Source organism: Neomonachus schauinslandi, chromosome 7, assembly GCF_002201575.2.
Source record: "Neomonachus schauinslandi chromosome 7, ASM220157v2, whole genome shotgun sequence".
Taxonomy (NCBI): Eukaryota; Metazoa; Chordata; class Mammalia; order Carnivora; family Phocidae; genus Neomonachus; species Neomonachus schauinslandi.
The window spans coordinates 45,774,277-45,846,365 of NC_058409.1; the positions used below are offsets into that span (position 1 = coordinate 45,774,277).

General features: G+C 38.3%; 1 long non-coding RNA gene across 1 annotated transcript; it reads left to right on the forward strand.

The window, feature by feature from the left end:
• The first annotated feature begins 6,893 nt into the window (after positions 1–6,893).
• Positions 6,894–55,034, forward strand: LOC110591146. The gene is made up of 4 exons (XR_002481008.1): positions 6,894–6,975; positions 10,159–10,215; positions 46,879–46,915; positions 54,769–55,034. It is a non-coding gene; the product is annotated as an uncharacterized LOC110591146 (long non-coding RNA).
• Positions 55,035–72,089: the final 17,055 nt, after the last annotated feature.

A 72,089-nucleotide genomic window follows, 5' to 3' on the forward strand; every position in this document is an offset into this window, starting at 1 on the left:
AAATACCTGAGAGAAAAATCTCAGAGCTGAGATAAGGAGTCCCTGTTGTTCAGAGAGTATACAAGAGGAAATCATTATTTTCCTTCCCCCCCTTTGCTCGAGCAGCTTTACCTCAAGGCAGAGCCAGTCAGAGGAATGGCATGATAGCCACTGTGAAGCCAGAGGACCAGGACAGGGGGCTACTGAGAATTAAGGGGTCGGGGGTAATCATGATGAGAAGAGAACCAGAGAAGGAAAATCCCCAAATATGTGATAAGCCCTGGGCTCATCCCAGAGCTGGAATTTGTGGAACTGACCCATTTCCCCACTAAAAATGACAAAGACCAGATAGTTTTACAGTTGAATTCTAATTTTTTAAAGAGCTGATAAGAAAGAGAAAAAGGAAATAATTATAACTGAAAAGAAAGAAGATGTGTCTTATTAGAAAATCAAGAAATTTGACAAATTATTAGAATTCATGAGAGTTCATCAAAGATTCTGGATATAAAATCAATTTTAAAATACCAATTGCAGTCCTATACACTAACAAAGACTTAGAAAATGTAATTTCTAAAAAACACAGCATTTGTAACAAATAGCAATATATATTATTTACCTCTTCACTTGCTATGCAAAGAATGGAATTAACAAAAGATCTGTAAGATATTTACAAAGAATTTTCTTAACTTTATTGAAAGATAATATAAAAGACCTTTATAATCTGAAGGGCATACAGTGTTCCTATATAGGAAGATTCATTATCATCACTTCTTCCCCAATTGATCTATATATTCAATTCAGATGAAGTCTAATCAAATTCCCACTGGGTTTTTTCATGAAATTTAGCAAGCTGATTCTAAAATATTCACAGAACAACAAAGAGCCAAGAATAGACCACACAGATTTGAAGAATAGTGAGATAGACTATTGCCTACCAGCGATCAAAATTTATTATAAAGAAATAGTGATTTTAGAAGAGTAGTATAAGCACAGAGATAAACAAATTCATAAAACTAAAAAATAATAAAACACACATATATATGGAAACTTGATGTGTTTAAATATTTCAAAGAACTACAAATCAATGGCAGAAGAATGTCAATAATGGTGCTAAAAGAAAAGGTTATCCAAACATTAACAACAATAATCATCATATCATTACCTCAACCACATGCTAAATGGATTAATAATTTGTGAAAAGCAAAATTTAAAAATTTTTAAATAACATAAAGATTACTTTATTAATTCAGAATTTGAAACAAGAGAGGAAAATCATAGGCAACAAAGGAAAGGAGCACTGCTATTGACCACATTAAAGCTAAAACTTCTGCAAATCAAAAGCCACTATAAACAAAATGAAAAGCTAAGTCACTAGCTAGTAGAAGCTACTTGCACTGTACACAATCAAAAACAAAACAAATATTATCCAGGCAAAAAAATAGCTTCTTCACATTAACAAGAAAAATGGAGCAATACAACAGAAAAAAGTAGATATGAATGGGAAAATCAGAGAAGGGAAAATCTAAATGCAACCTCCCAGTCAGGGAAATGCAACTTAAAAACCAAGATGGGATGTGACTTCGGACTGGTAAAAATGAAAAGGGTTGAACGTACCAGATGTGGAGCAACAGGGACCCTCATATACTGATATACTACTGATGGGAATGTTATGTTAAAAATATACATTCCCAGGGTGCTTGGGTGGCTCAGTCAGTTAAGTGTCCTACTCTTGGTTTTGGCTCAGGTCACCATCTCAGGGTCCTAGGATCAAGCCCACATCAGGCTCCGTGCTCAGTGGGGAGTCTGCTTGAGATTCTCTCTCTCCCTCTGCCCCTCCCCCTGCTTCTGCTCTCTCTCTGTCTCTATCTCTCTAAAATAGATAAATAAATCTTAGTATATATATTTTTAACATCAATTTTGATGGCAACTTGGCCATTTCTAGTGAAGTAGAGGAGGTATATCCTACAGCCCAGCAATTCAACTCCTCGTAATATATCGTAAAGAAATGTTCATGCTTATGCAAAACAAACAAAAAAACTCATGAGCAATGATACACTTTGCAGCATTATTTGTAATGGTACAAAATTGGACACCACATAAACAGCCATCAAGACTTGTACACTAGAAACCCTGGGAATGATGTCATCAATATGGCAAAATAAGAGTTTTCTACCATCTTTCTCCCAAAGAACACAAGAGGGGCTTTGTGCAACTCCAAGAGTCCAGTGGAAGGAGTCCCAGCATACTGTTGAAGAAAAAAAAAATCTGTGACTGAATACATTGAAGAAGGTAAGAGATAGTTTCACTTTACCCACTTCACCGCTCCTGGCATCCCTCACAAGCACAGCTCATTTTGATAGAAGGTACTCTCTTAGGTCTTGATTCCACCCATGGGGGAAAGTGAGAACCCATGAGTGAGCAGCCATCCTCCCCAGCTGTACGGGACACCGCCAAAGGGGCCCTTTTCTCTCTTGCTCACCGGAATGCCACAGTGCTAAGTCATGAACTGCATGACGGGAAGACAGTAAGTGGCTGGTAGAAAAGCAGTCAGGACTTGGACAGTAGCAACAAATGGACGCAGAACCACTTTGCAGACTCCATGAGCCCCTGGGGAAACCAGCCTACTGATTGCCCCAAGACTGGCCCACTGGCTTGCCCACACGTACCCTCATTCTGTGTCAGGCACCCCAAGGGCAGCAAGAGCGAGCCTTTGCAGATAGCTGGCAAGCATTGGCAGAAAGCAGGAACAACTCAGCAGAATAGGGAGGGAGCACACAAATCTTAATATATATAACAGAGCCTGAGGGAAAGCAAATTGGGAAGCTGTCAGCACCCAGCATGGCCTGGCAGGGATACAATCTTTTTTTTTTTCTGTTCAACTACATTTATTGAATTTCTTTTTTTTTAATTTAATTTTATTTTTATTATGTTATGTTAATCACCATACATTACATCATTAGTTTTTGATGTAGTGTTCCGTGATTCATTGTTTGCGTATAACACCCAGTGCTCCGTGCAGAACGTGCCCTCTTTAATACCCATGCCCAGCTAACCCATCCCCCCACCTCCCTCCCCTCTAGGACTCTGAGAAACAAACGCAGGGATACAATCTTAAGAATTCCCTTTCAAGAGCAAATAAAAAGTGTGGAGCAGGCGTATCCATAAGAATAGATGGGAGAAAGCTTCAGAATCACTAACAAGGCTGGAAATGTACATTTTCTTTCTTCTCTTTCAGATAGATGTGGCCAAGCGGCTAAGAGCTAGTTAATAAACTGCTATTGGAAATTGTTGGGTGGGACTTAAGTGGGAACAGAGAGCTGAGAGTGATTACTTTTGTCCCATTGTCTTTTGTTTTTGTCAGGATGGCATGGAGATGAGCAAGGCCAGGAATCATGCTTTTCACAGCAAAAACTTCAAATCTGCACGGCTAGAGAGGGGATGGAAGCTAGGAAAAAGACACAGAGAGCGCCTGGGTGGCTCAGTTGGTTAGGCAACTGCCTTCGGCTCAGGCCATGATCCTGGAGTCCCCGGATCGAGTCCTGCATAGGGCTCCCTGCTCGGCAGGGAGTCTGCTTCTCCCTCTGACCCTCCCCCCTCTCATGCTCTCGTTCTATCTCATTCTCTCTCTCAAATAAATAAATAATCTTAAAATAAATAAATAAATAAAAGAAAAAGACACGGAACAGGTTTTCTGTCTCAGAGCTCTCAGAAGGAACCAACAGTTATGTGGATTTCAAACTTCCAGGCTTTTGAACTGTGAGAGAATAAATTTCTATTGCTTTAAGCCACTTAGTTTGTGGCAGTTTGTTATTGGCAGCCCTAGGAAACTAGCACAAGGGTTAAACTTTTATTCCTGAGTCATGCAATTACCAGCATTATGGATTACAGATTTTCTTGTTTGTATTCAAGAAAAATAAGTTGTTTCTAGAAACAAAGATTCTTGGTGACATGCTTTGAAAGTTCTTATTAGAAACTCTACGTGAGACATGCCTTTGTAAACCTTCATTTTAAGGCTCATATAAGGAGAAAGATCTTTAAGAAAATCATTACCATAACACTGACTCAGTATCACAGAATGTTATTAAAAATTATCTTAAAGATTATTTTATGGTTAGCTCAACTGGATGCAAATATATTTAATATGGGCCCCTCTATGCCAGGCACTGTGCTTCGGATATAATGGTAAACAAGACTCAGACCCTCTCCTTAAGGAATTTACAGTCCGGTGGAGAACACAGCTAGTGCTAAGGTAGCGATAAAGATAGTAAGAAGTGGGAGAACAGTCATGGCGGGGGGGTGGATGTCGAGTTTTTAGGAAAGCCTCTCCTGAAGAAAGTAACAGCTAGCCTGCAACTTAAAAATGGACACGTTGAGGGCAAGTGTATTCTGGGGGCAGGTGTCGGCAGGTTACAGAGCGTAACTCACTCACAAGAATGCCCTTCACGTGGGGTAGGAAGGCAGAGCCCTGGAAGAAATGGTGAATTAAGGCTAGAAAGTAAGCAGGACTTTGTAAACTCTTAAAAGATTTTAAACTTTCTCCTGAGGGCAGCATGAAACTCCAAAGGCTCTTAAACATGGGAGTGGCATAGTCATATTTTTCTTTTAGAAAATGACCCTAACAACAATGTTGGGAGGGATCGGAGGAAATAAGAATCCAAGCCAAAAGAGGATGATGCTCAAACTAGGAGGTAACAGTAAGGAGGGGACATCTGGGGGACTGGAGATAGGCTCAGGATTGTTTGGATAACTGACTGTGAGAGTAGGGAAAAGAAGGGGGTGAAGGTAAGGTTTCTGGCTTCAGTCTCAGATTGGAGAGTGAGACTGGTCACTGAGATGGGAAATGGAAAAGACAGTTTGGAAAAGAGATAATATAGTGCATTTTGAGTGTGCTGAATTCCATTCGCCTCTGAGACATGTAAGTTAAACTGTCTAAAGCCCCAAAGGAAAACTGGGATTCAGATTCAGATTTGGAAATCAGGCGCTGAGAGTAATTGATACTTCCCAGAAAAAAAGCATATGAAGCACCAGGATCAGAAAGGGCAGGAAATAACCTTAAAGAACAACCTGGCAGAGGAGACTTGTAAGACCCAAAGAAGAGAGTGCCAGGGAGGTCAGAGGAGAGCCAGGAGTGTAAGGCACTATGGAAACATGAGACGAAGTGTTCCAAGAAGAAGAAAATAGTCCATGGTACAGAATGTTGCCAAGAGGTCACATTAAATAATGATTGAATCATGCTTATTGGGTTTAGCAAGAAGACCTGGGCAGGTCACCCTAGCAAGAGAAGGCGCCGTGGAGTGAGTGGGGATAGAAATCCACTTTCTGTGGGATGAGGCATCAGAGGGAGGGGGTTCTACGGAGCAGGTTCACTTTTAACCAGGAGAAAAAGTGGCTAGGTGCTGACTGCAAGGGGCTAGGTGCTAATTGCAAACTTGTAGTTTTTCAGGTAGATCCAGTAGGCGGCTGCCTTTATATATGAGGAAACCAAGTCACAGAGAGGTGATAGGGAATATTCAAAGAGGCACATAAATTATTACATTGCATTGAATATTAGTGTTCCTTTTTGATGCTTAAAATATTATTTGGACCAGTGAGTCAGTCCAGATTATTTATTAAGTACAAGAAATACTTTTCTTATAAGGAGTTTTGATTCTAAGAAAGGAGAGAAGGCAAAATGACAAACATTCAAAAGGGGCAGCAACAAGTCTACAAACTTTGTGCAGTGAAGATTATCAGATTCTGAATGGCGCAGAAAATAAAAATAAAGACTACTAGGTTTCAGTAATGTCTGATATGAGTGTGCTACCTGGAATCAAGTAGAAACAGTCTACAACAATTTTTTTTTAAGATTTTATTTATTTATTTATTTGACAGAGAGAGACACAGCGACAGAGGGAACACAAGCAGGGGGAGAGGGAGAAGCAGGCCTCCTGCTGAGCAGGGAGCCCTGTGCGGGGCTTGATCCCAGGACCCTGGGATCATGACTTGAGCCGAAGGCAGACGCTTAATGACCGAGCCACCTAGGTGCCCCTACAACAATTTAATAGTTGTGAAAATGCAAAGTGGTGCTTCCTGCCTTCTGAGGTTTTTGGGGGGCAATATCCCAAAGTGCCAGCAGGTGGGGATAATATTACAAATGAAGGTGTGGGTCAGACTGCCAGCTCCTCTGCATCACGGACTATGCAAGTGACATACTAAAGGTTTAGCCGTGTGGTGCCACGGGAGTGTGTACCAACACGTGCGCTCCAGAGAAAAGGTGACCTTCTTATTTTCCCAGCAGAAAAGAGGTTTCCTTACCTTTTTTTTAAACATGACATAACACTGATTGTGTTGAACTGAATAATTATGAATATATTTTGGCTTTTTCTCCTCATCTCCAATTTTTGAAATATGGTTATTCTGTTTTTATAATTAACCATAAATAAATCAAAAGAAGGTGGAAATGCAGTGAGGCACCCCGTCCCCCAACCCACTATACATCTCTAGAGATTAATTAAAAATTAGAATACGTTTTAAGGTAAGTTCTGGTCCTGTTGGTGTTTCTAATTTGTGCTATTAAGATGTGTGTACAGATGTATGGCCTTTGTTGGATAAAGTTGTGAGATGCATCGCTCATATTTGACAAACAAAAACTTTCTCGATTACGGTTCCTGGAACCCTGGAGACACTCAAAGCACTTTGTTTTGTGCTGGATTTTTACATAAAATTCAGTTGGATTTTTAAAAAACGTTTTCTTTGGTTTTTGAAAAAAAACCAGTGGGAATGAACTTCTTTGGGCGTAGCTTTCTTCCACTCTCAGCCCATCGATAGCGATGCGATCTGCTAGAAATGCCTGGGGCCCTCACCTGGGCCTCTACCTACTTAAGGCAAGCCTCTGCAGACCGTTCCCTCCCTGGAGCCTGCCGGGTGGTTGAACCAGCTTTTGTGGTTCTTATTATGATTGTAAGATGCACTTCAACAACCACCGAGGAACTTGGAAAAAAGATTTATTCCGCACAGGTACTAAGGGATACACAATGTGCCCAAGGGCCACACAGTGTGAGGGAGGGTAGAGGGGGCTCTTCTTTTATTGCGGTATACGGATGGGATGCCTAGGGCTTTTTAAATGCACTCTTCATTGGTAAATTGAAAACTTAAGAGCTGGGATTGGGATGTGGGAAGGGACAAGCAGGATGGGGGTCACTCACGAGGTCAGTTTCCTAGGTTACCCGGGGCTTCCCAAAGGGGGAATTTCATTGGTTGGGGCTGCCCGGTTTCTTATCTAATTGTTTTATTAGTAGCTGTACTACAGTTGACAGTATGTTGATTCGAGGTGGATGTTTTTGAAATGGATGTCTTGACGATCAAAAGCTAAAATGTCAGATATCCACATTACAGGGTGTTTGTTTAAGAGGGATTTGTGCTTGTGTCTGTTTTGTTCTGTTTGTTGCTTTCCCTAAAGAGTTCTCACACAATTTAGTGTTAGGCGTTGCTACAGTTGGCCTTATAAAAATGTGAAAAGCAGAGGTTTATAAATATAGTTTTACTGTTGTTTGGATTGGTGGGTGTTTGGGGGCTGGTAGGTTGATTTTTGCTGAAATCAGTCTGTGGGTTTACAGGGATACTTTAACTGAGCCAATTTTGTGTAGCATTTTCAGGGAAGAATTTTTCGAGCTACTCTAATTGAATGATAAAAGGGTCTGGTAAATGATTGCCTGAAATGATTTTATGTGTGAAAAAGCAACTTCCCAGCAGAAGCATTCCAAAAACAAACAAAAAAAGGCTTTTTTTGTTTAGTGACTATAAAAACGCACACGTAGAATATTAAAATTACTTTTATGGATTAATCGTCCAGTATGGAATGTCCGTGCTACAGGAAATAAAGTTGGGGTGTCGGGGGAGAGAACGTGTGCTCTGGAAACTTCTGTATCTAAAATGGGAGCCCGACCGAACTCCTATCTGGGCCAGCTGTTGTTCAGTGTTGCTTGATCAAACACAGCAATTATGTGGAATTGGGGTAATGAGGCTACTACCAGCCAAGTGGTGGACATTTTATTACATCTAGTTTTTAAAGAAAGCAAAATAATTTTACCCAAGCAAACTAAGAGTTCCAGTGTGGCTTAATTTTTGCTAATTTAATAAATTATTTTGGTCTCTTAGTCTCCCATGATGTTTATTCTGAGCCACTGTGTACTTCATAAGCCCCTGCCGGAAAGGGAACCCACGCCATCCAGGGGGTAGAATGTTTTTAACTTTGAAATCTGTCAAAATGGGCAGGACCCCAGTAAACGATTTTCAGCCGACTCGCGCTGTCGATGGCAGGTGGGAAACCGTCCTCTTCAGCTCTGCAATTTTACCATTCACATTTCCCTCCTCAGCATCCGTCCCTGAACATTTTCTTGCCAAGTCAGAGGGGTGCAGAACACGCTTCCTTTTACAAGATAAATTACCCCGGGTATTTAGTATCCTTCCCACTGTACTGTTTGGTTTCTCTTTGTCACTCGAAGAAGGTAATTCTCTGGTATTCACAGCCCAGACTCGCGCTGAAATGTTAGCACTGCTCCACTGTGTACATGAAGCAATCGCCTAAAGAATTCAGGCGAAAGCTCTTTCTTGTTTGATGCCATTGGATGAATGCTTTAGGCTATGGATTTTGAGGTGATTACCACAAAACCCATTTTCTAAACCACCTTATGTTCTGTTTAAATGTGCTTTAAATGTTACATTCTGTGGAAGCTTAAGATCTCTTGAGGGAAGGGCGCAATCAAAGCAGTCTAATTCTATACCATTTGATCAAGGGATTAATTACTTGTATTTAAAATTCTAGATAATTGAATGGAAAGGAAAACTTAGAGCCTTCTAGAAGTCAGCTGGCAGGGAAACCACAGATGGGAAATTTGCACAGTGTCAAGGGATTTCATGAGTAGAAACAGCGGCAGTGCCTTTTTCACAGCAGAGCTGATAATACCAGGAAAGTCTTATCCTATACAACGTGAGGTATTATTTCTAACATTCTGAAATAGATTCCTTGGTTGGAATACTTGTGCACAGCTACACGTAGTACATTAAATGAATAGGGCATTGGAGAGAACAACATGAATTATAATAGTAATTCTAATGTTTCTAAATGAATCCTAGTTTATCACACTATTATAAGCATTATATATATATTATATATATTGCATTATATATATAATATATATATTAGCTTAATTTGCACAACACTCACAAAATAGTTACTATTGTTACCTCATTTTTTTTAATTGAAGTGTAATGTACATAGAGAAAAATGAGTTTGGGCAAATGGATGCAAGATACGGAACTGCCTTCATCCCACAAAGTTTCTTCATGCCCTTCATAGAAAAGTTCCTTTTCTGGAACCATCTCCGGAGACCACCACTCTTCTGATTTCTATCACCACCCTGTAGTTTACCCTGTTCTAGAACTACATAGAAGTGCAATCATAAAGTGTGTGCTCTTTTGTTCCTGGCTTCCTTGGCTCAGATTCATCCATTTTTGTAACATAAATCAGTAATAAGCCTTCGTGTGAGTATTCCACAGTCTGTTTACTCATTTTCCTGTTGATGGACATTTGTGTTCTTTCCAGTTTTGAGCTAGTATGAGTAAGACTGGTGTCCCTAATCATGTACACATCTTTCTGTGAACATGTGACCTCTATTCTCTTGGACTAGGATTACAAGTATTAGGCCATAGGTAGGGTGCTTATTTCATTTTATAGGAAAGAGCCAGGCATTTTCCCCAAGTGGTTGTATCATTTAGCATCCCCACCAACAATGTCTGAGAATTCCAGTTGTTCCCCATCCTCATCAACATTTGGTGTTGTCCCCCTTCTTAAATTTGTCCATGCTTATGGATGTGTATGGTGGTATTTTCTTTTGCTTTTAATCTGTATGTCCCTGATGAATAGTGACACTGAGCATACTTTTGTTTGCTTACTGACCATTTGTATTGTTCCACTGTGAAGCATCTGTTGTTAAAGTCCTCTGTCTACTTTCACCTGAAGCTGTTTGTATTATTGAATATTAAGAGTTCTTTGTATATCGTGGCTACAAATGCATTGTCAGAAATATTCAATGTGCATATATTCTTCCTGTGTGTGGCTTCGCTATTCATTATTTAATGGAGTGGTTTAATGAGCAGAAATTTTAAATTTTGATGAGGTCCCATTTTTTTTTCTTTCAGGGTGAATGTGGGCAGTGTTTGAGATAAGAAAACTTTTTCTACACCAAGATAATGAAGGTAGTCTCCTAGGTTTTATTTTAGAAACTTTTAGATGTGACCTTGATGTTTGGGCTTATGATTCATCTTAACTTTTCTTAAGTATAGTGTCAAATATGTGTTAAAGTTTATTTTTTTTCCATATAGAGATTCAGCTCAGCTCTAGCATCATTTAGGAAAAAAGAAACTTTACCTGCTTTAATAACTATGTCAAAAGTTAACTGGTGTTGTAACAGTGGCCTGGGTCTATTTCAAGCTTTTTCTCTCATGTTCCATTGATCTCCATCTATTTTTACTCCACACTGACAGTTTTCTTTCAGAACTTGAACAATGTAGTTCCATTGTCTTCTGGCTCACTTTATTTCTGATGAGAAGAAGAGCTCATTCTTACTGTTGTTTTCTTATATGTAATGTGTCTTTTCCTCTAGCTTCTAAAAATATCCCCTTTATCTTGGATTTTTGGCGTTTTGACTACGATGTGCCTAGGTGTGGTTTTCATTATGTTTAATCTATTTGGGATTTGTTAAATGTCTTGGATCTTTGGGCTCATAGCTGTCATCGGATTTGGAGAACTATGATCATTATTTTTGCAAATATAGGTTTTACCCTCAGTCTCTGTCTCCTCTCTTTTTGGGACTCAAAATTAATGTATGTAAGATCACTTGATAATGTCCCACAGGTCACCGAGTCTCTTCATTTTTTGTCCTTTGTTTTGTCATGCTTCAGCTTGAGTGGTTTCTATTAACCTATTGGCAAGTTTCCTGATCTTTGCTTCTCTGATATGTCATGTACCAATGAAAGTATATTCAGGAAAATTTTCAATTCAGATAAAGCAAATGTTATTCGAAGAAAAAAATAGATTTTATAGTATTCATTTCTCTGAAATTCTCTATATTATACCCACATTTTAAAAAGTTCTCAGACATTATAGTAGCAGTTTTAAAGTCCTTGTATACTAATGTCAACATCTGTGACATCTCTGTGTCTGTCTATTGATTGTTTATTCCCATTATGGATTATATATTATTCTTGTTTTTTAATTTGTGCCAAACATTTTGAATGATACATTTTTGAGAGTTTGAATTTATCTTACTTGAGAGTGTACTGAAATTTATTCTGTCACATAGTTAGTATATGGATGGGTCAACTTTATGCTGTGAAAACTTGGCTTTAGGCTTTGAGCATCTAGAGTATCACTCGCTCTAAGACTAGATTAGCCCTAGTCATAAGGTGTGGCTTTCCTGGGGTAGCAATGAAATGTCCAGGGTTTTCAATGAAGTCTCTACACTAATTCCAATCCCAGTGTCTCCAAGAACAATGTGATATCTAGAATCTCTGTTCACCTCACCGTCCCCTAATAGCTGCTTTTTTCCAGGTCTCATGGGGTCTTGTTCTGACCTTACACAGTTGAGTATTCAGCCAAATAATCAAGGGGATCCCTCAGTGAATATATTTATCCGGCTCCTTCTACTCTAAATTTCTGTCCTACAAACCTCACTCACCTCAGCAGTCCCAAATCCTGTCTATTTTGCACAGTGAGACTGTTGACCTGTTTGTTTTCCACTTAAAAACATTAGCTGGGAAAGTGCCTTCAAGCAGAAAGCTGGGGTGAAATACATCATTTGTTTTTCCATACCCATAGACCACAGCATTCTACTGTTGGTTGTCCAATGCCCAAAACAGATGTTTTATACATTTTTCCAGCATTATAGTTTTTTATTGTGAGAGGATCTGTCTGGTAATGATTAGGTTATGTTTAGAATCAAAAGTCCTTTTATTTCGATTTTAAAGCTGAATAAACTGAAGCAAAGAGAGGTTTAAAAACTTGACAAACATCCTTTATCTGGACAGAGCCAGGGCCTAAATTCATTTTTCTGGCTCCAGAGTGTGTGTTCTAATGGAGAGCCTGGCAATAGTGTTTTGAGATTTATTTTTTCAGGGCCTCAATATGCTGAAGTGAAATTAAAAATATATATATATTAATGTTATGTGGTAAGCCATAGACAGGTATACCAAAAGCCTAGTGACAAAGATAAAGAACATGGTGTTATATAACCATGGTAGCAGCAGGCAATAACTTACTTTAGTCTCTTCTCAAGCCAGAAAGTACAAAAGATAGCAGTACATAGTTGTTGTTGTTTTCTTTTCTTTTTTTTTTTTTTTAAAGATTTTATTTATTTATTTGAGAGAGAGAAAGTGAGAGAGAGCAAGCACATGAGAGGGGGGAGGGTCAGAGGGAGAAACAGACTCCCTGCCGAGCAGGGAGCCCGATGCGGGACTCGATCCCGGGACTCCAGGATCATGACCTGAGCCGAAGGCAGTCGCTTAACCAACTGAGCCACCCAGGCGCCCAAGTTGTTGTTGTTTTCTGACCCTGTGGCTTGTTTAGTCCATGCAGCCTTACTGTAAGTACTCAGTATCAGAGTCCCCTCCATGAAAAACTGGAGACACTGAGGAGTGGCATCTCAGTCATTTGTATACTTGATGTCACTTATCCCGTTTATTGGGTCAGAAATAAACCGTAGTGAAGGTAAATTCAGGCAAGCTGATGTCATTTCTGTCAGACTTTTATCTTAGTCCTTAATGGTCTTGGCTAATAGACCCAGGCTCGAAATTATATCAGAAAATGCTTTTGTGGGGTGCCTGGGTGACTCAGTTGATTGGGCGTCCTACTCTTGATTTTGGTTCAGGTCATGATCTCAGAGTCCTGGGATAGAGCCCTATTTTGGGCTCCGTGCTTAGTTCAGTGGGGAGTGTGCTTGAGAGTCTTTGTCTCTGCCCCTCCCCCCACTTGAGCGTGCCCTCTCTCTCAAATAAAAAAAATAAATCTATAAAAAAAAAAAAAAGAAAATCCTTTTATAATCAACTTCTCCATAAATTTCAAATTAATTAGAATTCTAGAACTTAAACAGCCTTAGAGATACTTTTCACAAGATTACCAGGCTCATAAAAATTTCTAGTGGCACTGCTCACAATAACATTTATGTTCCTTATAATGGCCAACCACAGATAAAACAGGACAAAGTTTCTTCTATAATGGGGAATTGAGATTTTGGCTTTGGCTTTGTTTTTAGACTCTGAACTCAGGTTTTTATTGCTAACTTGAATTTTACTTGATTTACTAGTTATAAATCAATATATATTTGATACTAGATGTCCCAGAAGCTTTCCTCAGAAAGCAGAAAAATACTTCCATATGGTCTTTACAGCAGTCCAAGGTGATATGCATTATATGTGTTCTTTAAGGGCAAAAAACATCAACCTTGGTATAATCCCAACTATGAACACATATTACTTGTATATTTAATGGAAATGACTGTAGAAAGATTAGGATTATAGATTCAGAAAGGGCAAAAATTGTTACAACAATATTTATGACATGTCTATTGGAGATAAAATATTATGCTAGCTTAATTCATGAGTTCTTTATGGAAGAAAGCAGTATGTAATGCTTTGAAGTTAGTGAAAAACCTTGGTCAACGGCTTAAACCGAATGGGAAATTGACCCCTTCTTCAAGTGCAAGAAACTAAAGTTTTAAGTGGGACTAAATATAAAAGAGGTGTCTGCCTGTCCATACCCTCTTCACTGGGAGCTTAGAGACTCCACTTAGAAGTTGGAGACCACTGCAGACAAATGTGGCCATGTGACCTCCGCACCACAGCTCCTTGAACTAGGAGTACCCGTCAGACTTACAGTATCTAATTGTCTGACCAGCTAGCGATCAATCACATTCTCTACACTTAGTTTAGGAAATGCTATGAGGGAAAAGATATGTGCAATTGATTTCAATGGACATGGAGGTTGGCCTGAGATAGTGATTTTTGTTACATGTGTGCCTGCAACTCAGGAGAAAAAGGACATCTGCATAAAGGTGGAGCAAGCATCTAGAGACAAGCAGAAGGAAAAGACCAAAAGCTCCATAAAGGGCGGATAAACAAGCCATGTTTTCTCGTTTCCCAATTGCTGGTTTTACAAGTGTACCTGGATTTCAGTTTTTATACCTTTGAAGTTGCCTATGGAATCCTTGAAATTAATCTCCCTTCACTGGAACTAGCTTGAATAGCTAGCTTCCTTGTAATAAATACTGGCTGACTAAGATGCTTAACCGCCAAGGTCTGATTGTCCTTAAAAAAAAAAAAAAAAATTAGAATGAACTGGCCTAAATTTTAAAAGTTTCTTTGGAAATGATTACCTCCAACAGCAATGGGTGGCCCATCCACCTACCTAATTAAGATCTGTGGTCCCTTTGAAAATTAATGAGCCAAGCTAATGAACCATGTTCAAGAAATAAACCGCTATTTTGTATTACTGGGCTGATTAAGAAATCAGGACTAAGAGACTGAAAATACTAAGCAGCTATTGGTGCTTGAGAATCAGCATAATCAAATCAGATTCAAAACACTAAAAGGGAAATGGAATCTGCCCTTTGGTTTCTGGTAGCATGTGTTAATTACCTTTCCATAAGTTATATTAAAATAGCAATGATTCTATCTCTTATTCCTGTTGTGATATATATATAATCTTCACTAACAGGGCTTTTTATGTTTATCCTCGTGACCGCATTGAGCTTAGATCTTGCCAAATGTTAATGTACCAAAACAGAATTGGAAATAATTTATTTCCATTACCTTATTGCACTCTCAAGCATTAGAAACAATCCATGTAATTGGCTGTTTGCACCAAAAGGACTTCCCCTGAGATTACCACATCAACTGCTTCTAAATCGAATAGAATCTATTGTTTGCACAGCATTTTAAAGTTTTTCAGGTGCTGTCCCATGTAGCATGTCATTTCATCTTCAGTAGAAGACTGTTATGCAGTTAAAGAGATAAAGACCAGGAAAGTCTAGTATACACTAGTTATCTGTGGGCATAGTCACAAAGTACACAATAAAATGGTCTAAACAATACAAATTTATTTCACATTTCTGTAGCTCATTAATCTAACACAGTCTTACCGGGCTAAAATTAAGATGTTGCCAGGACTGCATTCCTTTCTGGAGGGTCAAAGGCCATATCTGTTTTCTTCTGCAGGTTTTTGGCAGAATTCAGTTCCTTTTAAGACCGAGATGTTGTAGCTCTAGCTGGCGGTCAGCTGAGGGTCTTTCCTGGCTTGTAGAGGCCAGCCACATTCCTTGGCTCGTGGTTTCCTCTGACCTCCTCAATGCCAGTCACTGTACTTGCACACTCGTAATCGCTCCCTCTTTGTCCGCTGTCTCTACAGCCATGGTTTGGAAACACTCTCTGATTTTAAGTCCATTTTATTAGGTGGGTCCTACCTGGATAATCCAGGCTACTCTTCCCATCTCAAGATCTCTCATCTTAGTCACATTTTCAAAGTCCCCTTTGAGATAAAAGACAAAGTTTCTAGGATTAAAACATGGACATTTACACAGGTTCTGGGATTAGGACATGGACATTTTTGGAAGGGCCAATATTCTGCCTACTATGTTCAGTGAAGGCTCTTTCAAGGCTCTGAGGTTTCCTTCCAAGCTCAAAAATTACAGTGGTTAGAAAAGACTATGAACAAAGATTTTGAAACCTCCTTTCCAATATGATTCAAATAACAAAAATAATATTCTAAGAATACTGTAATAATTTTAAGTCCCATAAGAGCTTGGAAGCCAGAAAAATCATCATAAACACCTCTGGTGGTCTTCTGTACTAAAGCTAGAAAACTGATGAGAATTTCAGTCTTACCCAATCTGGAACCTAAAAGAATACAATTCACACTGTTTAATTTCATTGTAATAAGTCTGAGATTGTTTCCTAGTCTGTAATCTTAGTCACTGAACCAGGTATTTTACTTTCCCTCACTGCACTCCCTAAATCAGAAAAACTATCAAAATAGGCATTGCCGTGTGTCGTCCCTTTAGTTTTCAAAAAAAATATCCTTTTCTCAACCCTGCTGTCTACAGGTATTTTTAGTGCCTCATTCTAGATACTCCCTAGCGTGCATATAAAAACTTTCACATATTGTGTCTACTCCCATAGGTTTATCTCTATGGCTCTTCTCTTCATTTCCCTGACCTTAATCAATGTTTCTGGCTCATTCCAGGTCCCTGATAAACTTGGTGAGCCATTTATCCTTGCATGTTTATCCTACTGTGGGCCTCTCTTTTTCTCCACACTAACTGAAGCTCTGACCTTTGGGGGGGGATTTCCCCCCCTCACCATAGTGTTTCTGGTGTACTCCTGGGTACAGTTATAGTTTAAAATCAGTCCATTTTGTGTTTGGACCACTACAGCAAGTCAACTGATTTTATGAACAAAACTGTTTTCTTGTTTTGTTTTGGGGTTTTTTGCCTCCTCTTGGGAGCTAACAGCTGACCATAGGCAGTGCCCACTCCTCGAGAAGTCCATAGGTGTGAGCTCAGGGATAAGAGTCTGGGCAATAGTGATAGGTAATGGATGTACACCACTTCTTCATGCCACTTAATTATGCGTCTAGATTTGCTCAAGTCTTTTGAAAGTACTCCTTCCATCTCACCATGGATCTTACAATCTTCTAGCACATTGCTGTTAGGCGCTCCTAACCTTGTGCATGGAGGGGTTTGACAGTCTCCCAGGTCATGATAGGCAACTATGGCCATATGGTCACTTCATGTCCCATGCTCAGATGCTCAATCTCTCCTATGTCCCAGGTGCATTCTAAGACATACTTTATGAATAGTGTGCAATTTTTGAGGGAATTGAATAGCCTTTTCCCCACCAAATTCTAGGTTTCTGCGCTGCAGTTCAACTACTGAGACTTTTCTAGTGCCTCGTTTTCTACCACAGATACCTCTAATAACCTAGTTTATATGACTCAAGTGGCAGAGCTGCTTGTACTGCAGCCTCGACGTACTAGAGCCTTTGCTCGTTCTGGATCTCACTCAAAACTCACAGACATTCACCTTACCCAATAAATGGTCATAACAGTATTAACAAGTGTTGCTTCAAAAAGCCCTAGAGGATTACCGGGCATTTTGTTGATCTCTTAATGGTAGGAAGTACAGGTTGCAAGATCTTGTCCTTCACTTTGCAGAGCATGGATCAGCATACTTCAGCTCACTGGACATCTAACATCTTTCCCAATGTAGCAGGCCCCTGCATTTTTGTGAGGTTTATTACCCAACCTCTGCTATACATGTGTTTTTACCAAGGTGTTCTGAAGAGTTACAGTATGCCATAAAAACATTGAATGAAAGTAATGTCCTACAGAATCTCCAGCCTGCCCAGCTCCCTTGCAGTTACGCTGTAGAGCAGGTGGAAGAGTTAATACTGACCTGGAGACAGGCTGGAAGGTATGCCGTTGGCTCTTCAGTATAAAGACAAATCACTTCTTATTCTTCCTGATGGGTATGGGAAAAAATGCATTCACAAATGAATAGCTACCAACTATGTAATAGGGGCTTCAATTGAAGATACTACTTGGTTAAGTGTGTGATAATACACTGACATTGATCCATCCAGTTTTTGCAAGTGACAGAACAGTAAATTAAATGGAGGTCTGATTGAGATAGTTCTCCTTGTATTCTTAAAGCCTTTGAGCGCAGTGCTAATCTCTGTAATTTTCCCTGGGATGAGTTATTACTTGACTTGATCGGCAGGAGTAGGGAAGGCACATCTTCAGGGGATCTACTTGGCCTTCTGAGCTTGGGTTTAATGTGTCAAAGAACAAATGTGAGAGTTCTACTATGAACATATACTTAGGAACTGGAGACATGGACCTAATGGACCTGCTGTGAGATGAATGTGATTACAGCTCCATTTATTAATGGACCCTGGTATGCACCTGTTCTAACAGGGGGTCAGTGATCATTCCCTGGTGTCATTGTCAGTATGGACTCTCTATCAAACAGCCTTCAAAAGATATGGGTATTCCCTTTTCCCTGTTTTATTTTTACCATTTGCATTTTGCATTTATTAATAGCTGCAAGTGTCTTTTGGGGGAGCACTGGAAGAATCAAGTATGAATACTTGTACTGTATATTTTTCTCATAGTGTTGTAGGATCTTTCCTCACAGAGACCCAGTTTCTCCTTTAGTCAATGGATTCTGGATTCAAGAAGCGGTTCAGAGGGAAACTGTCTGAGGGATCATGACTTTGTACTGGGCAGCTGACCTCAGTCTTCTTTACTCATGCAATCCTGACTTCTTCTGGAGATGGGTGTATATATAGAGTCAAATAAAGTCTAGCCTTGGCCTGACCCATGCAGCTGTGGAGGCTCTGGACCAGTATAACCCAATAGAAGCATAATGTATAAAAAGAAACAGGTGAAATTAGTTTTAATATATTTTATTTAATCTCAAATATATACAAGATTGTCATTTCAATGTGTAATCAGTATTTACAAAATAGTGGCACATTTTACATTCTTTTTTTAAATAAGTTTTTGAAATCTCTGTATTTTATACTTCCAACACATCTCAGTTCCAGCTAGCCATGTTCAAGGGCTCAGTAGCCTCATGTGGCTAGAACATATTAGACAGATCAACTTTAGAGTGTAATTGTACCATAGAGTTGTCCCACCCTGAGTCAAGGAGACTTGGGTACCTCCGTATCAATCAGGAGGAAGTAAGGGGAAGTGGGTGTGAAACATCTTTAGACAGTGCTGGCTGAAGTAGTCAAAGGCAATTCTCTGAAAAGAAATAGAAGCCAGTTCCACAGCATTTGGAGCTGTTAGGGAATAGGTGTGTTGGCTGAAAGAGGGGATCTGCTTGGGGGCTGCATGGTGTCTCCTACACTAAGTTAGTTAAAGTCATTTCTGTTACCTGGACCCAAAAATCCTAAGATGTAACAGAATATCTGAAATGGATTTTTTTTTTTATCCCATGCCCTTATTTTTAAGAAGCCTTCCTCATGTGAGCTACTCCCCCAAAGCTTCAACTGTTGGGCAGTTCTTAATGGAGAAAAAGGGAGGAGGGCAGATCTATTACATCCAACTGGATAGGTCAAGTAAAAAGCAAAGCCTTAAGTTAAAGCAGTGGCTCTTAAAACCTGCTCCCAGAATCACCTGGAAACTTGTCAGAATGAAAATTAAGAAACTCAGGGAGTGGGGGCCAGCAATCCTTGGTATAGCCAGCCCTCCCAATGATTCCGATGTATGTTCAAAATAGAACCACTGAGTTAAATACATGCTCCCTTGGGGCAGGCAACCTCAGCCCTAGCACACATGAAATACCTAGGATTCTTGACCCCTTTACAAAAGGCAGGCTAGCTGGCAAGATTAGCAACCCAAATTCTGTATGCACTTTTCATGAGATATTTGGGAGGAGGAGATGGCCTTCATATCTGATGCATTCATTATTAAGATAGCATAACTTACTGCTTCTGTGTTGTAGAATGCTTGAGGCTAGTGTTCTATTTTCAGAGTTTAAAAAATGGTTTTGAGTTTTAACCTGATGTATTTCTGTGGGAAAGAGGGGCCCACTATGACACCTGCTGGTGCAATAGACCTAACACAAAGTGTCAGAGAAACAGAAACGACATCCAAAGAGCCATACCTAACTCCTCTGCCAGGCTGCCCTAGATTGGCTAGAATTCATGGCCAGGTAGATCTGGGGCATTCCCAAAATACTGATTAATTTGCTCTTGGGATGCAAGGCTCCTGGCCAAGTTGCAAAGAAGAGGCAAGTGAGCAGGAGATAAAATAAGTTCAGTGAGAGGCCAGACACAGAAAAGTCATCAAAACTGAGGCAAGGGACCCAAAATACTTGGAAGACAGTCCTTAACTTCAAATAAAGAGGTTTTTATTTAGTTGGTTCTTTTTAGTCACTTAAAGATTAACCACCAGGGGGTCTTGAGGACCCAGTTTGAGAAGCACCCGGTGAGAAGTTTGGTATGGTTGATCTTCACTTGATGGAAGAGGGATCAGATGTACAAGAGCAGATCCGGTGATCATGGAGCAACTCTCTTGGGTAATGTGGTTTTCCAGGTAATCCTGAACAAGTGTGTACTAATTTGTTTAGATTATGAACAAAAGTAAAACCATTTAGAACCTTATCACAGAAAACTTGGAAAACCCCCCTCCCCAAGAATGTCTGTGAAAGTAGCTAAATTTGAGAAACACCATTCTGAATGACTTTCTCTTTGCTTTTTTTCCCCCACTCTCTGAGAATTTAAGAATCCCTTATTGTGAAATTTGTTCTAGAATTGGAAGATTAAGTTAATTTCCTTCTGCAGTCTCTAGTGTGAATGGTAAATTTCTTTTCTAATAAAGAAACACCCATAGATGAAAATGTGGCAACTTGATTATAACAACTAGGACAGGATAATGACAGAGGGTTTGGATACTGAATTTAATTAGTATAATGCCAATTCCTGTTCTCCCAGTTGTCATCCATCACTGTTTTACTCCAATTCCAGTCCATGGTGAAACTGCCAAAGTTGTTGCAAACATTTGCACGTTTCTATTCTAAACGCTTACTAAAATATGAAATAAGCAATACAATATTAAAATATGCTTTTCTATATATAATACTTCTGTTATCCTTCGTGATGGCCCTCTTCCACACAGTGGTTCACTAAACACTGATAAATCTTGTCCTATGCACCTTGGCTTGTTGAACCATTTTCAGAGAACTAGAACATACTAAAGTGTGTAACATTTAAAGGCTGTAATGAGTAAGACAGGTGTGTATGTGTATGTGTTTATGTGAGAAAGCATTTTAGGTACCAGTTGTTACTGAATTATAATTGTGCCCATTTCCTGTGATTGTACTGTTTATGTGTGGTGGTGTCTATTAGTAGAGATAACATTTATATTAGAATCACACTATCTCCATTTATCAGTTGCATGACCCTGAGAAAGCCTTTCAACTTCTTTGTGCTCATTTTCCCCTCTGTAAAATAGGAATAATAATAATAGTACCTGCTCATGTAAAAGAGTTTGAACAGTATCTGACACATGGTAAGCACTCCATAAAAATGTTGGACATTTTAATAAAATACCAGAACATTTCATTTATTCTCTATTTTTTAGAGAGATACATAAGCCACTTTGAAGCCAATTATTTTATAGTCTCTCAAGACATGCTTTTGGATAAGATGGAAAAATAAGGCTAAATGACATTTTAATGAAGTGGAATCACCAAAGAACCAAATCATAAGCATTTTGATTAGTGGCCTGATGTCACTGATCAGGGAAATCTGTATTTTTAGTATTCTGTCTGTTCCTACCCTGTTTAATATATTGTCAACGACCTGAATAAAGATGGAAAAGCATACTTAAATTTTCAAGTAAAATTGAGCTTATAAATACAATGCCTGTATATAACAGAATCAGTAAAAACAATAGGTCCGTCTATTGAACACACTATGACAGGCAATTTATATGCATTATCTATAACCCATGGGATGACCCTTTGAGTTTGTATTATTAACTCCCATTGTAGGACTTTTTCTTCCTTTAATAAAAAAGCCTTGAGGGAAACCACCTGCCCCTTAATGGCCCCAATCTCAGCTCAAGGCCCAGGAGTGCATCATGTTTGATTAAACCAGCAGTTATCTAACTGTGGTCTCAACCCACAATATCAGTATCATCCACAGTTTTGCTAGAAAAGGAAATGCCTGGGCCATGCCTCAGACCTACTGAATCAAACTGTAGAAGAAGAAATCCATCTTTTCACAAGACCTCCAGATGATTCTGATACATAATTATCTTGAGACCACTAATATAAGCCAATCTGATCACCCCATAGCCCTTGCTAGGGGCTGATATAAACCTAGTCATGTGATAAAATTCTGGCCATTGAGATGCAAGGAGAAATCTGAGAGACTTCTAGGAAACTTTTTCTTTCTTTCTTAAAAAGAACAGTTTGGAAAAAGGAGTCCCTCTTTTGCTGGGGAACATATTCCTACCTTTGATGCATGGAACTATGCAGCTATTTGAAGTCATAAAGGGAATTTGCGATGTAGCAAAATGGGAAGATGAAAGGAGCTTGAATCTTGATGATATCACTTAGCCACCAAATTTATCAAAACTAAAATTGTCTTACCTCCAGACTTCATTGTTCTTTTATTGCAATAAAATTGACATACAATGTTACATTTATTTTAAATGTCGAACACTTGATTTGACAATACTGTACATAACTCAGTGCTCACCATAATGAATATAGTCACCATCTGTCACCATACATCATTGTTACAGTATTACTGACTTCCCTATGCTCTATTTCTCATCGTGGTGACTTACTTGTTTTATAACTGGAATTTTGTACCTCTTAATCCCCTTCATCTATTTTGCTTATCCCCCATCCACCTATCCTCTGGCAACCACCAATTGTTCTCTGTCTTTAAGAGTTGGGGTTTTAAAGAAGACATCCAAATGGCCAACAGACACATGAAAAAGTGCTCAACATCGCTTGGCATCAGGGAAATCCAAATCAAAACCTCAATGAGATTCCACCTCACACCAGTCAGAATGGCTAAAATTAACAAGTCAGGAAACGACAGATGTTGGCGGGGATGCGGAGAAAGGGGAGCCCTCCTACACTGTCGGTGGGAATGCAAGCTGATGCAGCCACTCTGGAAAACAGTATGGAGGTTCCTCAGAAAGTTGAAAATAGAGCTACCATACAATCCAGCAACTGCACTACTGAATATTTACCCCAAAGATACAAAAGTAGGGATCCGAAGGGGTACATGCACCCCAATGTTTATGACAGCAATGTCCACAATAGCCAAACTGTGGAAAGAGCCAAGATGTCCATCGACATATGAATGGATAAAGAAGAGGTGGTATATATATACAATGGAATATTATGCAGCCATCAAAAGGAATGAAATCTTGCCATTTGCAATGACGTGGATGGAACTGGAGGGTGTTATGCTGAGCGAAATAAGTCAAACAGAGAAAGACCTGTATCATATGATCTCACTGATATGAGGAATTCTTAATCTCAGGAAACAAACTGAGGGTTGCTGGAATGGTGGGGGGTGGGAGGGATGGTGTGGCTGGGTGATAGACATTGGGGAGTGTATGTGCTATGGTGAGTGCTGTGAATTGTGCAAGACTGTTGAATCACAGATCTGTACCTCTGAAACAATACATTATATGTTAAAAAAAAAAAAAGCAGGAGGGGAAGAATGAAGGGGGAAATCAGAGGGGGAGATGAACCATGAGAGACAATGGACTCTGAAAAACTGAGGGTTCTAGAGGGCAGGGGGTGGGAGGATGGGTTAGCCTGGTGATGGGTATTAAAGTGGGCACGTTCTGCATGGAACACTGGGTGTTATACACAAACAATGAATAATGGAACACTACATCAAAAACTAATGATGTAATGTATGGTAATGAACATGACATAATAAAAAAAAGTTGGGTTTTTTGGTTTTTTTTTAGATTCCACATACAAGTGAAATTATACAGTATTGCTCTTTCCCTGACTTACTTCACTTAGCATAATATCCTGTAGGTTCATCCATGCTGTCACAAATGGCAAGATTTCTTTTTTTATGGCTGAGTAATATTCCTATACACACACCCATGAACATATATATACATACATATATGTTATCCCTATTTTGTCCATTCATCTATTGATGGACACTGGGGTTGCTTCCGTATCTTGGCTATTACAAATAATACTGTAATAAACATAGGGGTGCACATATCTTTTCCAGTTAGTGTTTATGTATTTTTTTGGGTAAATACCTCATAGTAGAATTACTGGATCGTATGATATGTCTATTTTTAATATTTTGTGCAGTCTCCATACTATTTTCCCCAGGAGTTTCACCAATTAGCTTTCTCATCAATGCCAAAGGAGGATTCCTTTTTCTCCACATCCTCCCCAACACCTGGAATTTCTTGGCCTTTTAATATTAGGCATTCTCTGTGGTTTAAGTTGGTATCTTGTTTTGATTTGTATTTTCCTGTTGATTAGTGATGTTGAGCATCTTTTCATGTGTCTGTTGGCCCTCTGTATGTCATCTTTGGAAAAATGGCTATTCAGATCCTCTGCCCATTTTTTATTCTGAGTATTTTTGGGGGGGGGAAGTGTTGTTTAAGTTTTTTATATATTTTAGATCTTTACCCCTATGAAATATATCATTTACAAACAGCTTCTCCCATTCAGTAGGTTGCCTTTTTGTTTTGTGAATGGTTTCCTTTGCTATGCAAAAACATTTGTTTTGGTGTACTTCTAATAGTTTGCTTTTGCTTTTGTTTCTCTTGCCAAAGGAAACCTATTTAGAAAAAAATGTTGCTAACACTGGTGTTCAAGAGATTTTTGCCTATATTTTCTTCTTTGATTTTTTATGGTTTTGGTCTTATATTTACTCCTTTAATCCATTTTGAATTTATTTTTGCATATGATATAAGAAAGTGTCCAGTTTTATCCTTTGGTATGTAGCTGTCCAGTTTTCCCAACATCATTTGTTGACGAGACTATCTTTTCCCAATTGTATACTCTTGCTTCCTTAGTCATAGATTAATTGACTATATAGGCATGGGTCTATTTCTGGGTTCTCTATCCTGTTCTATTGATATGTGTGTCTGTTTTTGTGCCATATCATACTGTTTTGATTACTTTAGCTTTGTAGTATAGTTTAAAATCTGGGACTGTGATACCTCCATCTTTGTTCTTTTTCAGATTGCTTTGACTATTCAGGGTCTTTCATGGTTTCATAGAAATTTAGAATTTTTTGTTCTAGTTCTGTGAAAAATGCTATTTGTATTTTGATCAGAATTACATTGACTCTGTAAAGCCCTTTGGGTAGTATGGACATTTTAACAATATTGGTTGTCTGTGAGCAGAGTGTATCTTTCCATTGTGTATTCTTTAATTTATTTCATCTGTATTTTATAGTTTTCAGAGTATAAGTCTTTCACCTCCTTGGTTAGGTGTATTTGTAGGTATTTTACTATTTTTGGTGTAATTATGAATGAGATTGTCTTCTTTATTTTTCTGCTAGTTCATTATTAGTGCATAGAAAGGCAACAGATTTCTGTATGTTAATTTTACATCCTGAAATTTCACTGAGTTCATTGATCATTTCTGATTGTTTTTGGTAGAGTCTTTAGGGTTTTCTACATATAGAAGAATGTTGTGTGCAAAGAGTAACAGTTTTACTTGTTAGTTACCAAGTTGGAGGCCTTTTATTTCTTTTACTTACATGAATACTACAGCTAGGACTTCCATTACTATGTTGAATAAAAGCAGCAAGAGTAGACAACCTTATCTTATTCCTGATCTTGGAGGAAAAGCTCTCAGTTTTCCACCACGGAATATGATATTAGTTGTGGGTTTTTCATATATTGTCTTTATTATGTTGAGGTTTATGCCCTCTAAACCCACGTTGTTGAGAGTTTTAATCATTAATAGCTGTTGGATTTTTGTCAAATGATTTTTTTTTTTGCATCTATTGAGAAAATACGGTTTTTATCCTTCCTTTTATTGATGTAATGTATCACACTGATTGATTCCTGACTATTGAACCAAGCTTACATTTTGCGAATAAATATCACTCATCATGGTGAATGATGCTTTTAATGTATTGTAGAATTCAGTTTGCTAATATTTTGTTGAGAATTTTCTCTCTTTGTTCATAAAATATATTGGCATGTACTTTTTTTGTTATTGTCTTTATCTGGTTTTGGTATCCACATAATACTGACCTTGTAAAATGAATTTGGAAGTTTTCCTTCCTCTTCTATTTTTTGTAGTAGTTTGAGAAGAATAGGTATTAATTCTTTCTTAGGTATTTGGTAGAATTCACCTGTGAAGCCATGTAGTCCTAGACATTTGTTTGTTGGGAGTGTTTTGATTACTAAATCAATTTCATTACCAATAATTGGTCTGTTCAGTTTCAAGAGATTGTATATTTCTAGGAATTTACCCATTTCCTTTAGGTTGTCCAATTTATTGGCATATAATTTTTCATAATCTTCTAATTCTTTGTATTTCTGTGGTGTCCATTATTTCTCCTCATTCATTTCTCATTTTACTTTTTTTTTGTGAGTTTGGTTGACAGTTCTTCAATTTTGTTTATCTCTTCAAAGAACTAGCTCTTGGTTTCATTGGTGTTTTCTTCTTTTTTTTGTTGTTTCTATTTAATTTATTTCTGCTCTACTCTATTATTTCCTTCTTTCTACTAGCTTTGGGCCTCATTTGTTCTCCTTCTAGCTTATCTGGTTGTAGGCTTAGGTTGTTTCAGATTTTTCTCTTTTCTTGAGCTAGACCTGTATCACTATAAACTTCCCGCTCAGAACTGCTTTTGCTGTGTCCCAAAGACATGGGACTCTTATTTGCATTTTCATTCATTTTCATGTATTTTTAGATTTGCTCTTTGATATCTTAGGTGACCCATTGGTTATTTAGTAACATGTTGTTCAGCTTCCATGTGTGTGTGGTTTTTTTTCCCAGTTTTTTCTTGTAATTGATTTCTAGTTTCATACCATCATGGTCAGAAAAAATGCTTGAAGTGATCTCAGTTTTCTAAAATTTATTGAGACTTGTTTTGTGGCTTAACATGTGATTTATCCCAGAGAATGTTCCTCATGTACTTGAAAAAAAATGTGTATTCTGCTGTTTTTGAATGGAATGTTCCATTTATATCTGTTGGGGCCATATGGTCTAGTGTGGCCTTTAAAGGCACTGTTTCCTTGCTGATTTTATGTCTGGCTAATGTATCCATTGATGTAAGGGAGGGATTGAAGTCCCCAGTATTACTGCATTACTTTCCATTTCTTTCTTTATGTGTGTTAATAATTACTTTATGTGGGGCTACTGGATGGCTCAGTCTTTAAGCGTCTGTCTTTGGCTCAGGTCATGATCCCAGGGTCCTGGGATCGAGCCCCGCATTGGTCTCCCTGCTCAGCGGAAAGTCTGCTTCTCCCTCTCCTGCTCCCCACTTGTGTTCCTGCTCTAGCTATCTCTCTCCGTCAAATAATGACCTGAACCGAAATCAAGAGTTGGACTCTTAACTGACTGAACCACCCAGGCACCCCTACAGTATTTGTTTTAAAATCTATTTTGTCTGATGAAAGTACTGCTACTCCAGTTTTTTTTTCCTTCCATTTGCATGGTATATCTTTTTCTATTCCTTCACTTATGGTTTATGTATGTCTTTAGATCTGAAGTAAGTCTCTTGTAGGCATCATAAAGATGGTCTTGTGTTTTTGTTGTTATTTTTATCCAATCAGTCACTCTTTGTCTTTTAGTTGGAGCATTTAGTCCATTTACATTTAAAATAATTGATGGTTATGTCAATTATTGCCATTTTGCTAATTGTTTGCTAATTGTTTTGTAGTTCTTTGTTTCTTTCGTCTTCCCTTGCTCTTTTTCCCTTGTGGTTGATGGCTTTCTTAGGTATTAGGCTTGGATTCCTTTGTCGTTTTGTTTGTTTGTTTGTTTTTTTCCTATTACAAGGTTTTGATTTCTGGTTACCACTGAGTTCATATGTAACATCTTATGTATATAGCAGTGTGTATTAAACTGATGGTTGTTTAAGTTAGAACACATTGTAAAAGCATTAAATTTTTACTCCCTTCCCCCCACATTTTATAGATATGGTATCATTATTTTATATCTATTTATGTATCCCTTGACTCATTTTTGTAGATATAATTGATTTTACAACTTGGTTTTAACCTCCATACTGGCTTTACCAGGGATTCATTTACCTTTACTCTATGTTTGCTTTTACCTGTGAAATGTTTTTCTTTCATAATTTTCTTCTGGTTTGGGCCTTTTCTTTCCACTTTAAGAATTCCCTTTAACTTACCTTAAAAGTCTGGTTTAGTGGTGATGAACTCCTTTAACTTCCATTTGTCGGGAAACTTTTTCTCTCATTCTGTTCTGAATGATAACCTTGCTAGGTAGAGCGTTACTGGTTGCAGGGTTTTTCATTTCAGCACTTAAATATTATCATGCCACTACCTCTGGCCTGCAGTTTTTGCTGAAAAACTAGTCAATAACCTTATGGGGTTTTCCTTGTATGCAACTGTTGCCTTTTCTCTTACTGCTTTTAAATTTTTCTTTTTTACTACTTGTTGAAATTAATTACTATGTTTCTTGATGGCGTCCTCCTTGGATTGATTTTGTTAGGGGATCTCTGTGCTTACAAGACCTGTGTTTGTTGCTTCCTATGATTCTGGAAGTTTTCATATACCATTTCTTCAGATAAGTTGTCTGTCCCTTTCTCTCTCTTTTCTCCTTTTGGAATCCCCGTCGCGTGAATGTTACTATGCTTGTTGTTGCAGAGTTCCCTTAACCTACTCTCATTTTTACGCTTTTTTTCCTCTTTGCTGTTAAATTTGGTTGTTTTCCATTACCCTGTCTTCCAGATCACTGACCCATTCTGCATCCTCTAGTCCGCTGTTGATTTCCTCTACTGTGTTTTTCATTTCAAATGTTGAATTCTTCAGTTCTGACTGGTGGTTATGTTTTCTACCTTTGTGGAAGTTTTCACTGAACTCATTAACTTTTTTCTCAGGTCCAATGAGTATTATTTTGAACTCTTTATCAGGCATATTTTATCTTTATTTAGGTCTTTTACTTCAATTTTATCTTCTTTCACTTGGGACATATTCTCTGTCTACTCATTTAACTCTCTGTGCTTTTTTCCTAGGTATTAAGTAGGTCAGCTCTGTCTCCTATTCTTGAAAGTAGTGGCTTTGTGTAAAAAAGGTCTTATGGTGGGTGCCCTATAGCCCATTCCTTCCTAGTCACCAGGACCAGGTGCTCCAGGGGTGTCCTTGTGTGAGCTGCCTGTGCCCTCTTGTTGTAGCTGCACCATGATTGCCTTCAGCCCAGCCAGCTGCAGTGATCTGTTTTGCCTGCTGTAGATGCACTGGGAAAGGTTTGCTCGCTTTGCTGTTGAGAGGCCACGACGTGGTGCTATGGGTTCATTGGTGGGGAGGGCCAACAGTCAGCCTGTCTGTCCACAGTAAGCTGCTGTGCCACACTGCAAGTGCACTGAAGAGCAGAGCTTGCTCCTTGTGCAACCACCTTAGAGGCTGGCTACTGGCATCACTTTTAGCCTGGTGTATGTAGTTATCCCGCTCCACCTCCCCAGGGCAGGAGTCCTTTTGGAGTGTTGTCCCATCTGAGACTGCCTGCTGAGTGTGGTGCGGCAGGAGCCACTTTGGAGGGAAACCTACTAAGGTGGGCAGTTTGGGTAGGATGGTTAGTACGGGCATATAGTCCTAGCAAGATAGACAAGGAATGTTAAAACTCATTCCTAAAGGCATCTGGCTGTCTAAATTGGAGGAGGGGAAGAAAAATAGTGCCCACCAGCACTTTTGTTCCTGAAGAAATCTGCAGATCCCTGTTCCATCAGCACATGTTCTAAGTTTAGTTAGTAAATCTCTTGCACATATGCTCCAGAAGCTTTTCAAACTGTTGATTCTATGCTATGTCTGAGGCTGTTATTTAGTATGTGGCTCTTGAAGGGTGGGGTCTCCATTTTGTCTCACACCTCTGTCTCCCGGAATTAAGCCCTGCTGGTTCTCATAGCCAGATGATACAGGCACTCATCTTCTAAGGGTGGGTCCCCAGTAATGGAGGTGCCCAGTGTGGAATATGGTCCTCTCACTTCTCAGTGCTACTGAGACCCTTCCCCTTGGTGGTTTGTTGTGCTGGTGGTTTGGTTCCTGACTGTCTCTCTGCCTCTCCTACCCCTTTCAATGCTACCTACTCTCTACAACTAGCTGTGGAAGATTACTTTTGCCAATCCGCAGGCTGTTTACAGAGTCAGTTGCATAGACAATAGAGGTGGGAGATGGGGACAAAATGAGCTCAGCATCCTCCTACTGTGCCATCTTCTTGAAAGCTGCAGACTTCTTGTTAGGGATAATATATCCTCTAGTTGATTGGCTATTTTAATTTGGAGTTTCTAGTATCTGCCATCAAAAGCATCCTAAGTAGTACCATACAATTCTACAGTAAAGCAAACTGAAGCTCTGAGACATTGAGTTACTTGTGTAAGCTCAAAATTCAAACTATTTCAATAGACAAGATACGTGGATATACATCTGTGTAGCTTGAGAAAGGACTGGAAGTAAAGATGAGATGAGGAATAGCTTAATATAAGTTTGTGTGAAGAAGGCCTAAGAAATTCAGATGTTGTGTAAGTCAACAGGATGACAAGCAACATTAAAATGGAGGATAAAATTTTAAGGCAGTCTAGTTCTCTGTCACTGAATATTGACAGCAGGGGGCATAAACCAGGAAGGAAAATGTTTACTTGTATTCCACTCCAGTATGTTCTATTCTCATCTACTGCACTGTGGTCCACTCTGGGTACCCCATTTTCATGGAGACATTGACAACTGAAAGCATGTATAGCATAGTAGGACTCAAAAATGAAAAGGTCTGATAATCATACCATCAAATTTTAGCTAAGAAAAAATGACTCACAAAAATAGAATTGTATTACTCAAGACTCTTTAGGGGCAATCAATGGAAACACAAACTGGCTTATCCATAATTTTTTGGTCCACTGTCTAAAAGGTCAAGAAGTAACATAGCTTAACATATAGGCTGGCTCCAGGTGTTCTAACGATGTGGTAAGAGCTCTGTTTCTATCTCAAGGTTCTGCGATCTTTGTGTTACCTCATGTAGTCATGTGGGCTCTCCCCACAGTGCCAAGCTCCTAGTCAAGCATCTTAGCAACTCCAAAAGATGGAGACTTTTCATGGAACTTCTGGTATAGAAATCTACTGGAGCAATTTGGATCACTAGTCTGGGACGAAAATAATCACTGTGGCCAGAGGAATGTATTATGTTGAATGAGAGGGGCTCTGTTATTTGCACATCCTAGAGGGTGTGAGGGAAAGAAACATTTCACCCCATGGTAAGCTGTATCAATCAAGAATAAGATGAAGATCGTTTCCCATTGAAAAACTGGAAATGGATCATAGGTAGGCAAAAATAGAGGTGATGACTTAAAAAATATCTGTCATCAAATATTTGATTTTCTGAAAGATTAAAAATATACCCAGTTTATTTAGTGAAGACTCACTTGACATGACAAGAATTAATGTGTAGAAGTTGCTGGGAATATATTTCTAAGCAACACAACAAAGAGCTGTATAATCATTAATAATGAGGAGTCTGTGCCAAAAAGGGAGGATGTGCTATCACAGGAAGTTTGCAGGCCAAGGTTAGATGGCTACCTGTGAATGCTACAGCACAGGGGGTTTCCTGGTAGGGAGGTCAAACAGAAATCGAAGGCCCTTTACAACTCTAAACCTATGTATTTTATGATATAGTGTATATATCGATAATAAATATAGAATATAATAAATTGTATCTATAATAAAAAATATATGATATATTCTACAAATGTTCTATCTAAAAATCATCTGTTGTTGTTCTTTTTGTTCCTTTAAGTAACCCCTATAAACTGGTATTTCTGGAAATTCTTTGGCTTATCGGGAGACTGGATAATGAATTTTGACCAGTTCTTCTGTTGTTATGGTAACTAGAGAACTACATAGCAAAAAGGATTAGCTTGTGATTAGAAAGTTTTTAAATAGCAATTGCCACAAATAAAGAGAGAGTTGATATATGTGATAAACAATACCAGAAGAGCAGTGTGGTTGACCCATCACTTGAAGAGGAAAAACTCAGAATAAGATATACAACCACAAAGCATGACAGAAATTTCAAATAGAAATACCTGAATGAAAAGGAAGGAAGATAAAAGAACTGTGAATAGGTACTGGTGCAAGATTAGGATTAGGGTTCATAAAAGGAAGTTGCTTTGAATCAGTAAGCATGATATTTTTTAACATATCGATCCAGAAACAGTATTTCTTTTTAAATCAGTATTTAGATTAGTTGTAAATTCAAGAACCATTTGGAAATATAAACATGATGGTGCTGCATGAACAGAAATTGACTCCCTCCTATGTGCACAATGTCTCCATCCAACTGGGGGAGAAGGGAAGGGTAGTCATTCTGTCTCAGTTAAACACAACTACTGACCAAGACAAAATGCAACTAAGTCTAATCAGTTGTCTAAATGGGTCAAAAGTCATCTGCCTGAGAAATAATAATTTTAATTGAGTGGAAATTGAAATTAAGCTTATTTCAACATAATTGTTAATAAACTCTGCTTTGAATAAATCTTTTCCCATATGTATAACTGTTTTGTAAACACATCATAAGGATTGGAGTGCATTGGAAATACTCCATGACCAGGCAGAATGATCTCTGAACTTTATAAAATTGTATACGAAACTGATGTCTATTAGCTTTTGCTCAGGGAAGATGCTCCATAGTCCCCACCAGATTTTCACAAAGAACTATGCCCAACCAAGAGCACTAGCTGATCTTTATGACACAAAATTAGCTTCGGAAATGTATACTGTGAATCCTGTGATAACTCTAATATTGCTCTAAAACATATAAGAAGGAGAAAAAGATAATTGAGGCTAATTGCTTCAATAAAGTGCATCACTAATGCATAGATTATTACAAGACATTTTCACATTTCTAGCTGGCATAGAAATATTGGAGCTGCCCACCCTCTTAGATGACAGAGGAGACTTTCTATTAATAATTTATTTTAAAAATGTAGAATATATTTGAGTATTTTTCCTACAGGTTTATTCAGCCCACAGGCTTTCAGAAGATCAAGTAGATAAACTACAATTCAAGGCAGTATTGTCTATAATACTGGAAGTCAAAAAACAAAAAAAATTCATAGATTTTGAAAAATTTAAGACTTCTAAGTTTTCCGAAGCTGAAGTTACATTTTTTTAAAAAATCACATTAATACTTCTGGTTAGGAAAATGGCTGTGAATTAAAATAAGTCTTTGTGTCATTAAGCAAAGTAATAAAAATATAACTGGGAAAAAATGTTCCTGATGTGTGTGGATACTGAACGCAAGTGCTTCTGATAATAAGGTAACCATTTCTTCATGGCTCAGCCACACAGATGCCATTTCAAAAGAGTAACCTATGAACCCACATGTTTCCTGTATGTCATAAGATTGCCTTCACCAAAATATTTTCCAGTGCATCATTGACTGAATTGCCCTCATGGCTTCAGCCATGACTGAACTTAATCCCATTCTAGGTGTATATTTATTGCTGAAATTCCAAGCTCTATTCCCCCAGTAACAGGTCCTTTTCTTTTTCTCTGAGGCCTTTTTTTGTTCTTCCTGTTCCCCAAGTCCTAAAATTCTGTCATGCTGCAGCTGCCCAAAGCCTCTCTGATTCCCCACAATGCACCAGCCAATGATTGCCATTGACACCTGGGGGACTTTAACCCCAAGGCAGATGAGGCTGTGCTTTCTTTCCCTTTTCACTGAGACCACCATACTTCTTCCCAGGCCTGATTGCCAGGTATGATAGGAAATCTGTCTGTCTCCACTCCAGAACCCTTCTGTGGTTACTCAGCTAATGTGTAACATCATATTCTGTGGACTAACTCTTTCCAACTACTTTCTTCCTTTTTTATTCTTTCTTGCTACTTTTTCAAAAATATCATCCTAAAATGTTAAAAATTCTAGCTGAGTTTCATCAATAAGAACATACAGCAGAATGTGTTTTCATGTCCTTAAATCTATACCATTGCTGACATACTTGATTTAGTAATAAAACATTAAAATCCTTAGAATTATCCAAGGGTACTAGTCTTTTTATACCATTATTAGTCCCAGCAGTTATTTCTCATCTTGTAGCTGAGTATTTGTTTTTTCTTAAGGAAAACCAATGCCTTAAATTTAAGGAAAGTATACTTAATGTCTTCATTGGCCTAGAAAGGTCATTGGGGGGAAGAAATGTTTTCTTGCCCTATATACATATATTTTTTGTCTCTCTATGCATCTCTCGTTCCTTTTTCTATTCCCATGTTATGGTAGCTGGATATTTTTGGACTCTGATGGGAATATTATACAATTTCTTGAAATGTCTCGTATACTTTGTCATAGATTATTTTTAGTGATGATCCTTAAGTTCTGTTTGAACAAGACAAGTTCTGGTTAGCAGTAATGTTTGAACAAGACAAGTTCTGGTTAACAGTAATGTTTGAACAAGACAAGTTCTGGTTAGCAGTAATGTTTGTTCATAGACCTTTAATGTAGCCTGTTCTTGGTCTATTCAGTGATGTTTCATTTTTCTTCTCAAATTTACAGCTGAAGGGCAGAATGATGTACACCATTTCAAGCTGAATGCTCAGCTTTTTGCAGGCTTTTTTTTAGTTCACCTCCGTTCTCTGGAAACAGCCTCACTGCCTACCTTTACTACCTGAAACTGTGTTACTCTGAACTGTAACTCCAAAACAAGCCCTTCCTGTCTCAATTTTCACCAAAAGTCCTTTACTTTTTAGCATTACACTCCCCAAACCCTAGCACCACAACTCCAAACCTCTTCCTTTCCCCAATTCTTGCCCAGTTATTTCCTGGTGGAAATGCCTTTAATAGGAGTAGTAACTTTGTAGGGAGAAATAATATTTGAAGGTTGAGAGTGGGATAGAGAAATAGACAGCTGAGTTCCTTTGGGATAGAGCAACAGCTGCCTAATTTTCTAAGTGATTTAGATCCTAAGACCCTGGATCTAGGAACAGACTGTAGTAATTAGGAAGAGTCTTTATGCAGATTTTTTAAGGTGTACTCTATTTCATTAATCTGAGCCTAGATGAGCCATGAAAAGAACCCGTATGATATTGCTCATTGCTCTCAGTTTTTGGAGGTGATGCACACATACCCTGTTTCTTTTAGTGGAAATTGGGAGAAATAGAGGCCATAATTGAGGTATATAGACCAATGCTTTATTAAACAAGGAGTCTCCTGTGGGAGCTTATATTCTCAAGGTGCCTTTGAATTTTAATCCTTTTTACTCAAGCACAAATATTTTTTTTCCAAATTTGGTGTTATTTTTGAACCTGAGTACTATGCATAGCAGATTGTATTTTACAAAGATGGTCAAAAAAATATTTTGCTTTTCACATGCATTTCTGCAATGTGACCTTGATGATACTCCCTTATCAAGAAGCGGAGTTGATTTCCTCCACGTTCTTGAATCTGGGTAAGACTTGTACCTCTCAAGCAATGAAGTATAGCAGAATGGGTCTGGCACTTTCTTATCTTGTTTTTTGGAAAATTTCTCTTGGGGAGCTCATTCTAGAAAGCTAGCTGCCATCTTAGGAAAAGCCCAAACTACCAAGAGGAAACATGTTAAGGAGTTCCAAGGCAATAACTCCAGCTGACCTCCTAGGGGACAACTAGAATCAATTCTCACCGTAAGAGTGAGTCATCTGAAATATCCAGCCCAGTAGAACTTTGAGATCATGCACACCCCAGCAGCTATGTGATTTGATTTAATGAGAGCCCTAATGTAGAAACGACCCAGTTGAGCTCAGTCAATCCACAGAACGGTGAGAGAAGATCATACTTTTCTTTTTTAAGCCCCTAAGGTTTGAGGTAATTTGTTAAGCAGTAAGAGATAATTAGAATACTATCTTAAAAAGAAAACAGAGGGTGAGTCTAAATAATTTTAAGACTAAAAGACTAAAAAAAATAATATTAGTAATAATGGTAATAAAAAAAGGGCGCCTGGGTGGTTCAGTCGGTTGGGCATCTGCCTTCAGCTCAGGTCATGATCCCAAGGTCCTGGGATCAACCCCCGCCTCAGACTCCCTGCTCAGCGGGGAGCCTGCTTCTCCCTTTCCCCCTCCCCCTGCTTGTGTTCGCTCTCTCTCTCTGTCAAATAAGTAAATATCTTTAAAAATAATAATAATAAGGGCGCCTGGGTGGCTCAGTTGGTTAAGCGACTGCCTTCGGCTCAGGTCATGATCCTGGAGTCCCGGGATCGAGTCCCACATCGGGCTCCCTGCTCGGCAGGGAGTCTGCTGCTCCCTCTGACCCTCCCCACCTCATGCTTTCTCTCTCTCTCTCAAATAAATAAATAAAATCTTTAAAAAAATAATAATAATAATGGTCCAAATAGAGTATAAAATTTGTGTGTATGTATTGGTTGCCACACCAGTTCACTAGGGCTGCTGTAAAAAAAAAAAAAACACCCAAAACTAGTTAGTGGCTTAAAACAGAAATTTATTTCACAATTCTGGAGGCCCTAAGTCTGAAATCGAGGTCTGTGTTGACAGGGACATACTTCCTCTAACACTTCTAGTAGAGAATCCTTCCTTGGCTTTTTCAGCTTCTGGTCCCACTTGACATTCCTTGGCTTCCTTGGCTTGTGGCTACATCACTCCAGTCTCTTCCTGTCTTCATGTCACTTTCTTTTCTATGTGTGTGTCTTATCTACATGCCTGTCTCTCTCTACCTAGATAAGGCAGGATTATCTCCTCATCTCAAGATCCTTAAATATATTTGCAAAGACCCTCTTCTAAGTAAGATGTCATTCTCAGGTTCCAGGGATTTAATATGTTATCTTTTGGGGGCCATATTTAGGCCAACTGCAATTGGTATAGGAAGCAAGCACTGCAAGGAAGTCCCTATAACCCTAAGGGAAGGTAAATAAAGCTCACAATTATCAAGCAAGTGAATGAGTTCATTGCACAGAGTTTCAAAAAACAGACAGTAGTTTATGCTGCAGTGTGAGTTCCCTAAAGTTAATGACCAAGTGTGGGATACTGTATGTATTTGCCTTCTATTCAGTTATTATGATCACTGACACTACATATATTAGTGTGAGATAAATGTAAGCTGAATGAGTATTTGTAAATGTATTTCAGTGAAGCTCAGTTAAGGGTTACGTGAATACTAACAAGGTTAAGTTCATCAAACAATAAGGGATAAATTTTGTTACACCCCTTGGGGATTCCCCTGCAAACTGTTTTACACTGATCATATTTTAGTTGGTATTTAGCTGCTCTCTGACTTAGTCATCCTCCTCATTTATCCTCATATAATTACCGTAAGTATATTGCTTATTTCCTTTATTTAAATTCTGATGATTTTCCTCTGCTCTGTTCCAGTGATATCCTGGTACTTAGAACATTCTAAGCTGCTTATTCACCTTACATTCTCTAAAGCAGAACATCTCATAGGAAAAATTCATAGCTCTATTCTCACACTAAGAAGCATTAACTAGTTAAGTGAGATGCCAACTAAATATGCCAGTAGTATTGGCAGGTGGTAGGATGTCTGGTGGCAAATGCACTGAAACACCCAAGTCAGTTAATGTTGGAATGGCATTATCAGATGTTTATGACTTGTAAATGCAATCAGTATTGATTGAAACTCTGCAGTATCTGAGCCAAGCTTAAACAGATAATTAAATTCCTTTGTTGAGCCATCCATATGATCCATTAAAAACTTCTATTGGTGGGGCGCCTGGGTGGCTCAGTTGGTTAGGTGACTGCCTTCGGCTCAGGTCATGATCCTGGAGTCCCGGGATCGAGTCCCACATCGGGCTCCCTGCTCGGCGGGGAGTCTGCTTCTCCCTCTGACCCTCCTCCCTCTCATGCTCTCTGTCTCTCATTCTCGCTCTCGCAAATAAATAAAATCTTAAAAAAAAAAAAAAAACTTCTATTGGTCAAAGTTGATTCTGAAATAGAGAATGTTTAAATATGCTAATTCCTTCTGTGTCTCTATCCTTCTCTGTCTCTTTTACACACACACACACACACACACACACACTGAGAAAGAAGCAATGGTCATGATATGATCTGCCAAAAAAAAAAAAAAGCAATACAAAAAATAAGAAATGTCAGAATTTTGAAATTCCTGCTTTTCTCTAGTTTTAGAAAATAAAGGCAAAATGAAAATAGAGCCAATATTTATTATATTACATTCCTTTCCTAGTCTATAAATCGAATGATTGGAGGCTGTATTCTGGGTCAAAACCTAAGCAGTTTTTAAAAAATACCATTGGGGGCGCCTGGGTGGCTCAGCTGGTTAAGCGACTGCCTTCGGCTCAGGTCATAATCCTGGAGCCCCGGGATCGAGTCCCGCATCGGGCTCCCTGCTCGGCGGGGAACCTGCTTCTCCCTCTGACCCTCCCCCATCTCGTGCTCTCTCTGTCTCATTCTCTCTCTCAAATAAATAAATAAAATCTTTAAAAAATAAATAAATAAATAAAATAAAAATAAATAAATAAATAAAAATAAAAAATACCAATGCCATAAAAGAAAACCATCACTTGGAGCATATGCAGTGAGATTGACGACACATGTAGCTATGTCTAACACCGAGGGTCCCAGTATTGCATGCATAACCAGGTTTTTGAACAATCTGAACAAGACAGAGTTTTATTTCAAACATAATTTACGAGATCTACCTTCCATGCTCCCTAATGACCTCTCATTCCCATTTTAGTGAGTATAGTTCAATTTTAGGTATGAAAACCACCATCAGTGAAAATCAAAACCAAATTTATACACGGTCTCTAATTTTATAATTTTAAACCAACGAATACTGGGAGAAGAGATGTCAGTCACACCTTCCTAGCATTCACTACATTTCTACTCCCTACAAGAAATTTTCTTAGGACCCCTCTTAATTAGAAAACCACTATGTCAGTTTACCAGTGCGCCATGACAAAATACCACAGCCTGAGTGGTAGAAATAACAGAAATTTATTTTCTCATAGTTGTAGATGCTAGAACTGTCCATCTATATGCCTTCTTTGGGGGGAAAAATGTCCTTTCTGTTCCTCTGCCCATTTTTTAATTGGGTTGTTTGTTTTTTTATTGTTGTATAAGTTCTTCATATATTTTGGTTATTAACCCTTTATCAGATGTATCATTTGTGAAAATCCACTCCCGTTCCATAGGTTGCCTTTTTCTTTTGTTGATGTTTCTTTTGCTATGCAAAAGCTTTTTATTTTGGTGTAGTCCCAATAATTTCGTACTTATTCTTTCAGTCAATGAACAATCATTGAGCCTCTTTAGAAACAAGGCATTGTGCTGATGTAGGGTTATAATAATTTTTAGAACCTTTTATTTACTGCATTAGTCAGGGTTCTTTTGGTGGCCAGTGACAGAAACCCAATCCAAACTAGTCAGTATTTAAAATGAAACAAAACAAAAACAAACAAAAACTCCTGGCTCACAGACATGAAATGTCATGCAACATGAGTATAGTTCCAGTTCGTTATTATTAATCTCTCTTCATCTTTTGGTTCTTCATTTCTCTTTGTTAACTTTATTCATAGATAGGTCTACCTCTGCATTGGCTAAACGACCACCAGAAGTTTTAAACGTAATATCTACCAACTGAAGTCTCAGGACCACTGTTTATTGGCTTTGATAAAATCTGTTTATGTCATGTGATTACCCTTGAACCATCACTGTGGCCAGAGAGAACCAATATGCTGATTTGTCCAGTTTAGGTGTGCTCTTGGCACCAAGAGAAAACTAAGCCCCACCCAAATGACCAAGAATTAACAAGAGGTAATGGATAACCAGGAGTAAAAATAACACTGGCAACATCTAATCTCAAGAAACTGTGGAGCACAATAAGACATAAAGTACATAAACAGCTGTTCTCTCCTTCCCTACCTCCTTCTTTCCCTCTTCTCTCCCTCTCTCTCTCTCCCTCTCCCTACCCCCTGTCCATCTATGTATATATCTACACAGACACACATGATGATGTGATGGTAAATGTCTAACTAGCTTTCTAAGGAGAAAACAAAAACCCTGATTTGTAGTGTTTGCCAAATCAGTCATGTAAGTATTCCTACAATAGCTGATTTCAGTCTACCAATGTGATGGCCCTGAATCTGGAATTGGAAAGAGATGCATGTTCACACTCAGCTCTTGTGATCCAGTATTAACTGTTGATAGTACATCACTATAATAATTAAAGAATAGGTGAGAGAAGTTACTTTCATTTGAGGTTGTCAGAGATGGTTTAATATAGTACATGGCATATGATCTGACCTTTAAAAGATCCATAGAATATTTACAAGTTCATTGTAGGTGTGGTAGAATAAAAAAAAAAGTAAACATTTATTCTTATCCCAAAGAATCAGAGCTGGAAAAAGGAGCTATTACAAGATACTTTGTTCTTAAATGTTTAGCTTGTATCAGTTAAAGCCCCATATCAAGGTAGCCTTGATGTAACGTTTCATGGGAGGAATGGTTGTATTGGAGAAGATGAATTCTCTGTTCTGAGGGTCCCATCGGTAGAATTTTGAAAAAATTCCAACATTTGCTTCATTTTCTAAAATCATCTTGTTTTATTATTTCAGCTCTGCTAATGTCAGACCTGATTTATGTGTAAATGTAACTACAGTCATTTCAATAAAAAAAAAAAAAGTCTTGTTTCCTCAAGAGAAGTGACCTGGGAGGAATAACATAAGATAAAATTTGCATAAAAGAGTAATGGAATTCCACTTTCAGCTCTGACCTCTAAAGAGTTTGGAAGTCATCACTACTGTCCTTAAAACAAGAAATAGTTGAATAAACTGAAAAGCAATTACTTTCCTTAGACCTCCGTTAGAAAACGGTGGTTATAGGACAAGCCATCATCCCAGAATCTGGAGAGAGAGAAAGGAGTCCAGAAAGTAATAGCCAATATGTGCTTACCTGGAGCAAAAGCTGCTAGATCCATTAACTGGTAGGAACACTTAAGTGGTAATTTTAATGACTTGCTGGAGGCCGAACATGGACTAGTATGAGAAGAGAAACTCCTGGAGGTCACAGTTTTAAGGTGAATCTATGCTTCACGAGTTTACCTCCAGTATTCCTACCATGTTCTCATAGCAAATATCTGACAAAGAGCAGACACTGTGAGATAAGCCCGAAGAGTTCTCTATATCAAAGGCCTATGCAGTAAGAGAAGAGGCTCCCAAAGCCTTATCAGAGTGGGGAGAAGGGCATTCCTTACCCTCCTGTGTACTCTAGCCTTTCTGAGTTAGCTAAGGGGGGCAATAAAAACTGTATTATGGAATAATAGTTGTGAAGGTCACATACTCGAGACATGGGACCACAAATAATAATATAGAATGCATCACCTCCCCCCTAGTTTACCACTACATAAACAAGACTGAGTATAACTACAGTGAATTACAGCTCAAAAAGCTTCAAGACACAGACTTTATCTGAGGAGGTGTACTTAGGGAAACCCAAAGTGAAGAAGAGAGATAACACAAGATCCCTAGAGGAATTTTAAGACTTTGGCACTTATAACTACAGCAAACATTAAACAGCACAATTCCTAGCCAGATAATCACAGATCCTCACAGTAAAGGCTTATTTAATTCAGGCCTATTACCTGATGTAAAGATGTCTGGCTTTCAACAAAGAAGTTACCTGGCATTCCAAAAGACAAGGGAAAAGCACAAGAGACAAGGAAATCATAAAAATCAGACTCAGGTAAGACATAGGTGTTAGAATTCTCAGAAAGGTATTTTAAACTTTCTAATTCCAGTATAGCCAATGTACAGTGTTATATGAATTTCAGGTGTACAATATTCATTAATTCCATACATCACCCTGTTTTTTGTTTTTTTTAAGATTTTATTTATTCATCTGAGACAGAGAGCATGAGCAGGGAGAGAGGCAGAGGCAGAGGGAGAGGGAGAAGCAGGCTCCTCACTGAGCTAGGAGCCCGATGTGGGGCTCGATCCCAGGACCCCAGGATCATGACCTAAGCAGACACTTAACCATCTGAGCCACCCAGGCGCCCCTCACCCTGTTTTCTGACTCAAAATTTATCCCAGTGTCTAAAAGATATAAAATAATTTTTTTTAGTTTTAAGAATCAGTATCTTTTTAAAAACTTTTTTTCAACATGGTAAGTGTAATATTTAATCCCCATCACCTATTTCCCCCATCCCACTTCCCACCCCAAACCCGCACTCATCTCCCCTCTAGTAACCATCAGTTTGTTTTCTATAGTTAGGAGTCTGTTTCTTGGTTTGTCGCTCTCTCTTTTTCCCTTTGTTCATTTGTTTTGTATCTTAAATTCTACATATGCATGAAATCATGTATGGTATTTGTCTTTCTCTGACTGACTTATTTCACTTAGTACTCTCTAGCTCCATCTACGTAGTTGGAAATGGCAGGTTTTCATTATTTTTTATGGCTAAGTAATATTTTATTATATATATATATTATATATATATATCACATCTTTATCCATTCAGCAGTCAGTCTTTAAAAAGAAAAAGGCCTGGATACTTGGCAAGAAAAAGATGGGAAACGGAATAAAGCAGTTTATCAACATCATGGGAAAATGGGAGAGGGGGAGGAAGGGCAGGAGGACCGTGAGGAAATAAACCCAAAACTTGGTGGTTGAAATCCAACAAAATAAAGTATCCACTACCATGTTTTTTCTTGTTTAAAAAAAAAAAAAAGACATCCAAATGGCCAACAGACACATGAAAAAGTGCTCAATATCGCTTGGCATCAGGGAAATCCAAATCAAAACCTCAATGAGATTCCACCTCACACCAGTCAGAATGGCTAAAATTAACAAGTCAGGAAACGACAGATGTTGGCGGGGATACGGAGAAAGGGGAACCCTCCTACACTGTTGGTGGGAATGCAAGCTGGTGCAGCCACTCTGGAAAACTGTGTGGAGGTTCCTCAAAAAGTTGAAAATAGAGCTACTATATGACCCAGCAATTGCACTACTGGGTATTTACCCCAAAGATACAAAAGTAGGGATCCGAAGGGGTATGTGCACCCCGATGTTTATAGTAGCAATGTCCACAATAGCCAAACTGTGGAAAGAGCCAAGATGTCCATCGACAGATGAATGGATAAAGGTAGTATATATATACAATGGAATATTATGCAGCCATCAAAAGGAATGAGATCTTGCCATTTGCAACGACATGGATGGAACTGGAGGGTATTATGTTGAGTGAAATAAGTCAAACAGAGAAAGACATGTATCATATGACCTCACTGATATGAGGAATTCTTAATCGCAGGAAACAAACTGAGGGTTGCTGGAGTGGGGGGTGGGGTGGGAGGGATGGGGTGACTGGGTGATAGACACTGGGGAGGGTGTGTGCTCTGGTAAGCGCTGTGAATTGTGCAAGACTGTTGACTCTCAGATCTGTACCTCTGAAACAAATAATGCAATATATGTTAAGAAAAAAAAAAAAAGAAGAAGAAGGTAGCGGGAGGGGAAGAATGAAGGGGGGAAATCGGAGGGATAGACGAACCATGAGAGACGATGGACTCTGAAAAACAAACTGAGGGTTCTAGAGGGGAGGGGGGTGGGAGGATGGGTTAGCCTGGTGGTGGGTATTGAGGAGGGCACGTTCTGTATGGAGCACTGGGTGTTATGCACAAACAATGAATCATGGAACACTTCATCTAAACCTAATGATGTAATGTATGGGGATTAACATAAGAATAAAAAAAAAACCTATTAGGCTACAAAACAAGTAGCCGCTTGGGCTGTTTACATCTTCTACAACCTAAGTATTTTATTCTTTTTGGTACAATCGTAAATGAGATGGCTTTCTTTATTTCCCTTTGCACTGCTTCATTATTAGTGTATAGAAATGCAACAGATTTCAGTAGGTTGATTTGGTATCCTGTGACCTTATTGAACTCATTCATCAATTCTAGTATGTTTTGGAGGAATCTTTAGGGTGTTATATATATATAGTATCGTGTCACCTGCAAATAGAGTTTTACTTCTTCCTTACCAATTTGGATGCCTTTTATTCTTTTTTCTTGTCTGATGGGTGTGGCTAGAACTCCAGTACTATGATGAATAAAAGTGGTGACCCTGGACATCCTTGTTTCTGACCTTAGGGGAAAAGCTCTGTTTTTTCCCCATTGAGGATGGGTTTATATAAGGCCTGTTTTATGTTGAGGTATGTTCCTTCTGAATCTACTTCGGTAAGTGTTTTTATCATGAATGGATGTTGTACTTCGTGAAATGCTTTTTCTGTATCTATTGAAATGATCATATGATTTTTATCCTTATTGATGTGATGTATTATATTGATTTTGTGAATATTGAACCACCCCTGCATCCTGGAAATAAATCTCACTTGTTTGTGGTGGATAATTTTTTTAATGTATTGTTCAATTTGGTGTGATAACATTCTCTTGAGGATTTTTGCATGGATGGTCATCAGAGATTCTGGCCTGTAGTTCTTTTTCTATGATACCTTTATCTGGTTTTGCTATCAGGGTAATGCTGGGTTCATAGAATTAATTCAGAAGCTTTCCTTCCTCTTCTATTTTTTTTGGAATATTTTGAGAATAGGTTTTAACTCTTTAAATATTTGATAGAATTTGCCTATCAAGCCCTCTGGTCCTGGACTTTTTGTTCATTGGGAGTTTTTTGATTACTAATTCAGTGTCATTGCTAGCAATCAGGATTTTCAAATTTTCTCTTTTTTCCTGCTTCAATTTGGTTGGTTATATGTTTCTAGGAATTTATCCATTTTTTTCTAGGTTTTCCAATTTGTTGGCATTTAATTTTCATAATGTTCTATTACAATTCTTTGTATTTCTTTGGTGTCCATTGTCATTTCTCTTTCATTTCTGATTTTGTTTGAGGCCTCTTTTATTTTTTTAATGAGTCTGGCTAGAGGGTTATCATTTTGGTTGATCTTTTCAAAGAACCAACTGCTGTTTTCACTGTTCTATTGTTTTTTGTTTCTATATCACTTATTTCTGCTCTAATATTTATTATTTCCTTCTTCCTTCTGGCTTGGGCTTGTGTTTGTTGTTCTTTTTTTAGCTCCTTTAAGGGTAAGGTTAGATTGGTTGAGATTTTACTGCTTTTTGAGGTAGGCCCATATGGCTATAAACTTCCATCTTAGAACCACTTTTGCTGAATCCCAACACTTCAGACCATTGTTTCATTTTCACTTGTTTCCATGTAATTTTTTTATTTCTTTGTTGATTTTTTTGTTTGACCCATTCATTGTTTAATAGTATGTTATTTAATCTCCATGTGTTTGTGTTCTTTCCAGACTTTTTCTTGTGGTTAATTTCTAGTTTCATAGCATTGTGGTCAAAAAAGATGCATGATATGACTGATCTTTTTGAATTTGTTGAGACTTGTTTTGTAGCCTAATAGGTGACCTATTCTGGGGAATGTTCCGTGTACACGTGAAAAGAATGGGAATTCTGCTGTTGTAAGAAGGAATGTTCTGAAAATATCTGTTAAATCCATCTCTTCCAGTGTGTCATTCAAAGCCACGGTTTCCATATTGATGTTCTGTTTGAATGATCTGTCCATTAGTGTAAGTGCGGTGTTAAAGTCTCCTACTATTATTGTATTACTGTTGATTACTTCTTTTATGCTTGTTAGTAGCTGCTTTATGTACTTGAGTGCTCCCACGTTGAGTGCATTAATATTTACAATCGTTATATCTTCTTATTGGACTGTTTCCTGTATTATTATATAGTGTCCTTCTTTGTCTGTTGTTACAGTCTTTGTCTTAAAGTCTATTTTGCCCAATACAAGTATTGCTACCCTGGCTTTCTTTTGACTTCCATTTGAATGATAAATGTTTCCCCATCCCCTCACTTTGCATCTGCACACGTCTTCAGGTCTGAACTGAATCTCTTGTAGGCAGCATTTAGATGGGTCTTGCTTTTTTTTATTCCATTCTGTCACCCTATGTCTTTTGATTGGAGCTTTTAGTCCATTTACATTCAAAGTAATTACTAATAGGTATGTATTTATTGCCATTATGTTAGCTGTTTTATGGTTGTTTTCATAGTTCTTTTCTGGTCCTCTCTTTACTCGCTCTCTTCTCTCATGGTTTGCTGACTTTCTTTAATGATATACTTGGATTCCTTTCTCTTTATTTTTTGTGTATCTATTACTGGTTTTTGATTTGTGGTTACCATTAGGTTTGTATATATCTTCTGCATATAGGAGTCTATATTAAAGTTGATGGTTGCATGATGTTATGAGCAACTAATGAAAACTACACCAAAAATGATGTACTACATGTTAGGTAATTGAGTTAAAAAAAAAAAAAAAGTCGATGGTCGCTTAAACTTGAACCTATTTTTTACTCCTCTCTTCCCCATGTTTTAGGTGTATGGTGTCATACTTTACATCCTTTTATTTTGTGAGTCCCTTGACTGATTTTTTACAGATACACTTATTTTTACTGCTTTTGTGCTTCCTACTTTTCTTACTCTTACTGACAGTCTTTTCTTTCCACTCATAGAGCCCCCCTTAACAGCTCTTGTAGGGCTGGTTTAGTGGTGATGAATTCCTTTAACTTGTGATTGTTTATTAACTTTATAAGCTCTCCTTTTCTAAAGGATAGCCTTACTGGGTAGAGTATTACCGTTTGCATGTATTTTTCTTTAAGCATTTTGAATATATTATGCCATTCCCTTCTGGTGTATAAAGTTTGTGCTAAAAAATCTGATAACCTTATGGGGCTCCCCTTCTATGTAACTGTCTTCTTTACTCTTGCTGCTTTTAAATTCTGTCTTGATCACTACCTTTTGCCTTTTTAATTACTAGGTGTCTTGGTGTGGACCTCCTTAGATTGATTTTTGTTGGGGGATCTCTGCCTCCTGGATCTGAGCTTTTGTTTTCTTTTTCCAGGTTGAGGAAGTTTTCAGAGATTATTTCTGCACATAATTTTTCTGCCCCCTTTTATCTTTCTTCTTCTTTATGCTGATGGAGTCACTGACTTCCCTAAGTCTATTCTCATTTTGCATAGTTTTTTTTTTCTTTCTCACCTGCTTAACTTGATTACTTACCATTATTGTGTCCTCCAAGTCATTGATTCGTTCTTCTGCTTTCTCTCCACCTAGTGTATTTTTCATTTCATTTACCGTGTTCTTCAGTGATTGCTTCTTTTTTATCTCTTTGTTCAGGTTCTCACTGATGTCCTCCACTCTTTTCTCAAGTCTGGTGAGTATCTTTATGACCATTACTTTAAATTCTCTATGAGGCATATTGCTTATTTCACTTAAGTCTCTTGCTTAGGTTTTGTCCTGTTCTTTCATTTGGGACGTATTCCTCTGTCTCCTCATTTTGTCTAACTTTTTGTGCCTATTTCTGTGTGTTAGGAAAGTCAGCTACATCTCCTGATCCTAAAAGTAGTTGCCTTGTGAAGATGAGGTGCCATGCAGTGCAGTGTCTCCTGTTTACTGGAGTCTGGCATTTCAGGGGTATCTCCTATGTGTGTTGCTTGAACCTTGCTGTTGTGGCTGAGTCACTTTTTCTTCAATCCAGTCATCTGTAATTGTTCTCTTATACAAATGAAGAATAAAGAACAGAAAGAATGCCTTTGATGGGATCGTTAGTAGACTGGAAATGGCCAAAGAAAGAATCAGTATGGGAGTGTTGAATCACTATATTGTCCACTCAAAACTAATATCACACTGTAACTGGAATTTAAATAAAAACTTTAAAAAGAAAAAAGGAAAAATACAATCAGTATGCTTGAAGATAGGTCAAGAAATAATACACTCAGAGCTAGGTCTAAGCAATGGATAATTCAGGTTTATTGAGAGCCCGTTAAGGCATCCCATCACTACCTAGTAGTAGGCTTCTAAACAAAAGTGATAGTGCAATGGAGTAAGCAAAGTTAAATTGGGCACTTAAATGCAATCATTATATAATCTCTGAGGCTTATATTAGGCATTTATAATTTTATGCAAATAACATCGTTACATTATCTCTTTTGGAGTATATTTGTATTACAAACTTTATATAATTGTGGATTTAAGTGTTGACTCCATTGAAGGAAATAACAGACTCCAGGGAGTAAATAGGAGATGGCAGGCCTTCTTATTAACCCTAGAATTACATCTCTGCCCCTACTCATAGGGCAGCCCTGCTGGGAATGTCAGGTACACTGCTCTCTAGGCATAGATGAGATCTGAGATCACAGATAGCAGTATCAGGAAGGTGAGCAGTAGGGGAGTGTGCAAATAAGGGGAGGCCGAGCCTTGGGGACTAAAGAACCAGGACTCCTCTGGTATCAGGACAACTTCATTAAGTTTTACATCCAAGGGCAGGAAGAACCTGGAGAGAATTTCAGGGAGATTATCAGTATAAGTTCAGGGGTGAGAAAATCAAATCCTGTGTGAAAAGGTTACATAAATTTGGATTGTTCAAGCTCAGAAAATAGATGGCAATAAATATTTTTAACATCAGTAAGTAAAAAGAAAATGTTGACCAGCTGGTCTTTTTCCAGATGACAGAATTCAGAAAAAGGCTTTAGAGTAAATGGAAGAGATTCAGAGTGTATATTGTTACACATTTAAGTGGGCTGCCAGAGAATTGTGGAAACAGAAGCAATTCTTATTAGCTCTGGATGATTTCATCTTTCACTGAAGGCCAGAGGATATATAAACTAGATCCCAGACCTTGATTAGAAGATGTGCCTTGGCCTGCATTCTGTTAACAGTTTGCTTTTATTTCGTCAAAAAAAATTGCCAGCTATTTTATTCATCTGTCAAATGCAAATAGAGTAAAATCTCTTTCCAAAACCGTTCACTTCAGTATCATTTTCATAAAGAAGCCAGTCTGTCTTAGACCCCACCCAAAGAGTATGTCAATACTGACAAACCTCTTATAATGGTTCTTATCTATTAATCATTCTCATGGCACACAATTGAAGGATGATGACACTGTGTTCCTGCACTGGAAACATCTTACTGATGTAAATAGAATCACTACTTTGCTGCCAAGCTCTTTGAAAAGAGAAAATGTTTTTTTACCCGATAACCAGTCCCTATTTCACAGCATTTAGCTGACTTTCTAGACAAGCTTCAACTGTAATATCTCCTCAGTGTATTCAGAAGACCAACAAGCATTTATCCAGTAACTGTTGAGGATAACTCTGTTTCTTGCACAAGAGGAAGAGGAGGAAGAATATTATAGACCCGCTCAGGTTTCACTTGGTGACTTAGTTTCTTAAGAAATTGTTCATCTCGTTTTTTGTCAGTCTTCTAAAATTATTGAAATTGGAGGGCCCATTTCAGTTAACTAAGTAATTATTTCATATAGAATCCAAGAGTTTTTCAAATTTAGTGATATTTTATTTTTACATAATACCCAAACATTAGTGTTATTAACCTCAAGTCAATATGTGTGTAATAAATACATCTTAAGACTCTTAGCCAGATTTTTTTAAATCACAAATTCTGATAAAATGGACAATTGTGCAAGTTTTACAAATCTTATACTTGGCTCAAAAAAATCTATTCAACCCTTATCCTTCCACTGTAATGAGAATGATTTATCAGAAGGACAGTAAAGGTGAAAGAAAATCATTAAACTTCAACATGAAGCAAAGGATAAGATTTATGCAATATTCATAAACACAACAAGGAGCATTGACTGGGAACAAATGATGATAAGAGGCAATACCTGGAAAAAATGTAGAAATAATTCAGGAGAACTTAATTGAATGATTGTTCTCCATTGCTATCTATAGCTATATAGTGGCAAGTAAAGGATATTAACAGTAAATCTGGTTTTATTTACCATATTCTTAAAGACAGTCTTAAGTAGTAGGACATTGACTGCTCATAAAAAATGGGTCATGCTTTGAGAATACACAGGGACTGAGATACCTGTTAAGCTTGCTCAGATTATTTAAACCATAGTGTTCCCCTATTGGGTAGTATAAAGATGGCAGGTATAAACAATATAGCCAATATTGCCACTACTGAGTTACCAGATACTAACTTCAAACCTACACCTACCCAGAATACAAGAAAACAAGCATGTTTATTATAAATTGCGTTAAATTCTGTTTTGTAAATAGATACACTAGACATAAATAAAAAGTTAGCAAGCCAGAACAAAGTAACCACCTAAATCAATTCTTCCAAAGGCTATTGAACAACATAAAATAACGGGAAGTACACAATGAATGGGACACTTAATTCCTATCCTAACCCTGCTGCTCTGGGCCTCTATTTCTTCATGACCTTTACTGAAGTTGTTATTAGACTAAGGATCCACAAAGAAACTTCAGGCTCTAAAATTCCATGGCCATAGACACTGCTGTACTAAAGTAATTAACATTTGTTCAGAGTTTTCTCATTTATAATGACCCCTTACAACAATCCTGTGAGACAAGAGTTACCCTTCCAAGTGTTCATAATAGTAAAGACTTGAACTCAAAACCAATGAAGTTCAATCCCATGTACTTCTCAATGCCTCACTCTGCATACCTGGCATCTCTTAATAATATAGGATATGATTTCAAAGCCCTGAAGTGATCCCTAAAATGCTAACCAACAGAATGAGGGTTTGCTAACCCTTCAGGCTATGTATATGATCAAGCCTGTAACTTTCCTGAGAGAATATAAACTTGTGGATGGAAATTCCCTCAACTTTTTTTTAATTTAAAACCCAAATTTGTCTACACTCCCCATTTCAGTGGCAATCCTATCATTCTCCTTTCTTTCACATTTTCACTTCTCAGGACACTTAACAAAATGTACCAATTCTATTTCTTTACTTTTCACCTGTTTTATTTGACAGAGGCAAACACACAGAGAGAACGGGTGCCCCACTTTTCACCTATTTTTAAAAAATTTTACATATGTTACATTAGTTCAGGTATATAATTTAGTGAATTGACAAGTTTATACATTACGTTCACCCCAAGTATAGACACCATCTGTCCCATTACATCTCTATTACAATACCATTGGCTGTATTTCTTATGCTGTGCTTTTTATTCCCATGACTTACTCATTCCATAACTGGAGGCCTGTACCTCCCTCTCCCCTTCCCCTACTCATCTTCTCTCTGGCAACCACTCATTATTCAACCCATGACAATCGGGCCTCTATCCCCACTGATCTAATAAAACCTTTTACATAAAGCTCACCTTTGAGCAGTTGACCCCATATTTTTATATTCATCCTTAACCTCCCTCTGAGTTTGATGACTGATTATGACTTTGCCTCAAATTTCTGATGTCCATAATCTTCCAAAACCTGGTCTTCTTCCAGTATTGTCCAAATAAATGATTGAATGCACAAGTTACACAAACCAAAAGCCTGAGAGTCATTCTTGACTTCTCACTCTGCCTCACCTCTCCTATCCAGCCATCACCAAATCCTAAAAATCTGATGAATCCATTCCCTTCTCTTTATTTTCACTGTAAAAACAATGAGAAGTCTTAGCTACCATTGTCTCTTCTTTGCATTACTGCAGTGGTTACCCAATTGGTCACCTAACATCTGCTCTTAATACCATCAAACAAAAGGCCCAAGTGGTCCTCTTAAAATGCAAATATTAACTACATTACTTTTCTCAAAGTGGGACCACATTTTCCTACTGGTCTTAAGATACAAACGAATCTCCCTATTAACTACAGTGCTGCATGATTTGGCTCTTAGCCATCTCTCCAGCCTCCATTTATATCATGCTCTTTCCTCGCATCCTCTCCATTCCAACCACATTTGTCATTTTGTTGTTTGTGCCATTCTTACTCCTAGCACAGCTGTTCGTTTGTCCTGGGAAGCTCTCTCATCCTCCTCTAAGTGCTAAATACCTACATGTTTTCATGTGTCAGTGATGCCATGTGCGTAGAATATTATGAAAACAGTAGAGGAGACATAGAACCTCTCTCGGGAGGAAGCCAAAGACTTCCTAAAAGTCCTGGGCCTCTAGTCTGATTCACAGAGAAACGGAGTCAGGGGAAGAGGTAAGAAAAAGCATTCCTGGCAAGGGAGTACTATGGGTAATGGAACAGAGGCATTGGTGCTGTTGGTGCCAAAAGTTAAGGGAGGAGTTGAAAGAAGTTGCAGACTTAGAGGGGATCATTTCACATGGTGCTAAAAGGGTTAAATTGTGTTCAGTAGCCTATGGGGGGTGGGGGAGTCTTAGAGGGTTTTAAGAAAGGGAAAAGTATAATAGATTTGCTTTAAGTTTGGTGAGCTGCCAATAGTCACCGGTTGGTTAAAGAAGCTCAACCTAAGACTTCAATTTACTAACATTAGGACAAAATGGTATTCCACAAGCCTAGTACGTCCGTATAACCTGAGGGCTTGTTAACACAGAGATTGCCTGCCCCTACTACCAGAGTTGAATTCACCAAATCTGGGTGGGCTCAAGAATTTGTATTTTCTATTAGGTTTTTGGTGCTATTGATACTGTTGGTCTAGGATCTATGCTTTGAGAATCAGTGCACTAAACTCTATCACTCAATAAATTAAATATAGGGCCATTCAAAGAGATTTGAGTATAAAAAGAAAGAAAAACCTAAGGCATAGAAATGGCAAAACAATGGATAACCTAAGAATCATTTATATTTAGTTGGGGAACATTTTTTTTCTTAGTAGCAAACATAACCTTGGGCTGCAAATTAATCTCCTTGCATTTAATCCCTTACCTATAAAATACAGCCATTGAACCAGATGAGCTCTAACATGTCCTCCAATTACAAACTTCTACAATCCTACAATTAGGCTTCTTAATTGTATTTTGCTAACGTTTTTGTTACATTACTTTTTACTCCTTAAATATATGTGTGGGTACAAATAAGGAGAGAGCAGTCTAAGAGATTCCTGGAAAGTAGTTAAGTGTTAAGACCAGGATGTTATTCATGACTGACAAAAAGAGGCTGGACCATCATATTAAACACACATATTATGAAGGAGGGTCATCAGTGAAATACCAAGACAAAATTATGTGATTTGCTAAAATTCTTGAATTTTGGAATATTTAAAACTCAATTTTGAGACATCCTTCTAAATGATTCTTCATCTGAAACATAATCCAACTGTTATTTTCCCTTTACCAAACATCTCAATATCCTTCTTCACCATCTTATTAGCTAAGATTCCCATGGTGAGACAAATTTTAAAGTACCACACAAATAGTAAACAACATCCAGAGTCTATGTAGTATTACTGGGTCATTTTCTCTCCGAAAGCAACATCAAAAAATGTTGTAATAAGACTTTACATAATAGCAACTTTTTTTTTTGCTCAATTTCACTCCTTTTAAATTGATTGTTTAAGACCATATTTCTTTGTTAATTTTTTATTTCTTATTAATTATGTATTGGGAATTAAGTAGTATCCAATGTTATTATAGGTTTTGATTTTTCTGTCCTCCATGTAATTAGGTGTTAATCACATTAACATTTTCAGCTAGGTTATAAACAAATGATATTAACCTTATCATCGCTCTAAAATTTGAAAAAGCTGCAGGACCAGGGAAACTCCAGTGCCGTTGGAGACTGGAACCAGAGGCCCAAGCACAATCAGTTCCCTCTCCCTTCCTCTCTGATCTGAGCCCTTCTTTGTGCAACTTCATTCTGACCTACTGCAGGAAGGCTTTCTGCATACTGTGGGAACATGGCCACAGGTTACTTGCTAAACTAATAGGAAAAAGGGTTTTCTCCTCTAGCTCTAATCAAATGTATAGGAATGGACCCACACTGTCCTTGGTCAGGTCATGTGCCATCTCTTGGTCCAATCACTTTAGCAAAGGTAACATAGGAATATGATTGGCCCAATCTAAGCCACATCCCACCCTTATACTGGTTAAAGTGTCCAAAGGTAGCATCCTAGTTGTACTGGAGGAGAAGTCAAAGAAACAGGATATTTTCTCAGACAAGACAGTATGTCCACTACTATCCAGTTATTCTTGCCATGTAACAAAACAGCCCAAGGATGCATAGCGAAACAGAGCAAATTTGGGCCATGAACAGTTACTCTCTGCTTATTTAGTCTGTAATGACAGAATAACAAGCCTTATCCCGAGCGGAGCACCCTGTGGAGACCTGTGAGAAACTCTGGGCAGCAGCTCCCATGGCCATTGACTCCATGACGGTAACTTAAGAGGTCCAACAGCTTCCAGCAACAACAGTTCTGACTTTCTCCTTCCCCAGAACAGCTTCCACTTCCCTCCACACAGGCACACAGCCCAGTGAAATTCTTCCAAAGGGAGTTCACCAAAGAACTGTGCTGTGCTGGCCACAACAATGCTCCAGAACCCTTTCAACGGACTTGTTCAAAATGCCCTAGGATTACATTAGCAAAGCCCGCCCATGAAAACACCTGGTGTTGCATCTTAGCTGCCTCCTCAGCATTCTCTTACTGTGTCCTGAGAGAGGTCCAGATTCAGCTCCTTCAAATCCTTAAATGCACCCAAAGGCTGGAGTGTTGGAAGTAATGCTCCACAAAAAGAATGCTGTCTGCATCCAAGTTTCCAGAAGACTCCCAAAGCGAAATTTAGGCTTCATTTGTCTCTGCATAGGCAAGTAGATTCTATTTTCCCACCCCAAGATTAGTACATGTGATGTATTTCTGGAAGAGCATATTAGAAATTAATGCCCTTCTAAAATCCCAGGATATCTTTAAACACTGTAATCCTTTAATATGCAAATATATTTAATGAAGATTGAAGGTAGCAACATAAGAGTAGTTTCAAAAATGCTTCAACTCATAGCCGAAGTATTATCTTTAAATAAAAACTACCAAAGGTATCTTGCTGCTATTAATGAAAATAACATAAAACAATAGAGAAAAAAACACTGGGAAAATTGATGACTGCCTTTGGAGATAGTGACAGACTGTGCTAAACCCAAGGACAGTGAAGGCCAACGGTACATTCATTTCTTTGATGTGTTCGGCAATGAGATCAGATAGTCAATTATTAATGGTAGTGCTGAGACGAAAGGTCTTACAATTCCTTAATGGTTATTAAGTTTTATTTGGCATCCTGTTATCTCAAGTTGATTTTGTGTTGATTGCTTAGTACCTCCTATTACTCTTCTACAGATACCCATGAATTTCTGAAGACTTTCTTGATCAACATGATGGAGGAAAACATCCCCAAGTGCCTCTTTGAATATAATTTTATATCCAGTTTGTAAAATTGATGATAACAGATAGATCATCCTACAAAAAAGGCAAATCGTTCCAATCCATCTTTTAATGATGCAATATGAAGAAAGCATATTGACCTGTTAAAGACTTCTATCAACAGCAGTTAGATAATGTCATAAATGCTCTATAATACTAAAATAGTTCACCATTACTGAAATTTTTATTTTTGAATGGTCCATCTTAATCTTTATCCTTTAGTGTTCATTTGATATATTGCATACCTTAATAGTTTTCAAACAGTGCTCTGATTTTTATGCTTGTTATTTGGTGCTCTTTCATTAAGAAGGCATACAACACTAGTGCTATCTCGTAGTTGTGATTGTATTTCTCCCATGATGAATAATATTGAACATCTTTTCATTTGTCCGACATTTGTATATCTTCTTTACCAAAACATCTGTTCAAATATTTTGTCCATTTTTTTTTGCATGTTTTTATTATTACTAAGTTTTGAGAGTTCCTTACTTACCATGGATACAAGTTTCAGATACGAAACTTAAAATATTTTCTCCCAGTCTGTGGCTTGTATTTTCACTCTCTTAACAGTGCCTCTGAAGAGCAGAAGTTCTTAACTTTGATAAAATTCTATCTGTATTTTCATATTGATCATACTTTTGGTGGTGTATATGAGAACGCTTTGCACTAACCCAAGGTCACAAAGTTTTTTGCCTGTTTTATGAGTTTCAGGCTATACATTTATATGATGCAAGGTAAGAATCAAAGCTCATTTCTTTCATATGACTTTCCAATTCTTCTAGTAACAATTGTTGACAATATAATCTTTGCTCCACTGAATTGCCTTTGCATCACTGAAAATTAGTTATTCATTCTAGCGTGGACCTGCTGCGGAATCCCTGTTCTGCCTTATTGACTGGTTTGTGGCCATATCACACTGGCTTGCTTATTGTAACTTCGTAGTAAGTCTTGAAGTCAGGCGGTATTAATCTTCAAATTTGTTCATCTTTTTCAAAGTTTCTTGGGCTATTCTAGTATCTTTTGCATTTCATATAGATTTTAGAATCCATTTGTAAACTTATAAAAAATATTGACAGATTGCATAAAACTATATTGGGAGATTGGGATTGGGAGAGAAATGGCATATTCCATCTCATGAACACAGTATAACCCTCCATTTGTTCAAGGTTTTTTAAATTTCTCTCACCAGTGATGTGTGAACTTCAAAGTATATGACAAGGGCTGTAAGAGAGGTAAAAAGAGGCAGGGTGAAAACACAAAAAAAGGGAGCACTAGGTACTGACCAGTCACATCAAGGACTTCCAGAAGGCCTGATGTACAAACTGAGTCTTCGAGGACATGCAGAAATTTTCTAGTTGAACAAGAGGATGTGGGAATGGGCCAAGCATGATAGGCACTGCCTAATGCTGCCAGTATTTGTACCTGTGTTCACAGTCCCAGAACTGCTAGCCAATACCTGAATTACAATGAATTAAAGGAATAAAGTCAGAGGTACAGTTAATTCATAGAGTCATGCCATGCGAAGACCAGACAAAGTGAGTTATGTGAATTCTGGTTTCATAAAAGTTCAAATAAAGAAAAGTGATAGGAGAATAAAGTCCTACATCCAGTAACAAAATAGGCCTTTAAATCTAAAATAAAGCTGCACCACTGAAGTCGGAGCCATGTTCACCTTGCAAGTGACAATTCAGTTTTAGCACCAACTTCTGCCACATTGAATTAATGTTCTTAATTTGTTCTCATATGGAGTTATAGCTCTAAATACCATCTATCTATAGGCTATATCTTCCAAAAATTATATCACTACCTTAAATTTCTATTCTGATCTCCAATTTGGTATATGTCCAATAGGCATCTCAACCAGAACACTCCCAAATAACTACTTCTGTTTTCTTCTCTATCTGTATCCCTCCAACCTGCTCTTCCCCAGATTTCTCCATCTCAGTAAATGGCAACTGCAACCATTTGTTTGCTCAGCCATCTGATCATCATTGAGCCTTCTCATTCACACCCATAATTAAATCCATCAGCAAATTTTCTACCTTCAGCATACAGGCAGAATTTGACCACATCACACTATCTCCATTCTACCATGCTGGTCCAAATCAGTGTTATTCTGCCATCTCCCTGTCCCTTGCCACCCCTGCAGTCTGTTCATCAGATAATCCTCAGAGTGATCTATTTAATTATGCCATGTCATGGCTCCCTTCTATTCAAAACTCTCAATTATCTTTCAGTCTGATTCAGAGTAGTGTGTATATTTTATACATATAAATTACATATATATACTGCACGGCCCTATGTAATCTCCTTCCTGTGCTACCGCACTTAGCTCTCTGAACTATGTCCTTCTACTCTCCATCATTCACTCTGCTCTAATGCTTCAGCCCCACCATCTTCCTTTTTTTTTTTCATTCTTATGTTAATCCCCATACATTACATCATTAGTTTTAGATGAAGTGTTCCATGATTCATTGTTTGTGCATAACACCCAGTGCTCCATGCAGAATGTGCCCTCCTCAATACCCACCACCAGGCTAACCCATCCTCCCACCCCCCTCCCCTCTAGAACCCTGTTTGTTTTTCAGAGTCCATCGTCTCTCATGGTTCGTCTACCCCTCCGATTTTCCCCGCTTCATTCTTCCCCTCCCGCTACCTTCTTCTTCTTCTTTTTTTTTCTTAACATATATTGCATTATTTGTTTCAGAGGTACAGATCTGAGATTCAACAGTCTTGCACAATTCACAGCGCTTACCAGAGCACATACCCTCCCCAGTGTCTATCACCCAGTCACCCCATCCTTCCCACCCCACCCCCCACTCCAGCAACCCTCAGTTTGTTTCCTGAGATTAAGAATTCCTCATATCAGTGAGATCATATGATACATGTCTTTCTCTGTTTGACTTATTTCACTCAACATAATACCCTCCAGTTCCATCCACGTCGTTGCAAATGGCAAGATCTCATTCCTTTTGATGGCTGCATAATATTCCATTGTATATATATATACCACATCTTCTTTATCCATTCATCTGTTGATGGACATCTTGGCTCTTTCCACAGTTTGGCTATTCCCACCATCTTCCTTAATGTTATTCAAACATACCAAACAGCTTTCCGCCTCGCTGTTTTTTTGTTCTTCACTACTTCCCTCATGTCCCTTAGGTCTCAAGGAGAACCTCCTTGGCCTTATCTAAATGCCTCGCTCACTCCCTATCTCCCTTCTCGGCTTTATTTATTTTTGTAAAACTCCTGATTTCCCACATACTTTGTTTATGTATTTCTTGTCAGTCTCCCCCTGACTACTCTATGAGGGCATAGATTTTTGTCTATTTTATTCACTACAGTGAAAAATTTTTATGCAGCTTTTCATTATACACTAGCAGTTGGGAAAGCATATAATTAAAGTACAATTCGAGAATTCATGAAGCCAATATTTATTGTGGCTTGAAACCAGAAGGGGGCAGCAAAGCTTCACCAACTCAATAGGTAGCCACCATGTTGGGTCAGCAATTCAGAAGGGACAGCAGAAAATTAGACCCAGCTCACACTGAGAGTCTGAGCTGAAGAGAGTGAGGTAAGAGAGCTGGTTCCGACTGTGTCCCCACCAAGAAGTAAGGAGAGAGGTAGGAAGACAGAACTTTTCTAGAGGAATGAGACCCACACTGGGGGTCTATGGAATGAATGGCTGGGTCGATAGGGGACCAAATCAGGTGCCAGAGAATTAGGCAAAGTATCACAATAAAGTCACCCAAACCTGTTGATAGTGGGCACAAAGAGGTAACCATCTCAAATACAAGCCAATTTATCTTCGTAGCCAGAGTCTAGAGTCAAAAGGTACCTATCTCTAAAAAGACAGATGGGGAATTGTGCACATCCCATCATGGGTGGCACCTCTTCCCTGAGGGCCAAGTTTATTTTAAACATTGAAATGTTTGACATCTAATATTTTGTTAAGTAAAAACAATAATAGCAAGTCTTGGGTCCATGTTGCTGCAGAAGAAAACCAGATACTGGTGCTTCTGCCCTATCAAAACAAGTTAAAATAATTGTAGCCACAAATGGCCAGAAAAATACAGGGATTTTTCCCATTATCCACTCAGACTCTTGTCATTTACCCCCTGATAAATCCTCATTCCTCGAGGTAGGAAAAAAAAGGATACCATAGTTCCGCCAACCCTCTGTTTTCATTCTCTTCAAGTCCTTTTCCGAGTTCCTCTGTCCTCACGTTCCATTCAGCATCCTTCTGGTCTATTTTGTCTGAGTTAGTTACTCAGCTTAATATGGTAGCTATTGAGCATTTGAAATGTGGCTAGTGTGACTGAGGAACGAATTTTAAATTGTATTCCCTTTTAATTAAACTACATTTAAAAGCTCATACTTGATTCAGTTATTAGGAAACTTTTAAGTATGTTTTGAATAACTTGAGTTACATGAATCTACTTTTGACTGAAGATGATATGGAATGCAAATATATACATATTTCCAATGAAAATTTAGCATCTGAACTGAGATGTTCTACAAGTATAAAACACAAACTGAAGTTTGAAGACTTAGTACAAAAATATATAAAATATTCTATTAATACTTTTCATATTGATTGGTGAAATGATAGTATTTTAGATATATTGAGTTAATTAAAATATAAAATTAATTTCATCTATTAATGTGGCTGCTAGAAAAAAATATAAATTGCACATAGGTCTTTCATTTTTATTTATTTTACTTATTTGTTTTAAAGAATTTATTTATTAGCACACACGAGCAGTGGGGAGAAGGAGAAGCAGGCTCCCCGCTGAGCAAGGAGCCCGATGTGGGGCTGGATCCCAGGACCCTGGGATCATGACCTGAGCTGAAAGCAGACGTTTAACTGACTGAGCTACCCAGGCGTCCCAGGTCATATATTTTTATTGCACCACTCCAGTGTAGAGCCTTACTGCTGGAACTATGGTCTGTATATCAACAATAAAAGTGTCATCTGGGAACTTCTGAGAAATGCAAAGTGAAAATCTGCATTTTAAAAAAATCTCCAAGTGACCTATTCACTCACTGAAACTTGAGATGCATTGATCTAGACTGTAGCCACCAAACCTCACTCATCCACTCTTCCTCCGTATCTCTGGCATACCTAATCTGAACTCTGCGTTCCCTCCACCTGCTACAATCATAGATTCCTGTCGTGCTGGAACTACATAATGACTGCATAGTTTCATTGCCCTGAAAGCAGAGCCTGAGACAGGGATTTCTGTTCAAGTGATTTATTCACAGAGTGAGCTCAGATAAAAGATGAGTACAAGAAGCAGAATAGGGCAGAGGAAAATAACACCGTATTGTATGGGTAGAGGTTTCTGGGATGTGTCCTGCATAACTGACCACCCCAAACTTCAGGTATGCAGGCAGGCTAAAGAATGTTGTTTGTGAGAGTTGTGCTGCATATGTGACCGTGGGAGCCTCATTGGTTGACATAAGCTGGCTTCCAGGTCAGAATTTGCCCTTCTGGTCTGGACACCTAGATCTATAAATTTTGCTTTGCATCCCCTCCGGCTTCCGCCTGGCCTGGCCCCCTAGAATGGAATCCAGGGAGGGGGGGAACGCAAACACACCTAGCCCAGGCTCCTTGAAGTTGTAAAGACATGATAACAGAGAAACGCAGCTCGCTCCAAACTGCATGTAAGCAAACAAATGTTTAACTTCAGACCCCTTCACTTGCCCTATAAATACGCCCTTATGGGGATGGTCAGATGGAAGTCTCACCTGAGGGGAGGACACTCCCCCCCCCCACCCCCGCCCCAGGCCTCTGAATCAGGACTCCAGCCCCGCTGTCTCCACGGGGCTTCCCCAGCTGATGAGATTGGATTCTTTAAGTACACTTTGATGTAACTTTGATGATTTGACGTAACTCTGGCTTATTCTCCTTCAATGCTTACTATTGCCCTCATCTATGAGCAGATTTCCCTTTTTTCTTTCTGTTTCTATTAGATTTTTATAGTATCAATAAAGTGGTTTTCCCCTTTGAAACAGAGTACGACTGCCATTGATTGAGGATAGAAACTGCATTCTGAGGACAGTATGTCATCCTGACTTGGTGTGATTCTCAAGCTGGTAAATCAGTTGCACCTTAAGCCATTCCTTTGCTTTATCCTGAGTCAGAAGATGAGAGAGATCCCTAAAAATTTTGCAAATGTGGGAGGCCTCTGAATCTTGGTGTAGTATATCTCTCACCCTTTGGAGCATATGAATCTTAACATGCTTGCTTCATGTTTATCAGATCTAATTAACATTATCATCGATATAGTGGATTAATGTGAAATTTAGCAGAATGATCAGATGATTAAGGTCCCTTCAAACTACATTAGAACAGAGAACAAGAGAATTAACATAGCCCTGAGACAAGACCACATATATATTCTGTTCTCTGTCTCCTGTGAACGCACACTGCTTCTGATCCTGCTTCTGATGTGGGCCCTCCCAAAGGATATGTTCAGTTGATGGCTTTTCCATTTTTAAAAAATAATGGAACCATTCAAGCGTTCCCACTTCTCTAAGCCTTTTGATTCCTTCCTCTACAGTTGGCCACCCCAGCTCCAACATCTGTACATGCCTGTCATTCCAGAAATGTATTAGAATCCTCACTTACCTCTATTGCAAAGGGTTTAAATCCTTATCACAGAGGAGTGCTCCCATGTCATCAAACTGTCTCCTAGCCAGTTGATCATCCTCCCCTCGTGATTCAACATTGGGATTCATTCTCCGGCATCTCCTGTTTTGGGGTGGTATATGTTGTCTAGGAGCTGCAGCACTTTTGGCACGTAATTTCTCTGCTCTTTTGAACATACCTAGCACTTGCCCACTTAGGATATGCTGAGATCTTATTTTCTGGTGGCCAGTATAAAACACAGGGCAGACGCTCAGAAGGGTAGGCGTTCTATAAGGCACCTGCCTCCATTGAAGTTTCTGCATCGTCTTCAAGCAAGTGGGCCTTTATCTTCAAACACAAAGAGTAAGCCAATCCTGCAGATTCAGAGCATTTAAGGGAATCCAGGAGTTCAAGTTTCTCAAAGATTCTCATGTACATCTACCCAAATACCTGCTTCCCATGTCTCACAGTCACACTCCTATCAGGGCACTGACTTTGATGTAAAACACTTGCCAGGGTGGAGAATTCAATCTTCTGTGAATTTCAATGTTGCCAAGGAGGCCCGCTGGTCCTCACTCTTTGCTTTATAGTGTTAATTAATAGAAATGTTTTGTCATCTCTCAAGCATTGATCACACTTAGAGTGACCCAATGTCAGTCTTTACAGTTCTCTCCCCACATTGCTCAACCCACTGGACATTGAACCAGGTAATAGATCCCTTTTCAGGTATATCCCATCCCACTTCACCATGGTGAACTAAGTAATGTCTTAGCAGTTATTCTACTGCATATGCTAGGGACCATCAAACTCCACCTACCATCAGTGATAGTATCCTCACTGTTATCTAGCTGCAGAATAATCCAGAATGAATGAGGGAACTATCGAAATCCATCCTTAGAGTCTGCACCCTTAGAACTCAAAGATGCCAGTCTTACTCTGTTTCCCTGGAAGCAGAGCCTGTGGCAGGGATTTCTATTCAAATGATTTTTAATGAGAACTTTGAGGAGAAGAAAGAGGGAAAGAAGATAAGGCTTGCTCAAATTGCACCAGAGAATTGATCCTACCCTGAGGTTTGCCTGTCTACCACATGCCAATTAGTCATTGGTTGAGGTCTCCCCTGCCTTGGGTCAGGGATTTGGGGTAGTAGTTTAGACAGCCTCCCAGGCAAGGTGGCTCCCATTTCCCTGAGGATTTTCCTTTAGGGAAGAAGGCATCTTGAGTTCTATTGACATGACAGCAGCTCACAGGTGAGTGGACCAGCCTGTAAAGGGGACCTGGGCAGGCACCAATAGCATTTATTACAAGGCCTTAAAAAAATACCTCCGTGATTTTTAAAATTGTTCCCCCTTTTGTATTGTATGCTCCTTTAAGAAGCCACTGGATGCTGTGAATCCTCCCCACAGAAATATACGCATGCATTCAGATACTTGCATATACTGAAAGGAGGTTGACAGAGAGGTTAAGACTCAAGAATTTATATAACTCACCCAGAATTTATGCTGCAAGTTAGAGCAGAATGCGATGGCCAGACAACCAAAGTTATAAACACCAAAACTTTTTGATGAAAAAATGTGTATAACGTATTATGCATGATCAAGGTATTAAAACAAGATAACTGAAAAGTTAACTGTTGAATAAATTCACAGATATGTTAAAATCATTCATGAGATCCTCAATTTTTTGTATTTGAATATTGGTATTGTAACTTTAAAACAATCATAAAGTTCTACTTAGAAGGAGGGGTATTGTGCTAATGGAATTAGGGGAAAGGACAAACATTAAAGCATAAGCAGGGCTCTAAAGTGCCTTGATTTTACCAAAAGCACAAATCTTAATGGTTTTTGCTTTTATTTTCATTAATACCTAAAGTAAGAATTAAAGTTTACAAGCTCAGGTATTTTAAGAATGCCCATAAGTTTTATATCCCCTGTCTTCTCATTAGTGGTGAATGTTAAAATATAAATACTATTATAAGACAAGGAAGCTTTGGTTTTTATTTTATTATTTTTTTTAGGCAGTGGGGGAGTGGAGGGAGAGAGACAGTGTTAAGCAGGCCCAACGCCCAGCATGAAACTCAACACAGGGCTGGCTCTCACAACCCCGAGATCATGACCTGAGCTGAAATCAAGAGTTGGACACTTAACCAACTGAGCCACCCAGTGCCCCAAGGAAGCTTGGATTTTTAAAAAGTTTTTAAACAGGTTTTATTCTGTGTTAGAGTATTTTTTATAATGAAAGGCTATTGACTAGTCCTTTAAAAATGGTTTTTGGATGTCAACTTGCTACTTTAGGAGTTAATGGGGGAAGATAGAGAAAACACACATTATATTCCTAAAATATGGCTAATTTCAGTGACAAATTGAGCTCTTCGGGATCGTAACATTTCTAGTGTGATGTTTGACCTCAAAGTAAATAATTACCTGTTTTTAACAGGTAATATGGATTTGGGAAGAGGTGATAGTTATAGTTTCAGAATGGTGATTGAGACCCAGGAAAAAAATGGTTTTAGTTCTGGCATTTAAAATTATAAGCTTTGGCTACCTATAAAAAACATACCTAGTGACAATATTTACATGCATGTTATACACACACACTTGACTCTTGTTGTTTTTTGTATCCTTACATACCTCACGCCTGCCCTGAGGTCTTTAAATTTTACCTTTGAGGATGCCCAAGTGGGTAATAGGATAAAGGCTCTATTTTCTCTAGTACTTTTCAGAAATGACCTCCAACACAAGCCTGTCCTGCTGAAGGATGCTCTTGGGAGGCTGACCATCACATCATTCTGTTTTGCAACAAATACTTATGAATGTTCCTGGGTTATTCTCCCCCAGTTACCTCTATTTGGTGGGCAGACAGGCCCAGAATACTAGGAAGCAGAGTTTTTGTGTTGGAGGAATTCTTACTCTGCACCAGTGACATCATCCATAGCTAAAGTCTCCATGGGGAACTCTCTGATTTTAGGAAACTATTGCAGCATCTGGGTGGGCTCTGTGTTAACTCCTTTTTTTTCTAGATACTTTGCATCTTAAGTAAATGTACATCCTCTAAATGTGCCCATTTTATCTTTCCACCAGTTTTACAACTTTCCCATTATGGTGAATTTGCATACATAATAAACAAGTCATAAGTTCTTAGTATTGAGCTCAATAGTAAGGAGTTAAAAAACAAAGGTATTTTTTTTTGAAAGAGCCTAGCACATGGTAATGTTTAATGAACACACTCAATATATGTTATTTTATCGCCCAGCAGTATCTCCCAATACTAGAAAATAATTGAAAATAATTTACATTTTGAAATTACAATTTTAAACACTTAGACCCAAGATAGAGACTTTGCAGTGGGCACTAACTTATTTCATCAGTCTGAACTTGATCATTTCTTTTGTCTCCAATTCCTATCATGTTTGCTTCCTTTGGGCAACATTTTCTGTTTGATTTCTTTTAATTCCCTCTCTTTGTTTGCCTTGGCTCCTCCTTGGGCTCTTTCTCAATCACAATAATAATGCAGAAATGAAAGGTTCCTCTCCTAGAACAGGCACAGCATTTGTAAGGGAATTTCTCCCTTGTGCCCCCTGCCGTAAGCAATGAGAACACCTGCAAAAAAATTAACTTGAAACTAAAATATCTTTGCCAGTCATATTTCTAAAAGACTGAATACAAACTCTGACTCCATTTAGAAATCAAAAGTCTAGCTCCAAAGAATTACTTAGAATTATTTTATTTGGTAAACAGCTTTCAAATAAATGAATAAAAAATAAGAATTTTTTTTAATGCTAAATATTTGCCTACTTGACTGTAACACAACTATTCCCTAAATATGGCTACATTTTTTCTAAGAAATGGTTTATAATCCTGAGATTTAATAAATAAGCACTTAAAGATGTTGATGATAAAGATTTTCTACTAAACACTGATAACTGACTTAAGCCAATTTGATCAATCCTAATTATTAGATACTTTTGGTAAATAGCAATAGTCTGGTTCAACAGAGATAAGTAAGGGCTCAGTCTCCTCCCCCGAAGTCTTGCTACCAGATGGAGTATTTCAAAGAAAACAAGTCTCAGGCCAAAATTTGCCCCAGCTATAAATCCTAGAGAAAAAGTAGGCCAAAAAATAAAAATAAAAAAGAGTGACAGTGAAATAATATTCAGCCTTATAAAGGAAGGAAATTATGATATATGCTATAACATGGATAAAGCTTGAGGACATTATGTTAAGTGAAATAAGCCAGTCAAGAAGATGCAAATACTGTATTATTCCACTTACACTAGGTACTCAGAGTAGTCAGAATTATAGAGATAGAAAGTTGAATGGTGATTGCAAGGGGTTGAGTGGGAAGGGGGATAACAGGGAGTTATTTAGTGGGTACAGAGTTTTAGTTTGGGAAAAAGAGAAAGTTCGGGAAATGGATGGTGATGATGGTAGCACACTATTATGAATGTATTTAATACCACTGAACTGTCCACTTAAAAATCATTCCAGTGGTAAATTTTGTTATGCGTATTTTACCACAATACAAAAAAAAAACGGGGGAAGAAAAAAAAGTGACTAACCTATTGTGTGAACTCAATGACATCCTGGTCCTCTGTCCTTTAAAGCACTTCATAAGAAAGATTCACCCAAGGCAGAGGCAATAATGTTCTAGTTATAGGATTCTGTCAACTTTCTGGTAAGATCAGATAACAGACACTTCCAGAAGAATCTCTACACATGACCCAGTGGAGTCCATAGACTTAGGGTTACGCTACTCTCAACAGCCTAGTCTCCTAGGATTAGAAGATTTTTATTAGCTATTCATGCAAGCATGGAGCTAACTGTGAAGTGTTTTTTTGTTTTTGTTTTTGTTTTTTGCCAGTCTCTATACTTTGAACCACTGACAACATGAATAAAGAATCATTTCTAACATCCATGTACTAATTGTCAAAATTTTTGGTGTGGATCACTGATAAAGCTAGTCATTCTGATGGCTCTTTCAAACATCTCAGGGATATGGATTCCTTATTAATTTTCTCAGCCATTAACCAATTGTCCTAGAGTATAGATTAAAACTAGTTTGCATATTTATCACACTACTTCTCTACTTGGAGATTAATAGCCTTACTAGTTAATGGATTGCCCTTCATTAATTTTTTTCAAATAAAACATAGGTTGTTTTAATGAAGCATTTTCTGGACATAAATTGTCTACCTGCCTTATAACCTCTCCAAATAATTCATCCCCTCCACCCCTCCTAATTTCTCAGATTTCTTATTTTCCCCTCCAGTCTAATGTTTGAGTGTTTTAGTGAATAGCCTGTATGTTAAATCCAGTCTTAGGTTCCTCCCAATACTATTCTTTTCCCTGGAGTGGCATTGAGACACTGAGAAAAAGAGCCTGACTTTCCTTTTGTGTGGGAGGAATGAGAAAATGTTGTAAATATCTCACGTAAAAAATACTCATTGTAATTCACAATCTCCCACTGCCTTGGGAGAATGGACCCTAGTATCTGGAAGGTCCTTTGTTGGTGAGCCCTGTGAGGTGTGAAAAGTTAGAGCTAGAAACTAGAAAAATAGGAAATTGCTCTATAGGAGAAACATTGAGAAGCAGAGATAGAAATTCCTGAGGAAGAAAGGGCCAGGAGCACAGACACCAGGAGGTCAGAGCTGAGGCCAGTGAGATGGGAGTGCCCAAAGAGGAGTCTAGTGATGGTGTGGCCAGAAGCAGAGACTTGGGAAGGGACAGCAGAGTCAGATTTTGAAAGAGGTATACTGGGGGGGGGAGGGGCTGGGCAGCGTGATCCTGCTGGGATCCACAAAACTGCAAAGATTGCAATATGCTTGGTGAGATTTGACTTCTTGTGGAAACAGAAAAGAGCTGACTGAGAAGAGGGCAGACAGCTGACGTCTGGGTTATATAGAGATGCTTAAGATGCCTTAGAATTCAGCTCTGTGTATGAAGGATTGGGATTTGGAACATCATGTAGGACAGTGGAAAAGATGGAGCCATGTTCTGCATATAACAAGGGATATTGCAGCTGGCTGATCCTGATATCTTTATACTAAGTACCAGAACAGACACACAATGAATCAATAAAAGGAATAGCCTAGATTTACCAAAAAGCAATAAACCCACATGGTTGCTATGTAACATTCTTCCCTTAGTCATTTTTCAAGTAAACACTTAAAGCATTTGGTACCTTAAAAATTTATTCACTTTTCTCTACTTTTTTTAGCTACCCAATTCTATCTTTTGAGGCTATCATACCAAAAGTACACAGCAGAAATAGGAAAGACACATATATCAAGAAGAAAGAAAATAAGAAGGCACAGGGGCGGCCAAAAATGTAAAATATATGCTAATAGCCCAGAGAACACTCACAGCTTGGAGAATGCTGTTTCAAATCACAGTTAGTATCCACTTAGGATTCAAGGTTTCCAAACGGAGCTCTTGATGAGGATTTAGCACTGTCTGGTTTAATAGTCACCAAATTGGAGGATTACATGGAAAGCACATTACCAAATTTCAGAGGGCTCAGAATAGAATCAAGATTTTTGGAATTTTGGTAGGTATGTATCATAAAACCAGTATGATGATGACAAGCAATATAGTTTGCTGGTTATATGGAGACCTGTCTTTTGAGCTCCAGATCCACATTTCCATCTGCCTGCTTGTCCTTTCTTCGATATCTTTATGGGCAATCTTAGGTTTCATCTATCCAAATTCACCATCTTTCTTTCTAAAGCATGGGTCTCTTAAAGTAGTCTACATTTAATTTGAATGATACTACCATCTAGCCAGTTATGCAAACCAGAAATATAATGCAGTCATCATAGGCACCAACTTTCTCTTTTGTGACAATTTCGCCTCATGATCTCTCAAAGAGGAAAGGTACTCTATTTCTTCTGTAATCCCAACATTTCTCCTCAAGGTTACTATAGTAGCCCCCCAATTGGTCTTCTCAAGTCTCTTCTTAACTCCCTCCAATTTATTCTGTACACGGTTGCCCGATGGGTATTATCAAAACACGTATCGGACACAGATGCTTGAACTCTTCAGTGGATTCTTAATGCTTTGGAAATTAAAAAATGTATGGGGATTAACATAAGAATAAAAAAATTTAAAAAATTAAAAATATATATATATTTACCATAGCCAGTGAAGCCCTGCATGATCTAGCCATTTTTTATTTTGTTAGCCTCATTTTTCCTTATACTTTTATTCTCTGGCTCTGTGTCAACCCAAAGGGCTTCTTTCCAGTTTCTTGAACTGCCAATTAATTCATGGTTCATTCCTAGAGCCTTTACACACTCTTTCCTTCTTCTAGAATGTTTTTAATTTCCCATTTCACCAAATTGCCCACTATATATATATTTTTTTACTTTTATCTCAGTCATCATTTTCTCAGAGAAGTTTCCCTGAGTGCCCACACTTAGTCAAATTCTCCAGCTATGGTCTCTCATACTACCTTGTACCTTCCTTACCTAGCACTTATGATTTGAATTTTACTTTTATTTGTGGGATTATTTGTTGCCTACACTAGGCTAAGACTTCCAGAAAAGTAGAAACAACTCTCATGGTATTGACCATCAGATTCCCAGTAAGTAGCATGGCATTTGACATAGTAGGTGCCTATTAAATATATGTTTAATGAAAAAAAAGATAAAAGTTGATAGATATACATGTATAATCCTGTATTCTGTTCTAAAATCTTTAAAAAATTGAATTTGAGTTTATAACTATTAACGAAGAGCATGGCTACAACCTTTGACTACACCGATGGGCATATAATGCAGTGGTCAAGGGAGATGAGAGGCCTTCTGGCTCTGCACTCCCAGACTGTGTGTGTAACAACATACCTTTGTACTGGCGGCTCCTGGAGTACGCATGTCCTCAGGTATGCACATGGCTTACCTCTTCCATATCTGCTCAGACATCACTGTATCAGTCAGGGTCCCAACAGGAAGCAGCATACTTGGAAACAGGGTACTTCAAGGGAGGTTTATGACATGTCACCCCCCCCCCCCCCCCAGGACGTTTTGTTGGCCTTCCCTGCTTTACCCTCCTCCATAGCACGTTTTACTTTCTAACACACTAGTGGGTTTTACTTAGTTGTTGTCCTTCCTTGTGAGAATGTAAGCTCCACAGGGGAAGGATTTTTATCTGTTTCGTTCACTGCTGTATCTTCCCACTATAGATACACACATTTTATTGAGAGATTCTCAATAAAAATCTCTTGAGCGAATGAAGGCTCTAAATCCTGGGTTCTACATTTTTAAGAAGGGCATCAGATATTAGAGGAGAGGATAATGAAGTGTCTGGCCTGCGCATGTCATAAATAGCTGATGGGCCTGATCACACTTAGCCTAAAAATGAAACGGCAATGGATTGCCTTCAGATCTTTAAAGGTTAACCCTATGAAACAGACATTCTATTAATATGTTCCATCAGAGGACAGAATTAAGGGCAGTGAACCAAATGTTATGAAGATTTCAGGATGATATAATAAAGAATATTTGATTAATTAGAGCTGTCTACTAACAAGACAAGGAAAATTTTGCTTTGTTCACAATTGCTCATCATTGGAAGAGCCCTAACAGAACTGAATGGCTTTCTTCCAGGATATTATGGAAGCAATTGCTGAATTGAATGGAAAGTTTAACTAAATTTCCCATTGCAGTGCACCACATATACATTTTGGTTGAACAACTGAATGTTTATATCAATATTTGGCCAAAGTCAAGGCCAAAACTGAAAATCACCAGTGTAGAATGAATTCTTCAGTATCAGAATAAAGCTGAAAATTTATTTTAAAATATTACTGCAATGTTGTATTAAATTATATTAATAATTTTAAAAGTCTGGTATTATAATACAATCATTAATCATTGCTTAGCACCACAGCGGCTAGGTGCTCTCTACAGTGCACATTTGTGATTCTGAATGCTCGTCTTCACTTGAGATTGGTAGAGGTGCAAGATACGTTTCAGCTAGCTCTGTCAGTACAAGATACTGCCATTATGTCATTAATCTTTCCTTCCTCTCTGATAGTAACCAACTAATGTTATTCATTCTTAAGTCTCCCAACCTATGCCCTCTTAATGCTCTGGACCCAAAGATTTCACTGATAATCCCAAACGCTGAAGCCTCATTCCTTGACTGAATAAAATGCTCCCTGAGGGCAATTGTATTAACTTTTTTTGCTTCATTTCTTTCGTGAACTCATTGCTTCACAAAATCACTTCAGAGAATTTTTTTCATTAAACTTTGAATATAGTAACATCACAAAATAGTAACGTAATTGGTTTTCAAATAAAGATGATGTCTGTGTTACACAAATGACACTCAAGTCAGCATTTGGCTTTTTGGCCCTTGAAGACTAAGGCTGAAGCTAAGTCCAGAGCTAACACCTCTCGCTGTACATGGATAAACACCACAGAAGTAGAATCAGCTTCATGACCCTGACTGGTATTCAGAGTGCCTTCCGGTCCTACAATTCTAGGACTCTGTTATTTTATAGATAGGGAAACTGAGATTCAGGCAGATGAAGTGATTTGGCCAGAAGCAGCACAGAGAATGAACGAGCCAGGCTGAGGTCTTGCAGCAGAGTGGCATTCATTCTATTCCTGTGAAATATCTAATTAAGTTGCCCAATTTCACGAAGGCACTGTGTCTAGAATTTTGCCCTCTGGGTAATACTCTCAGAACAAGTCTCTAACCATAACCTTTTCTTTTCCCTTTCTTTTCTTTTCCCTTTCTTTACCTCCCTTTCCTTTCCTTTCCTTTCCATTCTTTCAAGAATTACTGACATGGCATCTTCACTTACCAGGTAGCTAACAGTAAAGTCTGCAAATGAAACTCTAAGACTGCAAATTTGTGAATTCTTCATTAAAGGACAGAAGTGGCATCCACTCTGAATAGTAACAGTTTATGGGACAGAGAGGTATATGAAATGATTTGCTCCAATATAAATGATGCTGTTTTGGTAAATTTGTGAATGTCATGTCCTCAGTGCCTAAGACCGTAAACTTAAAAATGAGGACACACGGGGCGCCTGGGTGGCTCAGTTGGTTAAGCGACTGCCTTCGGCTCAGGTCATGATCCTGGAGTCCCGCATCGGGCTCCCTGCTCAGCAGGGAGTCTGCTTCTCCCTCTGACCCTCCCCCCTCTCATTGGCTCTCTCTCATTCTCTCTCTCTCAAATAAATAAATAAAATCTTAAAAAAAAAAATGAAGACACACTGCAAGTTGAGCCTTTTGCAGGGAAAGCAAGAGTAGGCAGTCTGATGGATTCAGACCCACTGCTGCTAAGTGAGCTAGAATAAAAACTGTTATAATATTTAAATGGTTATATTTGCTTAAATTATTTTGGCAAGGCAGCACATATAAATCACTTTTTTTTTTTTTTTACTTTTTCTCTTTTCTCCCTCTTTCATATTCTCTGATGAAAAACAATTGCTTCTGTAAGCCAATTTCCTTTAAATTCTGAAACCAGGGGTGCCTGGGTGGCTCAGAAGGATGAGCTTCCCACTCTTGACTTTAGCTCAGGGTCCTGGGATGGAGCCCCACATCGGCCTCCGCGCTGGGTGGCGAGTCTGCTGGAGAGGCTCTCCCTCTCCTTAT